At 58.4% G+C, this 67,976-nt stretch overlaps 3 protein-coding genes across 7 annotated transcripts in view; 1 reads left to right on the top strand and 2 right to left on the bottom strand.

The window, feature by feature from the left end:
* PCOLCE (procollagen C-endopeptidase enhancer) overlaps window positions 1–7,838 on the bottom strand; it is a 10,631-nt gene extending 2,793 nt beyond the window's left edge. The window contains exons 1-6 of one of the 2 annotated variants that reach the window (XM_030547000.1): window positions 7,632–7,838; window positions 5,410–5,518; window positions 5,034–5,292; window positions 3,777–3,857; window positions 1,626–1,750; window positions 1,323–1,459 (exon numbers count right to left, since the gene is read on the bottom strand). In XM_030547000.1, the coding sequence (XP_030402860.1) occupies window positions 1,323–1,459; window positions 1,626–1,750; window positions 3,777–3,857; window positions 5,034–5,292; window positions 5,410–5,518; window positions 7,632–7,732 (812 nt within the window). In that variant the 5' untranslated portion in view covers window positions 7,733–7,838. The remainder of the gene's footprint in view (window positions 1–1,322; window positions 1,460–1,625; window positions 1,751–3,776; window positions 3,858–5,033; window positions 5,293–5,409; window positions 5,519–7,631) is intronic. The other variant, XM_030547001.1, reaches the window with a different exon arrangement.
* A 2,126-nt stretch (window positions 7,839–9,964) lies between these two features.
* KIF1C (kinesin family member 1C) lies at window positions 9,965–40,794 on the bottom strand. 4 transcript variants are annotated; one of them, XM_030547011.1, is made up of 22 exons: window positions 40,534–40,794; window positions 25,508–25,665; window positions 22,249–22,325; window positions 21,028–21,207; window positions 20,862–20,927; window positions 20,054–20,232; window positions 19,632–19,743; window positions 19,350–19,427; window positions 18,908–18,973; window positions 18,405–18,483; window positions 18,109–18,187; window positions 17,847–17,995; window positions 17,386–17,549; window positions 16,624–16,703; window positions 16,206–16,281; window positions 15,761–15,840; window positions 15,580–15,674; window positions 14,828–14,911; window positions 13,947–14,127; window positions 13,629–13,701; window positions 12,279–12,881; window positions 9,965–11,969 (listed from the first exon to the last, which is right to left on the bottom strand). In XM_030547011.1, the coding sequence occupies exons 2-22, from the start codon at window positions 25,611–25,613 to the stop codon at window positions 11,304–11,306; spliced, it is 3,273 nt and encodes a 1,090-aa protein (XP_030402871.1). In that variant the 5' UTR covers window positions 25,614–25,665; window positions 40,534–40,794; the 3' UTR covers window positions 9,965–11,303. The 4 variants fall into 4 exon arrangements, with proteins under 4 accessions (XP_030402871.1, XP_030402872.1, XP_030402873.1 ...); XM_030547012.1 differs by lacking the exon at window positions 40,534–40,794 and adding an exon at window positions 31,999–32,187; XM_030547013.1 differs by lacking the exon at window positions 40,534–40,794 and adding an exon at window positions 30,755–31,992.
* Window positions 40,795–49,340: 8,546 nt separating this feature from the next.
* The window catches only part of INCA1 (inhibitor of CDK, cyclin A1 interacting protein 1), a 20,165-nt gene continuing 1,529 nt past the window's right edge, over window positions 49,341–67,976 (top strand). Inside the window, exons 1-6 of the mRNA XM_030546953.1 lie at window positions 49,341–49,471; window positions 53,888–54,007; window positions 55,174–55,216; window positions 63,571–63,779; window positions 65,326–65,509; window positions 67,513–67,976. The exon at window positions 67,513–67,976 is cut by the window's right edge and continues 408 nt beyond it. Coding sequence (XP_030402813.1) covers window positions 49,431–49,471; window positions 53,888–54,007; window positions 55,174–55,216; window positions 63,571–63,779; window positions 65,326–65,509; window positions 67,513–67,662 — 747 coding nt within the window. The 5' untranslated portion in view covers window positions 49,341–49,430 and the 3' untranslated portion in view covers window positions 67,663–67,976. The remainder of the gene's footprint in view (window positions 49,472–53,887; window positions 54,008–55,173; window positions 55,217–63,570; window positions 63,780–65,325; window positions 65,510–67,512) is intronic.

The following is a 67,976-nucleotide window of genomic DNA, read 5'->3' as shown; positions in this document are numbered from 1 at the left end:
GAATGGGGCAGGGGCCTGTCCCCTCTAGGGGGCGCCGGCTCCCACCCGGCCCCAGGGCAGGGACTGGCTGGCTCGGGGGGCAGGGAATGGGGCAGGGGCCTGTCCCCTCTAGGGGGCGCTGGCCCCCCCCCGGCCCCAGGGCAGGGACTGGCTGGCTCAGGGGGGCAGGGAATGGGGCAGGGGCCTGTCCCCTCTAGGGGGCACTGGCTCCCACCGGCCCCAGGGCGGGGACTGGCTGGCTCAGGGGGGCGGGAATGGGGCAGGGGCCTGTCCCCTCTAGGGGACGCCGGCTCCCCCCCGGCCCCAGGGCAGGGACTGGCTGGCTCAGGGGGGCGGGAATGGGGCAGGGGCCTGTCCCCTCTAGGGGCGTCGGCTCCCCCCCGGCCCCAGGGCAGGGACTGGCTGGCTCAGGGGGATGGGAATGGGGCAGGGGCCTGTCCCCTCTAGGGGGCGCTGGCTCCCACCCGGCCCCAGGGCGGGGACTGGCTGGCTCAGGGGGGCGGGAATGGGGCAGGGGCCTGTCCCCTCTAGGGGACGCCGGCTCCCCCCCGGCCCCAGGGCAGGGACTGGCTGGCTCAGGGGGATGGGAATGGGGCAGGGGCCTGTCCCCTCTAGGGGGCGCCGGCTCCCACCCGGCCCCAGGGCAGGGACTGGCTGGCTCAGGGGGGCAGGGAATGGGGCAGGGGCCTGTCCCCTCTAGGGGGCGCCAGCTCCCACCCGGCCCCAGGGCGGGGACTGGCTGGCTCAGGGGGGCAGGGAATGGGGCAGGGGCCTGTCCCCTCTAGGGGGCGCCGGCTCCCACCCGGCCCCAGGGCGGGGACTGGCTGGCTCAGGGGGGCAGGGAATGGGGCAGGGGTCTGTCTCCACTAGGGGGTGCTGGCTCCCACCCGGCCCCAGGGCAGGGACTGGCTGGCTCAGGGGGGCGGGGAATGGGGCAGGGGCCTGTCCCCTCTGGGGGGCGCCGGCTCCCACCCGGCCCCAGGGCAGGGACTGGCTGGCTCAGGGGGGGCGGGCAATGGGGCAGGGGCCTGTCCCCTCTGGGGGGCGCTGGCTCCCACCGGCCCTGGGCAGGGACTGGCTGGCTCAGGGGGCAGGGAATGGGGCAGGGGCCTGTCCCCTCTGGGGGGCGCTGGCTCCCACCGGCCCTGGGCAGGGACTGGCTGGCTCAGGGGGCAGGGAATGGGGCAGGGGCCTGTCCCCTCTGGGGGGCGCCGACTCCCACCCGGCCCCAGGGCAGGGACTGGCTGGCTCAGGGGGGCGGGGACTGGGGTACAGGCGGCCGGGGGAGGGGCGGGGAGGCTGGGGGAGGGGCGGGGGCTCACCCGGGGGCTCGGTCACCGCAGAACTTGCCGACGCGCCGGGAGTCGTCGGTGGCCCCCCCGTTGAAAACGGCCACGTAGTCGTAGCGACAGTAGGTGTCGTCCTCCACGTCGAACTTCCCGAAAGTCAGTTCCACCACCTGGGGGGGCGGGGCATAGGGTCAGCCCCGCCCCCTGGAGCCTCAGCCCCGCCCCCTGGCGCCCATCCTCCCACATTCCACCTCAGCCCTGTCCCACCACATGGACCCTCCCCATCCTCTGCCCCACCCACCACAGTGACCCCCACCTCCGAGCCCCCCCCCGTACCTGGCCCACGGGCGCTATGATGTGCCAGGAACAGCTGATCCCGGCAGGGTAGTTGGTCTCGGGCCAGTTTGGGGTCTTGAGGCTTCCCTGGGCCTTCTCCAGCTTCCCCCCACAGAACTGATGCTCTGCAAGACAAGCAGCGGTGGGGGTCAGCGAGGGGGAGCCCCAGAGCTTGGGGGGGCCCATTGAGCCTCCCCCCCGGTGGGCACCCCCTGGGGTAATGGGGAGCGCGCCGGCGCAGAACGGAGCACATGGGAGGGTGCAAAGAGAGAGGTGAGTGTGCACAGCAAGTGTGTGAGAGTGAGTGTGCTCACTGCTTGTGCAAGGCTATAGGGGTGCACAGGAATTGTGCGAAGAAGTGTACGCTTGGGAGAATGCAGGTGTGCCGTACAGGGAAGCATGCAAAGGAATGAGCCTGTGCATGGGCTGTGCACGGATATATGGGTGTGCATGGGGAAATGTGCATGTAAGTGTGCAAAAATAGGTGTGCACGCATATGAAGGTTGCATGAGTCTGATGTGCACGGATATAGGTGAGTGTGCACAAAGCAGTTTGCAAAGGAGTGTAAGAGTGAGTGTGCATGAGAGATGTGCAAGATACATGTGAGTGTCCAGACAGGGACCTGAGTGTGCAAAGACACAGCACACTGTGCAAGCAGGGAAGAGTTTAGTGTGCAAGAGCATGTGAGTGTGCCAATTCGTGAGTGCACATGGAATGCTGTGTACACCCACGGTGCCCAAGGAGAGGTCAGTGCAAATCCCACCAAGCGTGCAAGGAAACATGCCGCCAGCTTGTGCAACCCTCACTGTGTACGTGTGCAACTCCTGCCAGCACACACAATAGTGCAAACTCCTCCCTGCCTGCGCAATAGTGCACAGGTCACTGTGCGAACATGCAACCCCCAAGCAGCGCGTGCAGCCGGACCGCCGGCCACCTGGCAGCGCATCCACCTTGGCCTGCACGTGCAAGGGTGCAAACATGTCACACGCACGAGTGGAAACCTGCACCGGTGAACGTGCAAACTGCCGGCCCATGTGCAACCCCCTATCTGAGCGTGCAAACCGCCCACCCACTTTGGGGCAGCCAAACGGCCACCTGCCTGTGTGCAAATCCTCGCACTACTGCCACACTGACCCTTCTGGGTGTGACCCCCCCGTGCCCCTGCACATGCTCCAAGCGCCTTGTCGGTGCGGCCAGCTCTGGGGCGGCGCGGGGGGCAGGCAGGCGACGTCCCACAGGCCCTGACGCAGCTGGCGTCACCCTGCCTGGGCCCGTGTTTGCTCAGCGCACGGCTTTGGGGGCATTGGCCCGGGGGGGGGAAGGGGGGCAAGGGCAGCGGCGCCGGGAATGGGGGAGGGAAGAGCCGGACTTGTGCAAACCTGCAATTTCCACGGATTCCGCGGTTGGTAATTACAGGCCATGGAGGGAGCGGGAGCAGGGGCGGGGGGGAGACAGGCGGGGCACAAGCAGGGGGGTGGTGGGGGTCTCGCCCTGTCCAGCAGCCAAGCCCCCCCCGTCGGCCCCCACCGGACACAGCAATGGGACGGCGATTTGGGGGTCAGATCCCAGGCTGGGGGGAGAAGGTGGCTGGTTTGGGGGTGCACAGGATAGGGGGGAACTCCCCCCATCGTCACACCCCCATTGGTGCAGGTGCACTGTGGGTAACGCGCTCCCAGCATCCTCTCTGCCCCTGGCGTCAGTGCAGGGCATTGTGGGTAACGATTTCCCAGCATCCTCTCTGCCCCTGGCGTCAGTGCAGGGCATTGTGGGTAACGCGCTCCCAGCATCCTCTCTGCCCCTGGCGTCAGTGCAGGGCATTGTGGGTAACGATTTCCCAGCATCCTCTCTGCCCCTGGCGTCAGTGCAGGGCATTGTGGGTAACGATTTCCCAGCATCCTCTCTGCCCCTGGCGTCAGTGCAGGGCATTGTGGGTAACGATTTCCCAGCATCCTCTCTGCACCTCCAGCCCCTTTGCCCCAGGCCACGATCCGACCACAATGGCGCCCCCCGGGGGGCAGAGCCCGGGCGGGACGGGCTGCGGCTTTCCCCCAGGGCTGGGGGGGCCGGTCTCTGCGCCCCGCCCCAGCCCCCCCAGCCCTACGGGGGGGGCCATTGCCGGCGGGGGGAGAGGGCAGGCGGCCAGATACTCACCATCCCAATAGTGCCAGGGCTCCCAAGCCAACCGGGAGTCTATATGGTTAGCGCCCCACTTCTGCCTTCCGCGCGGCCGGCCTGCAAAAGTCCCGCAGGTTGGGATGGGTGGGGGGAGCCGCTGGGGGGCAGGCGGGGGCGGGGGGCCATGCAAGCCGGAGGCACGGGGCACAGGCACGGGGGTTCACAACGGCTGGAGAGGAGCCGGCGTGGGTAACAATTACCCAGCATCCTCTCTGCCCCTGGCGTCAGTGCAGGGCATCGTGGGTAACAATTACCCAGCATCCTCTCTGCCCTTGGCGTCAGTGCAGGGCATCGTGGGTAACAATTACCCAGCATCCTCTCTGCCCCTGGCGTAAGTGCAGGGCATCGTGGGTAACGATGACCCAGCATCCTCTCTGCCCCTGGCGTCAGTGCAGGGCATTGTGGGTAACAATTACCCAGCATCCTCTCTGCCCTTGGCGTCAGTGCAGGGCATCGTGGGTAACAATTACCCATCATCCTTTCTGCCCTGGTGTCAGTTCAGGAGATTGTGGGTAACGATGACCCAGCATCCTCTCTGCCCCTGGCGTAAGTGCAGGGCATTGTGGGTAACAATTACCCATCATCCTTTCTGCCTCTGGCATTGTGGGTAATGTGCTCCTGGTGTTAGTGCAGGGGATTATGGGTAACGTGCTCCCACACCTTCTCTGCCCAAGTGGCAGGGCAGGGGATTGTGGGTAATGGTCAGTGCAGGGCATTGTGGGTAACGTGGTCCCAGCATCCTCTCTGCCCCTGGCGTCAGTGCAGGGCATTGTGGGTAATGTGCTCCCAGCATCCTCTCTGCCCCTGGCGTCAGTGCAGGGCATTGTGGGTAATGTGCTCCCAGCATCCTCTCTGCCCCTGGCGTCAGTGCAGGGCATTGTGGGTAATGCGCTCCCAGCATCCTCTCTGCCCCTGGCGTCAGTGCAGGGCATTGTGGGTAATGTTCTCCCAGCATCCTCTCTGCCCCTGGCGTCAGTGCAGGGCATTGTGGGTAATGTGCTCCCAGCATCCTCTCTGCCCCTGGCGTCAGTGCAGGGCATTGTGGGTAATGTGCTCCCAGCATCCTCTCTGCCCCTGGTGTCACTGCAGGGCATTGTGGGTAATGCGCTCCCAGCACCCCTGGGAGATCAAGTGTCCACGCACCCCCTGGGGGGTCCCCCTGCAGCCAGCCCCCCGGGGGGGAGCATGCGGGAGCCCCCAGCCGGGGGGAGGAGGGGCCCAGGGGTCTCTCACCGTTGACGTGGGGGAGGCCGGAGCTGAACCAGACCAGGAAGCCGCGGCCCCCGGTGCCCTCGTCCGTCACCATGCGCAGCATCATGTGGTTGCTGGTGGAGAGCAGGGCCCCGGGCCGGAAGGTGCCGCAGAAGCGGCCCAGCCGCTGGGCGGTGGCCGAGTGTCCATTGAAAATCTCCAGCGAGTCGTAGCGGCAGCCGGGGTCCGGCTCCAGGTCGAAGACGCGGAAGGAGAGAATCACCACCTGGCCCTCGGGCACCTGGGCACGGAGACAGCGGGTCGGCTGGGGGGGGTGGGGGCAGACCCCCCACCTCCCCTCCTCTGCACCCCGATTTCCCCACATCCGCCCCCCATCGCCCTCCCCTCCCCTTCGTACCGTGATGGTCCAGGTGCAGGTCTTGCCGGGTGGGTAGTGGTTGGGGAACCCCTCGCTGGCGATGTACCCCGACTCGCCCACGTGTTCCCCGCCACACAGGAAGACGGGCCTGGGAGAGACGCCCAGAGTCACAGTCACTCGGTGCCCCCCATTCGCGACCCGCAGCCCCTGCCCCCCCAGCTCTGCTGGTGCCCCTCACTCCCCACCCGCAGCCCCCCAACAGCCCAGCCCTGCCCCCTCAGCCTGCTAGTGCCCCTCACTCCCGACCCGCAGCCCCCCAACAGCCCAGCCCTGCCCCCTCAGCCTGCTAGTGCCCCTCACTCCTGACCCGCAGCCCCTGCTGGCCCAGCCTGGGCTCCCCTCTGGCCCTGGTCCCCGCTGCGGTGAGCAGAGGAGCCAGCTGATGTCAGCATCCAGGACCCAGCATCTGTTTGTCCTGGCCCGGGTGCCGGGGGCTGGGAGAGTGGCCAGGCCGCAGGCGGGGTGCAGAGCCAGTCCTGCCTCGTGAGGCCTCCAGACAAGTGAGCGGCCCCCACGTCCCCGTGGGGGCTGAGACAGACACACCTGGTCTGTGTCCCCCCGTGGCCTGTGACAGCCCCCGGTCGGGACTAGCATCCCCAGCCTGCCCCCGCCATCACCCCGACACACGCCCTGGCCCGGGGCCCCAGCCTCGCCCGCGCGGGTGAAACTGGGGATGCACGGCCCAATGTGGTGCACGGGGATGAAGAGGGGGAGCTGAGTGTGAAAAACCTGGCACACTCGTTTTCCAGGGGGAAGCTGGGTGTACATAAGACAGCCCCAAATATCAGGGTGTTGGGTGCCCCCCCAGGGCGAGGGAGCCAGTTCTGTCCGGCCTCTGACCCCACTGTTTGGTGACCATAAAAATCCGGTTTTCACCTCCCCACATCTGTCCCTGGGGTCCCAGCCTGGCCCTCCCCCCCCATCGCCCCCACAGCTGCTCCCCCACAAGAGAATTCAGAGAATCCAGAGATCTTGGCTCATCCCCGGCATCTGGCAGCTTCAGCTCCACTCGCTAAATCCTTCCAGATGTGCTGGAGCCCGGCCTGTCCCGGCCCCCCCGGCCCTGCTGGTGCCCCTCACTCCCGACCCGCAGCCCCCTGCTCGGCCGTGCCCCTCACTCCCGACCTGCAGCTCCTGGCCAGTGCCCCTCACTCCCGACCTGCAGCCCCTGCCAGCCCAGCCTGCCCCCCCCCAGCTCTGCCGGTGCCCCTCACTCCCGACCCACAGCCCCTGCTAGTCCAGCCCTGCCCCCCCCCAGCCCTGCTGGTGCCCCTCACTCCCGACCCGCAGCCCCTGCCAGCCCAGTGTCTGTAGTAGGTCACTTCCCACCACAGGACCCTGCTTCTTTGGGGTGAGAGGGAGTCGTGGGGCAGGGAGCAGGGCTGGGGGGAGCTGGGAGCAGGGGGGCGTTATGGGGCAGGGATTGGGGTCACGGGGGAGTCGTGGGGCAGGGTGGCGTTATGGGGCAGGGATTGGGGGCAGGGGAGAGTCATGGGGCAGATGGGAGTTATGGGGCATGGATTGGGGGCATGGGGGACTCGTGGGGCAGGGGGGCATTATGGGGCAGGGATCGGGGGCAGGGGAGAGTCGTGGGGCAGATGGGAGTTATGGGGCAGGGATTGGGGGCACGGGGGACTCGTGGGGTTGGGGGCGTTATGGGGCAGGGATCGGGGGCAGGGGAGAGTCGTGGGGCAGATGGGAGTTATGGGGCAGGGATTGGGGGCATGGAGGAGTCGCGGGGCAGAGGGGCCTTATGGGGCAGGGATCGGGGGCAGGGGAGAGTCGTGGGGCAGATGGGAGTTATGGGGCAGGGACTGGGGGCACGGGGGACTCGTGGGGTTGGGGGCGTTATGGGGCAGGGATTGGGGGCAGGGGAGAGTCATGGGGCAGATGGGAGTTATGGGGCAGGGATTGGGGGCACGGGGGAGTCGTGGGGCAGGGTGGCGTTATGGGGCAGGGATCGGGGGCAGGGGAGAGTCGTGGGGTTGGGGGCGTTATGGGGCAGGGATCGGGGGCAGGGGAGAGTCGTGGGGCAGATGGGAGTTATGGGGCAGGGATCGGGGGCAGGGGAGAGTCGTGGGGCAGATGGGAGTTATGGGGCAGGGACTGGGGGCACGGGGGACTCGTGGGGCAGGGCGGCGTTATGGGGCAGGGCTGGGGGAAGGGAGGAGTCGGGGGGCAGGGCTGGGGGGCTGCGGTACCTCGTGGCGTTAGGGGCGGGGGCGGGGGGCGGGTCGCTCTGCCCCATAGCGCAGCCCCATAGCAGCAGCAGCGGCAGCAGCGGGCTCCGGGCCGGGCTCATACTGGGGCTGGGTCCGCTTGAGGGTCCGGTTCTGGTTCTGGTTCTGGTTCTGGTTCTGGTCCCTGCGCGGACGGGCCGGGAAGCGGCGGGTCGGGCTCAGCGCAGCCTTAATGGGAAGGAACCGGGGCGGGGCGGGGGGCGGGACGGAGGATTCCCCGGGGGAGGGGTGTGTGGGGAGGGGTCTGTGTGGGGAGGGGCTGGCTAGGGGATTCCCTGGGGGAGGGGGTCTGTGGGGAGGGGTCTGTGTGGGGAGGGGCTGGCTGGGGGATTCCCTGGGGGAGGGGGTCTGTGGGGAGGGGTGTTGTGGGGAGGGGCTGGCTGGGGGGTGTGGGGAGGGGCTGGCTGGCTGGGGGATTCCCTGGGGGAGTGGTCTGTGGGGAGGGGTCTGTGTGGGGAGGGGCTGGCTGGGGGATTCCCTGGGGGAGTGGTCTGTGGGGAGGGGTCTGTGTGGGGAGGGGCTGGCTGGGGGATTCCCTGGGGGAGGGGTGTGTGGGAGGGGTCTGTGTGGGGAGGGGCTGGCTGGGGGATTCCCTGGGGGAGGGGGTCTGTGGGGAGGGGCTGTGTGGGGAGGGACTGGCTGGAGGATTCCCTGGGGGAGGGGGTCTGTGGGGAGGGGTGTTGTGGGGAGGGGCTGGCTGGGGGATTCCCTGGGGGAGGGGGTCTGTGGGGAGGGGTGTTGTGGGGAGGGGCTGGCTGGAGGATTCCCTGGGCGAGGGGTGTGGGGAGGGGCTGGCTGGGGGATTCCCTGGGGGAGGGGTGTGTGGGGAGGGGTCTGTACGGGGAGGGGCTGGCTGGGGGATTCCCTGGGAGAGGGGTGTGTGGGGAGCGGGATGTGTGGGGAGGGGCTGGCTGGGGAATTCCCTAGGGGCGGGGCTGGCTGGGGGAGGGATGTGAGGGGAGGGGCTGGCTGGAGGATTTGCTAGGGGTGGGGCTGGCTGAGGGAGGGGTCTGTGGGGAGGGGCTGGCTGGGGGATTCCCTGGGGGTGGGATTTAGCCATAGGGTGGGGCTAGTTGGGTGGTGCCTAGGTAGGAGCTGTGAGGGGGGTGCCTGAGGGTCTATTGGGGGTACCTGGGGGTGGGGAGTGTTAGGGAGAGCTGAGAGGGGGATACCTGGGGGGTGAGGAGTGGCAGGGGGGAGCTGGGAGGGGGTTACCTGGGGGGTGAGGAGTGTGTGGGGGGGAGCTGAGAGGGGGGTACCTGGGGGGTGAGGAGTGTGTGTGGGGGAGCTGAGAGGGGGGTACCTGGGGGGTGAGGAGTGTCAGGGGGGAGCTGGGAGGGGGGTACCTGGGGGTCTATTGGGAGGCCCTGGAGGGTGCGGGGGAAGCTGGAGCTGGTGAAATCTCCGCTGGGGTGGGGGAAGGCTCCCCCAAATGGTACAGTTTGGGGTCCCCCGTCCCCCCTGCTCCAGCTGCCGGGGCCCCAGGACCCTCATGCTTGTCGACGGCCCTGTGCTACACAGCTGGGGGGCTGGGATGCAGTGGGGTGGTAATGGGCTGGGGGGCAGGAAGGGGGAATAGGGGGTTCACATGGTGGGGGCAGGGGCCTATGACACAGAGGGTGTTAGCTGTGAGGGGGCTGTGGTCCCAGCTCTGACCCCCCTTTCCCCTTCCCACCCCCAATGTGGCACTACGGGGTCACGGCCCCATGGGGAGTGGCAGAGGAGAGGGGGCGGCCGAGGGGTCCTGTACTGCAGGGAGTGGGGGGCACTCTGCCCGGGTACTGGGGTGGGGGGGATCCTTGTATAAATAGGTGCCACGCTGCACCCCAGAGCTGGCCGCAGCTTCCGGCCGGGCCCGGTGCCAGGATTCCTGTGGCAGAGAGTTCCCCAGGCAGCCGCTCGCGGGGCTGAGTCACTGGGAGCGAACGCCCCCTTCCCTGCCCCCCACCGCACCCCCAGCCCCATGGCGAGCGCGGCCGGGAAACAAACCGCCGTGGCAAAGGGCTTTCCTGGCAGAGCCGTGACCCCTCGCCCCCGCTAGCCTGTGCCCCACTGCTGACCCACAGCCCCTGCTGCCCCAGCCCTGCCCTGCCCCCCCAGTCCTGCCGGTGCCCCTCACTCCCGACCTGCAGCGCCTGCCAGCCCAGCCCTACCCCCCCACCCAGTCCTGCCGGTGCCCCTCACTCCCGACCCGCAGCCCCTGCCGGTGCCCCTCACTCCTGACCCACAGCCCCTGCTCCCCCCAGCTCAGCCAGTGGCCCCCCCCCAGAGGACATGGGTTTGAGACACACAGAGGCAGTTTATATGTTTAATACAGGGGGGGGGGGAACAATATAATTCCTCAGCCTGCCCCCTCCCCCAAAAGAATAAATCCAACCCCAGAAAATGGACAGGGGGGGGCAGGATGCACAGACACAACACACACACAGGCCACAACGTGTCGGGGGGGGCAGGGAGGCTGAAATGGGGGGTACCCCACGGGGGGGTCGAAGGCAGCGGCGGTGAATGTCTCGGTGTTCAGGCTTCATGCCCCTGGGCGGGGGGCAGGGCTTGTCCATCTCTGCCCAGGCCCCACTCTGCGGGGAGGGAGGATCTCAGAGCTGGGGGGCCAGGATGGGGGGCCAGCTGTGAAGCCCCCCACCCCAGTTGAGGGCTCAGGACAAGATGCCTGCAGGTTTCAGGCCAGGAACCGCCTCTTCAGGGTCACATCTAGGCACAGCGGCCCCCCCCCCCTTACCAACAGCAGCCAGGGAGAACCCAGGAGTCCTGGCTCCCCCCGCAGGTCCACATCTGGCCCCTCCTCCCCCTCAATCTTCTGGCTTGGGGGGGGAGTCCCATACCCCACGGCCCCCTCCAGTAGCAGCTGTATGGGGTAGGGGCCTTTTGATGTGACGGGGGGGGGCATTACAATTAACCTGATTGTCTGTGGGGGAGACCCCCAGGGCGGGGGGCTCCCAACACCCAGAGCCCCCTGGGGGGCACAGGCCCCACAGTCAGGAAGCTTGGGGCTCAGCCCGCAGGCGCCTGGGGGTTTCCAACCCAGCCACCCCCAGAATGGGAGCTACCCCATGTCTGACTTCCCACAATCCTCTGCCACTTGGCCCCAGGCTTCATTTCCCATCATGCTCTGCAGCACCACCCTTTCTCCCACCTCCACAGCCCCACTTTTCCCATGAGCCTCTGCAGTTCACCCTGATTTCCCATGATCCTCCACTCTGCAAGTTTCCCATGTGCCCACATGGCTCACTCCTTTCCCCATGATCCTCTGCAGCTCCACACTCGCCCCCTCCCTCATTTTCCCACAGTCCTCTGCAGCTCGCCCCATTTCCCATGATCCTCCACTCTGCACTTTTCCTATGATCTAACGGGGCATGTACCAATTTCCCATGATCCTCTGCAGCTCATGCCAATTTCCCATGATCCTCCACTCTGCACTTTTCCCATGGTCCAACGTGCCTTGTTCCAATTTCCCATGATCCTCCCCTCCCCGGTTTCACCATGAGCCAAGGGGGCTCGCCCTCATGTCCCAAGCTCCTCCGCCGCATGGCCCTCGCCCCCTGGCTTTCCCACAATGCTCTGCGGCTCGCCTCAGTTTCCCATGCTCCTGCGCGGCAGAGGGGGCCGGGGCGGCGGCTACACGGGGGTCTCCTGCTCCTGGAGCTCAGGGGCGGAGCGCTGGCGGCGCATGCGGGGCGGGGCGGCGTAGGGCGGGTGGGGGCGGTGCTGCGGGTAAGGCTGGTGCTGCTGCGGGTAATAGTTGTGCTTGCGGGACGGGTGGTGCTCCGGGCGGGAGGGCTGGGCCCGGCTCCCCCCGTCCAGGGAGTTGCGCCGGTGGGGGGCCCGGGGCGTCGGACGGCTGCAGTGTTTGTGCTGGGGGCCGCCGGGGGGGTGGGGCCGCCGGTGCCGGGGCGACCCCGGGGCCGGCTCCTGTCCCGGGCCGTCGCCCTCCGCCCGCGGCTCCTCGCCCCCGGCCACCATGAAGGCGGAGTTGGGGCCCCACGAGTAGCGGTGGTGGGGGCTGCTCTTAAAAGGGAAACGCAGCTTGCAGTCCTGGGGGGGCACGAACTTGCCGGGGGCGTGGGGCTGGCGCCGGAGGCCCTTGCCGAGCTGCTGCTGCTGCAGGCCCTGGAGCCGAGCCTGCTCCTGCTTCAGCCAGCGGAGACGGCCGCGCCGGAAGGCCGGGTCCTGCTCCATCAGCCGGCACACGCGCTCGTGGCTCCGCTCCGGCGCCGGCTCCGGCTCCGGCTCCTCCAGCGGGGAGCCCCAGTCGTACGCCAGGTCCTCGGCCGCCCCGTCCTCCTGCCGGCACACGGGGCAGGTGTTAGGGGGCAGGACGCCTGGGTTCCACCTTTGGATGGGGGGGGCGTTGGGAGCCAGGACTCCTGGGTTCTCTCCCCGGCTCTGGGAGAGGAGTGGGGGCTGGTGGGTCAGAGCAGGGGGGCTGGGAGCCAGGACTCCTGGGTTCTCTCCCTGGCTCTGGGAGGGGAGTAGGGGCTGGTGGTCAGAGCAGGGGGGGCTGGGAGCCAGGACTCCTGGGTTCTCTCCCCGGCTCTGGGAGGGGGTGCGGGCTGGTGGGTCAGAGCCCGGACGCCTGGGTTCCCCGCTCACCTGGGAGATGGGGATGACCCTCTCCATCTTGACCATGCGGTGGCGCAGGGCCCGGATCTCCTCGTCCTTCATGTTGTTCTGGATCTTGACCTCCTGCAGGATGTCGGTCAGCTTGTCGATATGGGCGCGCAGGTCGTCCACGGCCGGGTTGGGGCCCCCCGGCTCCCCCTCCCCCCGCTCCTCGCCCACCCCCACGGTGTCCCACACGTCCCGGGCCACGGCCCGCCAGCTCTCCTTCTCGTGGGGGTCGCGCTTGGCGTAGAGCCGGCACAGCTCCTTCATCTTCACGATGCTCATGGCCTCGATCTCCTGCCGCGCGTGCCGGAAGTCGTTGAGCGCCACCTCGTAGCAGATCTCCTTCACCGCCTGCATCTTCAGGTCGGCCAGGGTGACCCAGCGGGGGTCCTTGCCCAGGCGCCGGCGCTGCGGGATCTGGTAGACCCGGAGGGGCTCCCGGCGCTTCCCGCTGCTGGGGAGGCCGCAGCGCTTCACGATGCTCTGCACCTTGGTGGCCGGCAGCTTCTCCCGCAGCGAGGCGATCAGCCGCCAGCTCTCCTCGCACGAGCGCTTGTCCGAGTCGTCCCCGCTGTCCGAGTCCGCATACTGCCGGGGGAGAGACGGGGGTCAGCACCAGCCTCCCTGCCTCGCACCACCCTCCCAGCCCCTCCTCACACCAGTGTCCCTCGCACGAGCACTTGTCCGAGTCGTCCCCACTGTCCGAGTCCACGTACTGCCGGGGGGAGAGACGGGGGTCAGCACCGCCCACCGGCCAGCACCGCCCTCCCTGCCTCGCACCACCCTCCCAGCCCCTCCTCGCACCAGTGTCCCTCGCACGAGCGCTTGTCCGAGTCGTCCCCGCTGTCCGAGTCTGCGTACTGCCGGGGGGAGAGACGCAGGGTCAGCACCATCCACCGACTGGCACTGCCCTCCCTGCCTTGCACCACCCTCCCAGCCCCTCTTCGCACCAGTGCCCCTCGCACGAGCGCTTGTCCGAGTCGTCCCCACTATCCAAGTCCGCGTACTGCCGGGGGGAGAGACGTGGGGTCAGCACCGCCCACCGACCGGCACCGCCCTCCCTGCCTCGCACCACCCTCCCAGCCGCTCCTTGCACCAGTGCCCCTCACACGAGCCCTTGTCCGAGTCGTCACCGCTGTCCGAGTCCAGGTGGGACGGGGACGGGGAACAGGATTAGCACCACCGGCTCCGCACGCCGTGTTCTAGTCTCATGCCCCTGACCGGCCCACAAGTGCTTGTCTGTGCCCACATGCTGGGAGGGGGCAGTGAGAGACCCTCCCCCCCCCGCCTGTCCAGCCCAATCCCTGCCCCCCGCCCCCGCAAACACCCCCTTACCAGCCTCTGCTGCTCCAGGAGGAGATCAGCCTCCTCCTTCTCCCGCCGGTACTGGTTCTCCAGGTCCTGGAGCCTGTGGGGTGAGGAGACGCCGTGAGACTGGGGCAGCCCCCTCGACCCCCACCTGGGGACAAGCCCCCCAGCCCAGAACCCCTCCTATCCCACAATCTCCCAGGGCAGGGGGACGCCTCACTCCCCGGTCCCAGAGTCGCCCTGGGGCAGGGCGGGGGGATGCCCCACTCCCAGAATGCCCTGGGGTATCTCTGGCGTTCCCACCCTGCACTCTGGGAGCCGGGGGGGGGGGTGTCGGGCCCCCACCTCTTCTCCATCTCCAGCTTGATGTCGATGCCCTGCTCCTCCAGCAGCTCGCGCTGGGCGAAGTTCCAGTCGACGGGCTCGGGCGGGGGCTCGGCGGGGGCGCTGCGCTCCCGCTCCAGCCGCGTCTGCTCCGGGTGGTTGAAGCGGAAAACGTGATTCTTGCCCATCACGATGCGGTTACCTGAGCGGGAGGGGCAGACGCAGGGATAGGACCCAGGAGTCCTGGTGCCTCCTCCAGCCCCCACTCCCCTCCCAGAGCCGGGGAGAGAACCCAGGAGTCCTGGTGCCTCCTCCAGCCCCCACTGCCCTCCCAGAGCTGGGGAGAGAACCCAGGCGTCCTGGCTCCCAGCCCCCCCTGCTCTGACCCACCAGCCCCCACTCGCCTCCCAGAGCCGGGGAGAGAACCCAGGAGTCCTGGCTCCCAGACCCCCTGCTCTAACCACCAGCCCCCACTGCCCTCCCAGAGCCGGGGAGAGAACCCAGGAGTCCTGGCTCCCAGACCCCCTGCTCTAACCACCAGTCCCCACTCCCCTCCCAGAGCTGGGGAGAGAACCCAGGATTCCTGGCTGCCAGACCCCCTGCTCTAACCACCAGTCCCCACTCCCCTCCCAGAGCTGGGGAGAGAACCCAGGATTCCTGGCTGCCAGCCCCCCTGCTCTGACCCCCCAGCCCCTACTCCCCTCCCAGAGCTGGGGAGAGAACCCAGGAGTCCTGGCTCCCAGGCCCTCCCTGCTCTGACCCACCAGCCCCCACTCCCCTCCCAGAGCCGGGGAGAGAACCCAGGAGTCCTGGCTCCCAGCCCCCCCTGCTCTGACCCACCAGCCCCCACTCCCCTCCCAGAGCCGGGGAGAGAACCCAGGCGTCTGAGGAGCTGCCCCTACCTGACCTCAGGACCAGCGGCTCCGTCACCTGCTTTCCGTTGACATAGGTCTCAGCCCCCTCGCACGGCTCCAGTGTGACGATGGCTGTGGGGAGAGCAGAGCCCCTGTCAGTCGTGCCCGTGGGGAGTGTGTGGGGAGGGGGCAGGGGTCCCAGTCACACGGAGGGGGGTGGATCGGAGGCGAGTGCCGGGGGTGGGACGGATGGAGAGGTGAAGTCTTGGGGGCAGAGACTCAGCCCATGATTGCCCCGTGCCGTGGGGCTGGTTGTTGGGGGGGAGGGTGCAGGGGGGACGATCCATGGACACCGGCAGGGGGTGCAGGGGGCACCAGCGATCCGTACCTGGGTGGCTCAGCGTATCGACCGCCTCCCGCCAGCACAAGAGAGGGGGAAAGAAGAGTTAGGGTCAGCGCTGCCCCAGTCCTGGGCACGCCGGAGACTCTCCCCCACACTCCACAGGCCCCCCTCCCACGTGTGGGGCCGGGGAAGGGGGAGCCCAAGTCCGGGAGTGTCCTGCCCCAGAGGACCCGGGATTGTGCCGAAGCAGGAATGTTCTGAATGGTTTTGTCTCAATCCTGGGTCTGTGCCTCAGTTTCCCCCACGTCTCGGGATCGATGCAGGGCAGCTGTGACGGCTAATGGGGCTCAGAGACCCAGGGGCCCGGTTTGCCTGGGAGAGAGATGAAGCCTGGAGGGGCCTCAGGCTGGTATGGGACTGGGGGGACAGGAAGGGCGCCCCATTCCCAGCCCCCTACCTTCCCCGGTGGGGCCGGTGCGGCTCTGGAAAACGCAGTGCTGCTCTTTGATGAACTGTCCCGTCAGCTTGATGTCGACGTCCACCTGGCCCACCCTGCGGGGAGACGGGGGTGAGAGGGGGGCAGGGCAGGACACCCCCCAAACCTGCCCCCCCATCCAGCCCCCCAGCCCGCCCCGCACCTGGTCACGCCGTCCTTGATGTGGTAGAGCAGACACTCCGACATGAGCGGGTCCTCGTTCAGGTTCACCAGGTGCGGGGTCTGCAGAGGGGGAGCCGGTCAGCGGGGGGCGTAGCTTGCGGGGCCCAGCCCCCCATGGAGAAGGGCCCCGCCCCGGGGGATTCTGGGATGGAGGGGCCCCGCCCCAGGGGATCCTGGGATGGAGAGGCCCCGCCCCCCCACAGAGAAGGGCCCCACCCCAGGGGATTCTGGGACTGACGGGTGTTGGGCGCAGAGATGGGGGGGTAAGTACAGGGGGCAGAGTGGGGAGTGTGTGGTTCTGTGGGGTGCCCGGCCTGGCAGTGACCCCAATCCCTGCAGGGCTCTGTGCAGGGTGGGACAGATGCCGCCGGCCTGCGGGGTTGCCCCATCGCTGGCTAAGGACCCCCAAGTCCTGGGTCACTTGCCTTTTTTGGGGAGAAGACCCCCACCGTGCCACCGTCTTCCCGCACGGCCACACCCATCTCGGCCAGGAGCGCCTCCCTGCGGCGAGAGACCCACGTCACCGCTCCGACCCCTCAAGAGCGAACAGACAAACTTCCACCGAGATGCAGCCACCTCTGGGGTAGGGCAGCCGGTTACCCAGGGACCCCTCGCCCGGCGCTGAGATGCAGCCACCTCTGGGGTGGGCCAGCCAGTTACCCAGGGACCCCTCGCCCGGCGCTGAGATGCGCCCACCTCTGGGGCGGGGCAGCCGGTTACCCAGGGACCCCTCGCCCGGCGCTGAGATGCAGCCACCGCTGGGCGGGGCGGCTGGTTACCAGGGACCCCTCGCCCAGCGCTGAGATGCGCCCACCTCTGGGTGGGCCTAGTCCCAGCACCCACCTCTCCATCCGAAGTGCCTCGGTTTTCCGCAGCTTCTCCTCCCACGTCTCGTTCAGCTCCGCGATGATTTTCTCCGTCTCCTGCGCAGGGCGAAGGGGAAGTTGACTCAGGTCTCCCCCAGCACACGGGGCCCCATCTCTCCCCACCCCAATGAGCCAGGTCCCTCCACCCCTCCCCCTCCACATCCTGCCCAGAGCAGGGGACTGGGGTGCTAGTGGGGAGACTGCCTGAGACGTCGGGGGGGGGGGAGGGTGTGGGAGCCAGGACTCCTGGGTTCTCTCCCCGGCTCGGGGAGGGGAGTGGGGGCTGGTGGGTCAGAGCAGGGGGGGCTGGGAGCCAGGACTCCTGGGTTCTCTTCCCGGCTCTGAGAGGGGAGTGGGGGCTGGGAGCCAGGACTCCTGGGTTCTCTCCCCGGCTCTGGGAGGGGAGTGGGGGCTGGTGGGTCAGAGCAGGGGGGGCTGGGAGCCAGGACTCCTGGGTTCTCTCCCCGGCTCTGAGAGGGGAGTGGGGGCTGGTGGGTTAGAGCAGGGGGGGCTGGGAGCCAGGACTCCTGGGTTCTCTCCCCAGCTCTGGGAGGGGAGTGGGGGCTGGTGGGTCAGAGCAGGGGGGCTGGGAGCCCGGACTCTTGGGTTCTCTCCCCGGCTCTGGGTGGGGAGTGGGGGCTGGTAGGTTAGAGCAGGGGGGGCTGTCCCCCTGTGGCCAGGGTGGGGGATTGGGGGGGGGGGAATTGCTCAAGGTTGGGGGGGCAGTTACGTCCCCTACCTGCAGCCTCTCCATTGCCTCCTCCGTGCAGATGACCTGCTCCTCCAGGGTGGGGAAGGGCTCGGACCCCCCGTTAAGGGGGCCGGGAGACCGGAGCTCGGCTGTGGGGTTGAAGGGCCGTGGGGGTGCTGGGGAGCAGCTGTCAGGAGCTTCCCCCTTCAAGCCTGGAACAGAGCGTTGGGGTTGAGGGGGGGGCTGGGCATGCCCATCGCTCCCCCCGTGTGCCCCCCCCCACAACCGCTTCCCCTACAGCCCCCCCGGGAAATCCCCATGTAAGCCACGGCCTTGCCCCCTGCCAGAGCGCTGCGCAATGGGGTGCGCTTGGGGGGGGGCAGACCCCCCTTTAAAAACCCCACCCAGTCCCTCTTCGCAGTCAAGCCACCAGCGTTTAGCGTACATCCCCTCCCACCAAATCCCCTTAACTCTGCCCCCTGTGCGGGCGGGGGCCGGGGGATGCTCACCGCCGAGGAGGGGGGCGTCGGAGAGGCCCTGGGCGAAGAGCAGCTCCCTCAGCCGGGCCACCTCCTCCTTCAGTTCCCGGATGAGCCGCGCGTTCGGGTCCTCGTTGATCACCGCGTTGCACCGGATCTGCTTGGTCCGGTCCGCGTAGCTGGGGCAGGAGGGGGGGGTCGGAGCCGTCAGTGCCCCTGGACCGGGGAGCAGCCCTGCCCCAGCCCCCTCCACTGCCCCCCATCCCCACCCCTCTGCCCCCCCGGTGCTCACCGGAGCGTGCTGAGCGTCTCCTCGTAGCTGATGTCGGCCGGGCTGAGGGCGGCGATCATGGCCGTGCGGGAGTTACCGCCTGGGGGGGGGGGGCAGCGGGGAGGTTAATTAGCCAGCCACGCCCCCCAATGGTCTCACCCCCCCTCAAGGGACAACCTCCTTCTCCCCGCATTTCCCCCAGCAGCCGCTCGGCGTTTCACACCCCCGACCAGGATTGTCCTGTCCTCTCCCTGCGGCCCCCTCCCCACACAGTGCACCCCCCCGCTGCCGAGGGGTCGGGGGGGGGGGCGGCTTACCCAGGTTCTCCTTGAGCAGCCAGGTGAGCACCGAGTCACGGTAAGGGATGAAATCCGATTTCTTCTTTTTGTTGTTTTGCTGGTGAGAGAATGGGGGGCGGGGTTTGAGAACACGGGGGGGGGGCCTGCTGGGGAAGGGGTGACGCCCCCAACACGCCCCAGTGGGGATTACCTATCCTCTCTCTTTGCAAGGCCGACGCCTGCCTCAGTTTCCCCTCGGTATAACAGCTGGCTGGGAGGCGAGACCAGATGGGGGACCCCAGCAGCTTGGCTGGGTGGGGTGTCTCCGTGCTAACCTGGGGTCTGTGCGGGGGACCGAGAACCCCGAGACTGGGCCCCTGGGTCCCCTCCCCGGGGTCTGGTTCGGTGGGGACTCGCGGGGCGGGGTCTGGCGCAACGGGGCCCCGGTCCCAGCTTGACCCCCAGGGCCTGGCACTACAGGGACCCCAAAGTCCATCGAGGGGCGAACGGGGGGGCTGTGATCCCCCGCCCCCGGCACTCACCATCTCGGCCAGGGCGGAGATCACCTTCCCCAGCGTGGTGAGGGATTTGTTGATGTTTGCACCTTCCTGCAGAGCAGAGAGCGCGTTGGGGGGGGTTATAGAGACCCCCCCCAGCCCCCCCACCCCGGGGGTCCAGCCCCCCCCCCCCCGAGACGCCCACTTGGGCTGCGTTCAAACGGTTGTGTCCACAGGGCCACGGTCAGCCGGCCCCCTCAGGCGACCCCCCCCCCAATTGTGTAGGGTGAGGTCTTAGCTCCCCAGATCCTGTTGAACTGATGGGGGGCTTGGCCCTACCCGCGGGTTAAGCCAGCCCCGATCCTGGAGCCCCACGGCCGACGCTCTGTTCCTGCCCCCCCCAAGCCCCCAGGCCTGCCCCCTGCCCCCCAAGGGGCAGCAGCATCTGGGGGGGCGGGTGTCACGGATCTGGGGGTCCCCCCCTCACCTTTAACCTCATGCCCTTGGCGCCGGACGACTCGGCTCGCTCGCTGCCGGCCAGATCCACCAGGCTGATTTTGCTGACCTGGGGGAGAGGGGGGGATCATGAGGGCTGGGAGGGGCTTCGTACACCCCCCTGCTCCCCGCCCAACACCCCCACCCCGGCCTGCCCTCGCTGAGAACCAGAAAACTCCCTCCATGCCTGGCCCCATCCACTCCCAGCCAGGCTGGACCAGGTGTGGGTGACCGGGCCCTGCCAGCCCCACCGGTGCCCTGACACCCCCATTACCTTCTCGGTGTCGAGGTCGGTCAGCTCGTCGTGTCTCCTCTGCGTGAAAACGATGGTGAACACGGCGTGCGAGCGGCTGCTGGTTTCGTTCATGTTGGTGGCAGCCACCGTCCTGGGAGGGGTGAGAGATGGGGGTGGGGGTAAGAACCCAGGAGTCCTGGCTCCCAGCCCCCCCTCCCCTCCCAGAGCCAGGGAGAGAACCCAGGAGTCCTGGCTCCCAGCCCCCCCTCCCCTCCCAGAGCCAGGGAGAAAACCCATAAGTCCTGGCTCCCAGCCCCCCTGCTCTAACCCACCAGCCCCCCCTCTCCCCCCCAGAGCCACGGAGAGAACCCAGGAGTCCTGGCTCCCAGCCCCCCTGCTCTGACCCCCCAGCCCCTGCTCCTGAGCCAGGACTCCTGGGTTCTCCGCAGCCGGGGTCTCACCTGGCTTTGTTCCCGCAGTCCATGAGGTCGGCGATGTCGGCGAAGGAGGTGACGGCCAGCTTGGACAGGTCCTCCACGTAGGGGCCCATGATGGGGTGCTCCCGCACCCGCAGGTGCCCCCGGTTCTTGGGGTTCAGCAGGTCCCGCACCCGCTCGCAGTAGATCTCCATGTAGCTTACCTGGGGCGGGGTGGGGGGGGGAATGAGGGCAGAGCCGGGTGGGGGGGAGCACGGTGGGGCCGGGGGAGTAGTGAGGGGTCAGGGAGGGAGGGAGGGGCTGGAGGTCACGGTCAGAGTTGGAAGAGAGACTGGGGAGCACTGAGGAGAGGGCTGGGGGCAGAGTTGTGCTGGGGGGGATTGGGGATCATGGAGGGGCTGGGAAGAGTCAGAGGTGGGGGAGATCTGTGGGGTCCGGGGGTGTTAGGGTCACACTGGGAAGGTTGGGGGGCAAGGAGGATCAGGGGTATCAGAATTGGGGGAGCTCTGAGGGAGGATGTCAGGGAGCACTGGGGGGTCAGGGTCACGCTGGAGCCGGGGGTCACAGTTGGGGGGAGCATGGGGGGGTTCGAGGGGGGGGTCCGAGTCACTCTGGGGAGGTCAGGGGGGAGCTGGGGGAGCTCTGGGGGGGGATCGGGAAGCGCTGGGGGGGATCCAAGGGAGAGGCTGGGAGGACAGGAGGGCCCGAGGGGCAGAGATGGTGGAGCTCTGGGGAGTCGGGGTCAGGGTCACATCGGGAAGGTCGGGGGGGCAGGGAGGAGCTGGGGGGCAAAGTTGGGGGCGCGCCGGGGGGGTCAGCGCAGGCGACTCACCTCCACGGAATAGGACAGGTCGGGGGAGCGGCTCTCGGTGACCCGGGCGAACAGATCCTCACAGAGCTGGAGTGAGACGCAAGGACACCAGCATGGAAACATGGGCAGGGTGCCCCCCACCAAACTCTCCCAGCGAGCCCCCCCAGCCCGTCCCCCCGGCGCCCACCTGGGGGATGATCCCCTGCTGCCCCGGTTCCTGCCGGCCCATCATGGTGTAGGACTTGCCGGCCCCGGTCTGGCCGTAGGCGAAGATACAGACGTTGTAGCCCTCGAAGGCGTGAAGCAGCATCTCCTCCCCGATGTCCTTGTACACCTGCTGCTGGGAGGCGAAAGCGGGGTCCTGCTCCTGGGGGGGGGACACTGTCACGGGGGCCCCCCCAATACCCAGCTCTGCCGATGACCCCCAGCCCCCCTGCTCTAACCACCAGCCCCAAATCCCCTCCCAGAGCCGGGGAGAGAACCCAGGAGTCCTGGCTTCCACCCCCGCTGCTCTAACCCACCAGCCCCCACTCCTCTCCCAGAGCCGGGGAGAGAACCCAGGCGTCCTGGCTCCCAGCCCCCCTGCTCTAACCCACCAGCCCCCACTCCTCTCCCAGAGCCGGGGAGAGAACCCAGGAGTCCTGGCTCTCAGCCCCCCCTGCTCTAACCACCAGCCCCCACTCCCCTCCCAGAGCCAGGGAGAGAACCCAGGAGTCCTGGCTCCCAGCTCCCACTGCTCTGACCCACCAGCCCCAACTCCCCTCCCAGAGCCGGGGAGAGAACCCAGGAGTCCTGGCTCCCAGCCCCACCTGCTCTGACCCACCAGCCCCCACTCCCCTCCCAGAGCCGGGGAGAGAACCCAGGAGTCCTGGCTCCCAGCCCCCCTGCTCTAACCCACCAGCCCCAACTCCCCTCCCAGAGCCGGGGAGAGAACCCAGGAGTCCTGGCTCCCGGCCCCCCTGCTCTAACCCACCAGCCCCCACTCCCCTCCCAGAGCCGGGGAGAGAACCCAGGAGTCCTGGCTCCCAGCCCCCCTGCTCTAACCCACCAGCCCCAACTCCCCTCCCAGAGCCGGGGAGAGAACCCAGGAGTCCTGGCTCCCGGCCCCCATGCTCTAACCCACCAGCCCCCACTCCTCTCCCAGAGCCGGGGAGAGAACCCAGGAGTCCTGGCTCCCGGCCCCCCCCTGCTGTAACCCACCAGCCCCCACTCCCCTCCCAGAGCTGGGGAGAAAACCCAGGAGTCCTGGCTCCCAGCCCCCCCTGCTCTGACCCACCAGCCCCCACTCCCCTCCCAGGGCTGGGGAGAGAACCCAGGAGTCCTGGCTCCCAGCCCCCCTGCTCTAACCCACCAGCCCCAACTCCCCTCCCAGAGCCGGGGAGAGAACCCAGGCTCCCAGAGCACTCACCGAGGTGTGGGACCAGTAGGAATAATCGAAGGTGAAGTTTTTGGGTGCATCTTTTGTCAGCTTGGGATTGGTGATACCTGTGGGGAGACAGAGCACGGGGTGAGCGAGCAGGTCGGGGGCCCACGTCCAGCCAGCGCCTCCCCCGGGCCCTGCCAGCCCCCGCCGAGATTAGGAACCCGCCTTGCGCATCGCAGACTCGGGGCAAGACGCAGCCCCTGCACCAAACAGATGAGAGCGTCAATAAACGTTCCCAGTTGGAGAACTGGGAGTGGTGGCGCTATTGGGAGCCAGGACTCCTGGGTTCTCTCCCCGGCGCTGGGAGGGGAGTGGGGGCTGGTGGGTCAGAGCAGGGGGGCTGGGAGCCAGGACTCCTGGGTTCTCTCCCCGGCTCTGGGAGGGGAGTGGGGGCTGGTGGGTCAGAGCAGGGGGGCTGGGAGCCAGGACTCCTGGGTTCTCTCCCCGGCTCTGGGAGGGGAGTGGGGGCTGCTGGGTTAGAGCAGGGGGGGCTGGGAGCTAGGACTCCTGGGTTCTCTCCCCACCTCTGGGAGGGGAGTGGGGGCTGGTGGGTCAGAGCAGGGGGGCTGGGAGGCAGGACTTCTGGGTTCTCTCCCCGGCTCTGGGAGGGGAGTGGGGGCTGGTGGTTAGAGCAGGGGGGGCTGGGAGCCAGGACTCCTGGGTTCTCTCCCTGGCTCTGGGAGGGGAGTGGGGGCTGCTGGGTTAGAGCAGGGGGGGCTGGGAGCTAGGACTCCTGGTTTCTCTCCCCAGCCCTGGCAGGGCAGCGAGCTCTGGGCCAAACCCAGAGAGAGGCTGAGCAGCCTACGGGGAGCTGGGCACAGACCCTGGCATCCCCCTTTTAAGCCGGCCGGGGCCCGGCTCTGACGTGGGGCCGGCTCTTGCCAGCACAGGGCTGCCTTTAAAAGGCCTCCCAGCTCCCCGGGCCGGCTGAGTGACGGCTTGGCAGCTCCCGGGACCATAACAAGATGAGGACGTTCCGGCTATATTTAGCCGGCATGCAGTCCCATTGCAGCTGGTCCTGCCGGACACCAGCCTGGGGAAGGGTGCTCCGAGGTTGCTCTTCCGGCCTTGGTGCGACAGGGCTCCAGCTCCTGGAGTCCCGCCACACCCGGGCGGGGAGGTCCTGTCTTTTTTAATGAAGGGTTTTTAAGCCCTCCTGGTTGGGAGGAAAAGCGCCAAAATGGGACCTGACTCCTGCCTGGGTTTGCAGAGAGCCTGAGCCCACTGCTCTGCAAGGGAGGAGAGTGGGGGCTGGTGGGTCAGAGCAGGGGGCTGGGAGCCAGGACTCCTGGGTTCTCTCCCCAGCTCTGGGAGGGGAGTGGGGGCTGGTGGGTCAGAGCAGGGGGCTGGGAGCCAGGACTCCTGGGTTCTCTCCCCGGCTCTGGGAGGGGAGTGGGAGATGGTGGGTCAGAGCAGGGGGCTGGGATCCAGGACTCCTGGGTTCTCTCCCTAGCTCTGGGAGGGGAGTGGGGGCTGGTGGGTCAGAGCAGGGGGCTGGGAGCCAGGACTCCTGGGTTCTCTCCCCAGCTCTGGGAGGGGAGTGGGAGATGGTGGGTTAGAGCAGGGGAGCTGGGAGCCAGGACTCCTGGGTTCTCTCCCCGGCGCTGGGAGGGCAGTGGGTGCAGGTAGGTTAGAGCAGGGGGCGCTGGGAGCCAGGACTCCTGGATGTCTCCAAGCCAGCATGGCCTGTGGGGGTCTCTGACACACAGACACCCCACTGCCACATCACACAGCCGGGGACATGTCCCGCTCGGAGATCTCAGGTTTCCCCCCAAGCCCACTCCGAGCGCACACACCCTGCGCTCCACAGCCAGCCTGGGAGAAAAACACTCTCCCTTCTTCACCCTTTCCACCTTTCCTGTTACCAGGTCTTTTCATTCTCATCCTTGCACTGGGGGATTGGTAAAGCCCCAGCTGCCGGAGTCATGGGAATTACAGGGCAGTCTCTGGTTCTCTTTTAGCAAAGAGATCGTGACTCTCTAGTTCTCACAAGGGCACAGCAAGGCTCGTAAGTGTCAACCTCCTACAGGCTCAGGAGCTAATGGGAAATTAAAAAAAAACAAACCCATTGATTATTTTTTAGGGCCAGGGGAACTCTAATTCGCCCGGGACTTAATTTGGGGGAGCTCTGGGGGCAGGCTAGCTGATCCCGCGGCTCAAGAACGGAGTCTAGCTGCGGAGAGACTGGAGCAGGAAGCGAACGTTCACGCTGCTGGCGACAGATCCCGCCAAATAACTTACTGCAAAAAACCCCCCCCCCAAAAACAAAAAAACCCACTCCACAACCCCAGCATGTCTCCAAGCGCTCAACACTTGCTCGCACACGGAGAATTTATAAGACTATGCAGCAGCGCCACCTTGTGGCGGATTCATGTTCCTTGGGGGTGGCGTTGTCGGCTTCTCTCTCTCCTACCAGCGTACAGGCCAAGAGATGGAAGTGACACAGCAGCAAGTCCCCCTGCCCCCCCATCTACCCCAGGGTTACCCCATGATCCCCACCACCCCAAGATTAATCCTATGCTGCCCGGCAAGGGGTGGGGATCCAGAGCCCCACTGCACTCTGGGTTTTCATTTCCAGCTTCCCTGGGCAGGTGGGAGCAGCCCGGGGGCTGCTCTAACACACACACCCGAGGCTGGTGGGGGTGCGGAAGGCAGGTGCGGTCATGCCGCCAGCTCAGGAACGGAGCAGTGGGAGCCAGGGCTAGTATAACCGGAGAGACGGCAGCTTGCGACACCAGGGTCAGGGCGGTGCCGGGTCCCTTCCAAGGAATTCGGGGCAGGTCCGCGTTCCCGGGCTGCCACCCGGGGAGGAGAGAAGCAGAACACAGATACCCGCAGTGGGGCAGGAAAAAAAAACCGTCCCCAGGTCCCTGCCAATCTGAGCTGGGAACAAGTCTGTTCCCGCCCCGAACGTAGCGATCGGTTAGACCCGGAGTATGGGAGCCAGACCCTCCGTGCCTGGACCCCAAATCACTGGCCCACTCCTGCTACTTCAGAGGAAGGAGAAGAAAGCCCAGGGATGTCTGGGCGATCGGGGTGGAGAGAGAATATCCCTTCCTGACCTCGGCAGCCCAGGAAAATGATCCCCAAGCACCAAGTTGCGGCAGTGCTGATTGGGGAAACTGAGGCAGGGAGACTCTATTTAAGCCAAGCCCAGAATGCGGCGATGTGTCTGAAGAGCCAGCCCTGCCTGGCCTCCGGCCCGGTCCCGGCGAGTCCGACCCACCCTCCCAAGGGTACTTACATGTGGTTTTCCCTTGCATCTGAATGACGCATTTTGCGTCCCGGCTGATCTCCCGGGAGCTGAAAGGCCGAACTCTTACAGCTACTTTGACGGAGGCGCTGGCCATGGCGGCTCTCCCCTGACTCTCAGCGCTCGCCGCCGGAGATCACAGGGCCGTCCTGCGAGAGAGAGGAAGAGACGCAAACCGTTACCACGGTGCCACCAACCAAACGCACCCCGTGGTCCCCGCTGCGAAGCGGTGACCGGCAAAGCCACGAGGTCGTCGGCTCTCCCCACACCGGGGCTGGGAGGGCGCCCATGTGCAAGCCGGTTAGCTTGGTGACCTCGCACGAGCGACCTGCCCCGCCCCTGTGCCTCAGTTTCCCCACCTGTACCCCACAGTGCTTTGAGGCCCGCCGATAAAAGTGCCAGAGGGATTCTCATCGAGGGCTGGGAGACGGAACGAAGGGGATGCCGGATCCTAGCAGGAAGCTGGGCAGGGCTTGTTTGTAGAGTTCGAACCAGGCCTTAAGCTCATGCAGGACCCACCCTGCTGCTAACAGTCAACCTGCTAGGAAGGGGAAGCTCCCCGCCCCGTCCCCCCCCCAAAACGCAGAGCCAGGCCAGGCCTGCGGCTGGAGGTGGTGGGAGGAGGGTGTCACCCCAGCAGGGCCCAAGCATGAGACAATGGAGCTGGGTCCACGGCCACAGGAAACCCGGTACCGTAAGTGCCCAGGATAAAGAGAAGAGATTCGAAGGAGAGCGTCTTCCCGCTGACACAATGCCCCTCGCCATGTCCCACCGCACCCAGTTCCTGAGGTACCCCCCCTTTTCCAAACCAGGGTGGGGGAGGGAACCCAGGAGTCCTGGCTCCCAGCCCCCACTGCTCTAACCCACCAGCCCCCACTCCCCTCCCAGAGCCAAGGGAGAACCCAGGAGTCCTGGCTCCCAGCCCCCCCTGCTCTAACCCACCAGCCCCCACTCCCCTCCCAGAGCCAAGGGAGAACCCAGGAGTCCTGGCTCCCAGCCCCCCCTGCTCTAACCCACCAGCCCCCACTCCCCTCCCAGAGCCGGGGAGAGAACCCAGGAGTCCTGGCTCCCAGCCCCCCCTGCTCTAACCCACCAGCCCCCACTCCCCTCCCAGAGCCGGGGAGAGAACCCAGGAGTCCTGGCTCCCAGCCCCCCTGCTCTGACCCACCAGCTCCCACTCCCCTCCCAGAGCCGGGGAGAGAACCCAGGAGTCCTGGCTCCCAGCCCCCACTCCCCTCCCAGAGCCGGGGAGAGAACCCAGGAGTCCTGGCTCCCAGCCCCCCTGCTCTGACCCACCAGCTCCCACTCCCCTCCCAGAGCCGGGGAGAGAACCCAGGAGTCCTGGCTCCCAGCCCCCCTGCTCTAACCACCAGTCCCCCCCCCCCCCCCCGCCGAGTCCCAGCGGCGAAGGGTGACATTTGCTGGGTTCACTCAGCTGCTGCCTGGCTGGAAAAAAGCCCCCCAGGTGGAGGGGGGTGACTCACACGCTAGTGACAGGAGCTGGCCCCAGAGCCGGGGAGAGAACCCAGGAGTCCTGGCTCCCAGCCCCCCTGCTCTAACCACCAGCCCCCACTCCCCTCCCAGAGCCGGGGAGAGAACCCAGGAGTCCTGGCTCCCAGCCCCCCCTGCTCTAACGCACCAGCCTCCCCTCTCCCAGCTTTTAGACTCCTGAGGTTACCATCATCACCCCCAAAGGCTGAAGGTGGCCAGCGTGTCAGCAAGGGGTGCTGGAGCAAGGACAGAAATCACTTTGATGACCCCTTGGTCTGTGAAGGATCTCAGTGCCGAGTGGGTTCCCTTACAGAAATCCTACAGCCCACCCCAAGTGAAGCTACGAGAGGAAAAGGCAGGAGCGTGTCTTGCCGTCACTCGGGGACTGGAAACATCCTGGCTCCTAATCCCACCGCTCACACCAATTCCACCCACCTTCCTTCAAGTTCCCCAGGAGGTGACGCACAAGGCGTTTCACCAACGTTTGTGTGAGGCGAAGCAATGGGTCACTGCCCCGTGCGATGCGCGGCATGGGCGGGAAATCAGCCCCATTGGCGCCGAACACAAGCATCGTTTTTAAACACGGCGACAGAGTCCCCCACACCGACAGAAGAGTCGCGGGCCCGGAGTCACTCAATTCTGCCTCTGCCCATCTGTCGTACCATCCCCTTCGCAAACTCCATCCTCAAACCTTTCGCCTCAGTGGATCCTGTTCCTCCCTGGGGTTCCCCACAGAATTAATGAGGGTTCAGAGAACCATCAGGGGCTCGGGACAAACTCTGTGAGGAGAGATTGGGGTCACGCGCCTTAGAGGAAACAGGATAACAGGTTATAAAATACCGACTGGGACAGAAAATGCAGATGGGTTTCCCCATCTCTTAACATAAGAGGCAAGGGGCTCTCCACCTGAATTGAAAAGGTAACAACTTCAGGACTGCAAGCAAAGGAAATGCTTCCCCTCCACCCCGACAACACACCGTTAACCTGTGGGACTCACTGCCTCAGGATACCACCGAGGCAGAGAACGTAGCCAGAACCAGAGGAACAGAGGTTTATCTGGAATCGCCCGAGTTGTGACGGTTAATGCGGAGGGAAGTTACAGCCCGGGCTTCGGGTTTGGAGCTGTTCCCTAAACGTTTGAGATTAGGAAGAGACCTATGGGGGGAATGGGGCACAGTTACTGAGGGGTCCTTACACTTTGCTCGCTGAAGCACTGGGTATTGCAGACGGGAGGCTGGATGGATGGACCCAGGGTGCTGCCTAGAGGGATCTCCACGACTCCCAGAAGCCCCACAGCCGTCATGCTTTTCCTCTGATTTTTTTTTTAAATTTAAAAATCGGATTTTTGATAAAGTGCTTTTTGAGGGAAAAAGATAGTTTTAATTAAGATACATGATAGCTCAAAGACATCTCATCATGGAACAGGGATTATAAATTCTATAGCATGAACTCATGTAACGTTTAAGAAAAGTTTTGTAAATAAATTTGAATAGGTCATGGATTAGTGACCCAATTTTATGCAGTTCCACAGGCTCCTGTATAAATGACTGAGGTGAATCTTTCTTTCTACCCACTGGGACTCAATGCTCAGTCTAGAGGGTACCATCAGAGACGCTTAGTTTTGCAGTTCTCCAACTGTGGATTTGTGTCTCCAGAGGGAACATGCTTGTTAAACAGCAAAAAATGTTGAGAAATAACAGACCTCAACTCTATTGTCCCTGTGCAAATGTGTGTACATAGAGTCAATCCCTCTCTCTAACAGCGCAAAGTTTCAAAAACGTTCAACGAATGGAAGATTGTTGGGGGTGGAACAGATCTGGACAAGGAGGAGAAGTCACCTGCAGATAAATGTGAGAAACGAGGGACATGTGCTTTTTTTTGTTAAAATATTATCTGTTTGCTGTTGAAGACCAAAAAAAAATCCAGAATACTTAAATGTCATTGTTTTATTTAAATAAAACAAACAATTGAAATGTCTGTCTGGTCTCCTCCTAATATAGCCTGGCAAGAAAATCCTCCAAAATATTAATCATTAACCTATTCAAAAATCGAGAAAGTTCACCTCCCCATGACTTCATAAATATCTGCTTCAATTACTTTGGGTAAATGAAATGAGCAACCAACCCTTCATTTTCTGCGATAGCCGTAAATCTCATCCGAGAAGTTTTCAAAATAAATCACTGTTTAAAAACGTAGAGTGGGTACCTTCTGAAAACGAAACCTCTCTCCATCTCGGAGTTGTGAAGAATACGTACTAAGGTGATGCCTGAGCAGTGATTTAAATCACGATTTAAATTAATTTAACTTGTCTCATGCTAATCTGCCGGCCTCTCGCTCGGTCAACATCTGCCCCGTGTAGGAATGGTCCCAGGGCATTCAAAAAGCACCTTGTGGGATACTACAGACGATAAATCACAGGCAGCAAAGAATAGTGATATACGCAGAGCTGGTGGCCCGGCGTGTTACTAAGGTTACTCAACACTTCCCAGGATAAGATCCTGTTCTCAGTCGATTAACATTTGGCAAAAGCGATCGTCGTCTTCACGGACGTTTCCCCGTGCGCCAGGCGTCTGCTTGAGGCTGCATTCGGCTGGGAAATTTCAGCCAAACCCGATTCAGCCGTTTCTGAGACCGATTTTTCTGCCAAACAGCTCTCGCAGCCCTCCAGCTTTGGAGCACGGACCTCGAATTTAGCTGGGAGGGCGGCCTTGGTCTCGGGACATCCCTTTTTCCTCCCCTGTAAAAATCTGCTCCAAGTGCAGGACGCTACAGACTGGTTCACACTTAGCAGCTAAAGTCTCCAATGATTCAACCCGCACGGGGCACGCACCAGCGTGGAGAGAAAAAACGAGTGTGAGCATAGAACTAACGGCCGGCACATCGGGCACACGCACCAGGGCACCAAATTGCACTGGCACAAGCAGTGTGAATTCTGGACTTTCCTAACTTTGGAGTGCGGGGTTTTGTGCTCGATCTTTGCACCAGCAGGTGAACAGCGAATGGCCAGTGGGCGAACAATGCCGTGTTTTAAGTGGCTTTCGGGCTAATGGAAGGCTTATGAAAACTTGCATCCGTCAGTTCTTTCTGGGAGACTCAGGTAAGCAGGTTTCAGTCACCGAGGCAAGCTGAAGCCAACCTCAGCAAGGCTTCAAACCCGTTTGCATCGGAGGTTTGCACCGCAAAAGCTTGGCAGCGGGCGGTTTCGCATCTGTTCGGGAGCAGGGAATTCCCTCTGCAGTTAACAGCAGCTCAGCACTTCCCCTGCCTCCATCCCTCCCTCGCCCTGCCCCGGTTGCATTTTTCAAAGGCCCTGGTTAAAGGGCCGGCAGAATATGTGCCTCTTCAAAGAAAGAAGGAAGTTTTTATTCCCCTAAGCGCTGGCCAGCAGGGCGGGGATGCTGAATAGGGGGACAGCGGCTGGAGGGGCAAGGATGCCTTCTCCCTTGCCAAATTGTTAGACTCAACAAAATCCAGTGGCGGTTAGTTCCACAGGACAACGGGGGAAGAGTATTTCCTCTAATCTGTGCTGACTCTACCAGCTTTTCAATTTCATCCCCTACTCCCTTCTTCTTGTGCTAGGCAGGGGAAACAGAAGCTCTACCGTCCCTCACCTGTTTATCACCTTATAGCCAATAACCCCTTCCTGGAGCAAGCAAACCCCCAATCTTTTTCAATTGCTCGCCTCCAACCCCCTGTTCTAAGTCTGCCCCCGGCCTTTTGGAGACGGCATTCAAAATGAGTCCTCACCACCGATTTATAGAATGGCTGCAGATTTTCCTCGATTCATCTTCAACTCTTGCACTCCTTTGCCTCAGTTTCCCCACCTGTAAACTGCAGGGGCGGGATGACAAATCCTTGGAGTGTCCTTGCCCCAACACCCAGCGCAAGTGACAAACGTACGTCAATGCGGGGTACCCACTCATCTTCTTACAGCCTCCCATGTGCCCCGAGAACGGGCATGGAGCTATCACGTGATTCCCGCTTCCAAAACGCTCCTCCACTGGGCTGCCTCCCAGAAAGCTCAGTGGTCTTGGCACAATCACAGAAATTTCGTGCTGTAAGGGACCTGAAGATCGGGTCCTGCCCGTCTCTGTTAGCTTGAAGAGCCAGTTGTTAAATATCCAAAAGTGTCAAGCAGGAGCCCAATGTCAGAGAAGACGTTCCCACCAGCGAGACGGTGGACGTCGGCCTCGCCGTGCAGCTTCGGACGCAGGCCCAAGGCAGGGAGCCAGCTGGAACTGCATCTGGGGCGGGCCGAGAGGCAAACAGCGGCCGGGCGTGCCGAGGGCCGAGCGGACAAAGGCCGTGAGTCACCTCGCTCCCGGCAGGGCGGGGTGTTCAGCCTTCACGCAGGCTGGCTGTCCCCTCCCAGACACCCAAGCACCTGGCAGAGAGTCTCCACTCCGCCCCGGCTGGGCTGCCCGAACACGGCCGATGCACCGTCCCGGCGGGAACAGAGAACAAGGATGGTCGCGGGGCACCGAGGAGCCAGGCGGGGACTCGAGAGATCCGGATTCAGTTCCAGACTACGCAGCACAATTCACTTCCTCTCCGTGCCTCAGTGTCCCTCATCTGTCCTGCAAGAGCCCCAAGGTGCTAGGAGCTGTACACAGACCAGGGGCCCTGCCCCAGCCAGCTTGCAATCAAATGGGAGTAGCAGATTCCTAGATGTTCAGCCAGTCCCACTTCCACATACCACAGGCCAGAGAACTGCCCCCAGCATGCAGCCCATATCTGATGGCTGAGCTAGCCCAGAAAGCCAATCTGGATGGAACGAGTCCGGGTGACAGAGATGGGTGAGCTGTTTCTGTGGTTAGCTCCCCACCATGTTAAAAATCTACAGCCTGAAACGTATCCAGCTGCAGCCTCCTGCCCTCGCATCAACAGTAGTAAACTAGAGAAACGCCGAACTCATACTGAACTGAGAGTCCACCGAGGCCCGATGTCCTGATTTTATAGGGACAGGCCCAATATCTGGGGGTCTGTCTTACCTTGACCATGTCTCCTTTAGATCTTGTCTTCAGCAGAAGGGGTGTGGGGCCGAGCTGAGGAATCAGGAGTCAGGGATTAGATTGTAAAATCTCCCCGTCCCCTTTCACACAAATCTGCCTTGCCCGGCTGAAGGGGACTCCAAGGGCTTTTCGGCGGCCCCACGAGGGGAAGAGAAAAGCGTCAGATGCACAAGGCCATCCAGGCAGAACTAAAAATAAGTTTTCAGCTGTTCTGGGCGAAGCACGGGGTTGTGGGGGAGAGAGAAAACACACAACCGGCAGCCTCACGTGGATCGCACAGCTAAATACAGATTTAGAGCCATCTTCCAATCGCTTTCAAGCAAATTGCGGTTTTACCCTCCAGGCGGCAATGCACAAAAGTTACTCACAACACCCCACAAAGGTGTTTCACCTCTGACCCCCCCCCCCACCCATTGCAAGCATCCTGCGGACTGCTTTCGAGTGAGGGCGCAGACTTGAATTCCCCCCCTTCCAACCAAGCTCCAACAAACAATAAAAGTCCCTAGAAACCAAAAAAAACCCCACCATCACCGGCCTTTTTAATGGCTTGACAACGCGCCACGTTAACACAACTATTAAGCCCGGCAGCCGGCGTATCCTAAACTTCAACGCCCCCTTGTTTTCCAAGTCATATGCCCTAGCCTAGAATTTAGCTGCTGAGCGCTAAGCTGCCTCTCCCAAGCACGTGCAAACTGCAATTTTTCCAACCAAGGCTCTGCCTCCAAAGTGGATCTGCACCAGTATAACTATCCCCTCTTCAAGGTGTGGTTTTTGGACCAGTCGTTATATCAGATAAGCCCAGCATGGAAGCTGTTAGATTGCTGTAAAAGGTGACACTCAGGTTTGCACGAATCACAATTTGGTTGGTAAATATCACTTTCACAGTCGTCACAGAAAACCAAAAGAGGGGAAAAAAAATATTCCCCCTCCATCGGAACTGAAATTTCCAGCTAGGCAGACTCATAAAAAGAGGCTGCTTCCAAGCCTGGCCGTTTGATGCAAGGACGTTTGCCACGTGCCGTTGACAATGTGTGTTCTAACGGTTATAAAGCTGTAACTTCCTGAATATCAGTGTCTACTGTCACTGACAGTTGTCTGACCGCTCCCATCATGTCCCATGGCCGTGCACATTTAGAATCAATACAGACAATCAAAAAGGCTTTAAAAGCCCATCGTTTTTTCACCACCTGTCAAATTTTAAATGGATACAAACTGCGGGGAAAATGCTTAACGATAAAAATGGATATTATCCGTCGGAATTATAAAAAATGAAACCATTTCCCGCCCATGTTAACAACAGCCTGAGATACAATGCTTTCGAAGTCTTCCATCAGCTGACCCAAGGTCTGAGATTCACTACCATGGGCTTGGGGTTTTTTGGTCCAATGTAGACACATCTCACGGATCACTAACTGGTTGCAAGAGAGGCCTATGAACTCATTTCAAAGGCTGCAGAAAAAAGCAAAGCGAGAAATGCGATTTTGTTCTTTCATGCGACACAAGGTCACCTGGTGGAATTCACACACGGTAGGTTTAGCACAAGTGCTTTGTCACACTACAGACAAGTAACCCGTGGAACTCCTCGCCGGGGGATGCTGTGACGGCCAAGCGGGTTCAAAAGGGAAGTAGATACATTCACGAAGGACAGGTAGCCAAACCGGTCAGACAGGTAACCCCATGCTCAGGGCACCACAAGACCTCTGCCTCCCAGAAGCCAGAAGCGGAGGACAAGGTGGAATTAAGCACTTTCCTGCGGCTCTGGTACGGGCAACTGTCGGACACAGGGTCCCGGGCAAGACAGGAATTTAGTCTGATGCTCTTATGTGCCGATATTTTACCGGAGGTCGGATTACATGGTCCCTTCCAGCCTTAAAAAAAAATCTCAAGAATCCCAGACATCCACTACAGGACACCGCTCGCCGATTTACAAGGAAGACACTCCCACGGCGCTGAAAACGGGTGGAGGCAAACAACCCTGTGATAAACAGACTCCCACGTGAAAAGCACAGGCTGGGCCTACTTTGTAGGGGACACACGTGTCAATCGAAATAAAAAGCGGGCTCCCCTGAACGTTTTTTGGTTTAAGCTCCCACGAAAATGTTTATGGGGGGGGGGGGGAAATCTGCCAGAGGGCATCGCTTTTACTGTCGCCTGCCGGGAACAGGCTGCAAAGACAGACGTCCTGGCATTGTGGGTTCACTGCCCAGCGAGCAGGTAGGCAGAGCAAAGTCCTTTCTTCCCAGAGCAAACAGTTGCATCATAAAGTGACTGTCGGAGCACCCAGGAAGAGGATGGGGGCACATGGTTACAATGACTGCTTCTGGCCTTAATAAAACCCCCCTATGAATCTAGACAATCCCTCACTGCATCCAGACCTCCCTTTTCAGCCTCACAAGGCACATGAAAAAGCCTGGAGCACAGTGGGTTTTCCCTTGTGCGCAAGCCGGGATGAGACAAGACCGAAACCAGGCGTGGCCCCGCAGGAAAAGCCGGCTTCCCCGCAGGCTGACTTCCCCAGCTGAAAACAGGGGAGTTGGTTTCCTCTGGGCGGCCGAGGCCCCAGCAGCAGCAGGGAGCGGAATGAAAACAGACAAGTTTGTCGGGCCCACCACTGGTCCCTAACAGAGTCTGGGGCCACGTTGCGCCAGGAGCTGTACATATCCGAACACGCGCTCGCATCCTCTCTCCTGGACGCTCCCTGCCCGTAGAGCTTGCCGTTTTAAACAGACTGGCAGGAGAAAGCATGGCTAGCTACTGGGGGTGGAGGGAAGGGAAACCGAGGCACAAATCGAGGACACGCCGCACAATCACGCAGGAAGACTGCATTGGAGCAGGGACTCAAACCCCAGATTTCCTCCGTCCCAAATCCAACATTTCAAGAAGCAGCCTGAGGGTAGCGGCTAAGGCAGGACGCCTGGGTTCTAGCCCCAGATCAACCACTGATCTACCCTGCAACCCTGGGTTACCGCCTCCCACCCTTCCTCTGACTTGCCTATTTGTGAGCTCCTCAGGGTATGGACCTGCCTCTCACTCTGCGTCCGTACAGAGCCTGGCAGAGGGGAAGGGTTTGCTTTGCGAACGAGGCTTGGAGAGGTCAGATGTGGAGCGACGGCTTTGGGGCGAAGCATCCACCCACCGGTGCCGGCGTGTCTTTCACTTTTGCTGTCCAGATAACCGAGGGAAAGCCCTCCTGCTGGGAACCGCCCAGCGGATTTTGGACAGCGAAGGCGAAACACCGTAAAAGAGGCCCGATTTTTAGGACGGCGAGCATGGTTTGAAGAGGAAACATCCCACGGAGGTTGAAAGCCACTTCCCACAGGAATTTTTGCACTACCACGGAGCCCAAGTAGATACCTGGGTCCCGTTTCCATAGTGTCTGAGCAGAGCGGACAAGAAGGGGGACAATGGGTCCCCCAAAACGTCTATAATGGTCATGATATTGGGGTGTACCAGGGCCCCAAATGTCTCTCTACAGGATGTGAAAATATATCTGTTTTACACGGCAGAATTGAATCACAGTAAACAGAAAATGGCCCCTTCTTTTATGCAGGGAGACAAATTAACCAAGGGATGGGGAAGATTCTCCAACATGAATACGCTTACAGGGTCTTCCCAGGCAAGACTCGATGTCTTTCTAAAAGGCCCCCTGTAGCTCACCCAGACGTTACAGGCTCCAGGCAGGAATCCTTAGGTGAAATTCCTTTGCCCATGGTCTACGAGAGGTCAGAACTGGGGTCTTGTGAAAATTTTCCCCTAACTTACTTAGGAAAACTTAAGTCCCATTTTCAAAGATGACTTGGGCATTTTTGAAAATCTCACCTTTTGACAATCACAACGATCCTTTATGGCCTTAAAAATCTCTCTCTTGCAACACCTGAAATCAGCGGAAAACTGGCCCAGCTTTCCCCTCTCGTAGAAGAAATACAGAAGCCTGAATTCTGCTTGGAATCTGCTTTAAAAAGTCTTCCCGGGCAGAGCTTTTCAATTCACTGCGCACGGGAGCAGATTCCCACCCCTCGACCACCTCCACAGCTGCGAGGTCCGTGCGTTTCAAACCTTTGCTGGTTCAGCTTCGCTCCCGGCCTGTGTGCGTCTTACGCCAACTACATGCCATGTTTCGCAATTGCTCCTACAAATGATGGCAGAGAACTAACACACACACCCCGAAAAAAAGTCACAAAATAGTTTTGTGCCCCTCTAAATCCCATCCAGAAAGTAGGAGCCAATCTTCAAACCAAAGAGGCAGATGCTTTCCAACAGGAACAGGAACTGCCCCCCATCACGTAAGCCCATCTGGGTTAGAAGCAGCCTTCTTCTTGGAGAAAGCAGACACACCAAAAAGCACCTCGGTTATCCTGCAAGGATAAATCCCCCTAGTCCTGCCCTGAGTGCAGGGGACGGGTCTAGCTGACCTCTCGAAATCCCTTCCAGCCCTCTGATTCTGGGGAGCAACGCCGAGAGACCAACGTATCCGCAAATCTGCCTCCTCCAGACGCCAACAAGAAATCTGCTCGTGCGTGTGGACACCCTGGCCCATCACACTGCCCGGCTGTTTTCTCGGACGCCCCTTCGGTTGGAAGCTCCTTGGCGCAGGGCCTGTCTTTTTATGCTGCGTTTGTACTACGTGGGATGTGGGTCCGTGCCTGGGGCTACGGTAACATGCTAGAGACATGGAATGAGATTCAGAACATGGACTGTGGGCACGTCCAGCGCCTCACTATAATAACATGGCTTAAAGCAACTTTTATTCCAGTGGGGACAATGAACATTGAGCGCACACGGGGACCGCCACCCTTCCGAGGTTGAGGATGTTTTGCGATCTCCTCCTGCCTTTTATCCTCGCTCCGCAGCCAGGCGGGCCAAAACAAGAGCCTCCAAAACAACGCCAACGCTTAATTACGACGCGAATGCCGTTAATTATAAATGGCGGACAGGCTAGGCAGAAAGGGGCACTCGGAAAACGAAGCACCTAGCTCTCTTGGAGATATGTGGAGGAGGGGAACAACCCACTGGCTTTCCTGGCAAAGCAGGAGAATCAAAGTTTTGCAGACTTCAAGCAGAGAGGTGCAGGTGCTGGCATGGAGCAGACCACGTCACCGAAAGCAGACGGGCCGATAACCGTTATGAAACACCCTGTCTCGCCAGGCAAGGAAGACAACAGCTGATCAGATGGCTGCGCTCTCCAGGGAGAGTTTAGGGTTGGTACACAGGGCGGGCGTGTGCAGGGGTAGGGGGCACCCCCACATTTTGAAAGGCAGCCAGATAAAAAATACAAATTAGTCCTTTCCCTTCTCGGGGAGAGTCACAAGCTAGGATTTCACTTGTGCAAAGTTAAGCAGTTTACATCTGATTAGCTTCTCTTACCCCTAAACAAATCCCTCGGGGCCGCTTGCTTTCCACCAAAAGGCTCTCACGCTTACAAGCACAAGCCAGCGCGTGCCCGCTGAACCCTGCTCCCGCGAACCAGTTGCCAATCGCTGCCACAACGAGCGAGCATCCAGCTGGGCTCGTAACGGCAAATAGCCGTCGTGGGCGCAAAGGACTCAGATTCACAAGATCTGGGTTCAAATTCCCAGCTCCGCCCACCCCCCGACTCCCCATCTGATCTGGAGCAAATCAGGTCATCGCTGTGGTGCCTCGGTTTCTCTGTATGCAGCTCAGTGTTAACAAGCCTTCCTTTCTCTGGTAAGGCCTGGTCAGCACACAGGTTTTGTACCAGGGTAGCGAGGCCGGACTGATAGTCACGACCACAGGTGCGTGGCTCAGACCTTTCCCCGCTGTATGTCGTTACAGATTTGTGAAAATAAAGGTAAAGCAATCAAGAAGCTGCATCCTAAAGCACGTTCTGTACTAATCTGCTTTGATCAAATACAGACACTCTGGAAAGAAAGGTGGTCCTGTCACACGGCAAATCTGAAACCTTCTTCAAAACGACCACGACTGCTCGTCCCATCTTGAAGTTTTCTGCCAAAGCAGGAGTTATTTAAACAGCTGTTACAGCCTCAGAACCAGTCACGAGAGGAGGCTCAGACATGCTCAGAGTAAGCCAGACAAGAATGCCTGGCGAAAAGGAGAGGCTGATAAACGGCAGGGCAAATAACCACCCGCTCCCACCCTCTGGCTTAAAACAACAAATCAAAGTCAACAGGACACCACTTTGAAAAGAGAAAGAGAAAGAGCTGGTTTCAAAGTTACATTAACTCGCCAAGCACCCAACCGGAGAGCGTGTTCTTGTAAGCAAAGGTCAGGGTGGGAAGGAAGGGACAAACAGAATATCGCATCTCTAAGGGCGGATCGAAAAAGGACAAAGCCCACCCCGGAAAGCTTGCTGAGAAACTGGACCCAGAGAATTCCTAGACAGAAAGTGATTAAGTAATGCATTTTTTCCTCCTCCTTCTCCTCTCACCTCTGAACTAGCGGGCACAATTTCCAAAAGACGAGGCTCCATTTCTAGGGTTAAAAGTCAGTGCTTAAATTCCTGGCTGCCACGGATTCCCTGAGTGACACAGCCTCTACAAGCCTCAGTTTCTGCATCTGTAAAATGGGTGTAACTAGCAGGCCTCGCCCCCGTATTAAAAACGGCACCCCAAACTGTAAGAGTCCTGCGAAGGCCAAAAGCTTCCTTCCAGCGAGTGCATGTTTCAGACACCCATCCCCTCCACGCACGCCAAACGCTGGGCACGTGTATAAGAGATCGGTGTCTGGAAGAAGGGGGAGGCATGTTCTGAACAGGACCATGGCTGCGTGCGTTTGCAGTCGAAGGCTGGTGAAGTTAATCCAGCATGCAAGTATGCCAAGAGTGGCAGAAGGTAAGGAAATCGCTGCATCCGTTTTCAGAGAAACTTTCCAAGCCATCCAATTTTCAGAGGCCAGGCGCAAAGTATTTTCTGAAAAAATCAGGTCCCTCAGACGCTCAAAAAAACCCAACCCAAACCCAATAATCCTGTTGTTTTTTTAAAACTGCTAAATCATTTTTGTAAATTTAAGCTGCTGAGAATTTGTAAGGCGCTACCATTTTTTAACTAGCGGCCGGAGCAAAGTTTCACCAAGTTTTAAGGCCAGAAGGGGCTATTGGTCCTTCCCGCATCATCCTAGCCATTTTTTTGTAGAAAGTTACCGCCCCAGTCTTTTGACTCCAAGCAGCAGAGAATCCACTGGTTAATTACCCTCCCTGCTAAGAAAATACGTGCTCCTGTTTCGAACCTGAATTCGGCTAGCTTCTGTTTGGAGATGTTCTACCTTTCTCCACAAGCGGGGTTGGTGGACGCACGGGGGCGCACAGACGATGCAAAAGGTGCGTCTCCATTTGAAATTCCACGGGGGGGGGGCCGCAAATGGAAGGAAAAAGATTGACAGCAACTGCTTTGTACCATCAGAGAGTCGCGTGGACTCTAAAGACGTAGGTACAAGCAACCGGGCAGTGTCTTTAGATGACACATTTCCGCCTTTGTGAATCAGACGGCAAAGCGAGAAACTCACTTCACACTTCTAAAAATAATCCGTGACCACACAACGGTGTGTTCCCAAAACCCTCCTCTCCGCAAATCCACCGGGAGGCACCAGGGGCGACATCCCACCCCGAAAAGCGTCCAACGGGTTCCCAGAATCCGGGACGGCTCGACACTCAGAATCACAGGAGTGGCACCTTTGTCACCTGGATCCTTACTGGATCTACGACCTGTGCCCAGCCCAGCATCCACTCGCCCCTCGCAGATCCGGGGGGGGGCGGGGGGACTCCCCAAAGTTTCTGCCCTTAACAAGTTTAACTTTTTCCCACCCCTTCCCGGGGTCTTTTTCTTATATAGGCTCCTACTACCCCCCATCTCCGTCCTGATTTTTCACACTTGCTGTCTGGGCACCCTACTCCCAAGCAGCATGTGAATAACCCACGATCCAGCCCAATTGTCTCCCCTCAGCCTGTCCAAGGCACAGCTTGCTGGCATGCCTCAGTCTGCCCCTCATCTCCCAGTCCCCCTCAAATACCTCCCTGACCCCTGTCCCGTGCCTGCCTTCCCCAGACACCCCGAACAGGGCACCCTGATCCCCACAAAGTATTGCTCAGCGGGGGGGGTCCCCTCCCTGCTCTGCATTACATCCCCATCCCATGCACTGCTCAGCAAGGGGGTCCCCTCCCAGGGGGGTCCCCTCCCTGCTCTGCATTACCCCCCCATCCCATGCACTGCTCAGCAAGGGGGGTCCCCTCCCTGCTCTGCATTACCCCCCCCGCTCTGCATTACCCCCCCATCCAATGCACTGCTCAGCAAAGGGGGGTCCCCTCCCTGCTCTGCATTGCCCCCCCCATCCCATGCATTGCTCAGCAAGAGGGGTCCCCATCCCATGCATTGCTAAACAAAGGGGCCCCCTCCCCGCACGCATTGCACAGCAAGGGGTCTCCTCCCCCCCCAACCCCATCCCATGCATTGCTCAGCAAGAGGGGGGTCCCCACTCCCCCCGTGCATTACCCAGCACAAAGGGGGATCCCCTCTTTGCATTGCCCCTCCCCCAACCACTTACCTGTCCTTCCAGTGGCCTCTCCGCACCATCCCTAGGGCCTGGCTGAGATTGGGGTGTAAGGGGGGGCAGGAAATTGAGTTGCAAACCTGACACCCCCCTGTTTTTTGGGGGGTTGTTCTAGGGCTGTTGCATCCTGGCCGGGCCCCGTGCAATCCCCAGAGGGGGGTTGCAAAGATAGGAAGGGGGCGCCCCCAGATTTGCACCGGGGAGGGGGAAGGGGGGAGAAGCAGCGGCGGCCGGCAGCGCCCGCCGGGCTGGGCTGCCAAGGGAAGCGGGGGGGTGGGAATGTCGCGAGACGGGAAAGGCGCCTGGCCCCTCCCTGGGAGCTGGGGAGGGGCCTTAAAGGGGCAAGGCTGGGGGGGGGAGGTAGCTCCCGTGGGACAGGGTCTTGGGGTGCAAGGCCTGGGGGGGGAACCTGGCGGGGCTTTGCAATACTGGGGGGGAGCTGAACCTGGGGGCCTTTGCAGTGCCTGGGAGGGGGAACCTGGGGGGCTGTGCAGTGCCTGGGGGGGGGTGAAACTGGGGGCCTTTGCAGTGCCGGGGGGGCTGAACCTGGGGGCCTTTGCAGTGCATGGGAGGGGGAACCTGGGGGGCTGTGCAGTGCCTGGAGGGGGGTGAAACTGGGGGTTTTGCAATGCCGGGGGGGGGGGCTGAACCTGGGGGCCTTTGCAGTGCCGGGGGGGGCAGAACCTGGGGGCCTTTGCAGTGCCTGGGAGGGGGAACCTGGGGGGCTGTGCAGTGCCTGGAGGGGGGTGAAACTGGGGGTTTTGCAGTGCCGGGGGGGGGGCTGAACCTGGGGGCCTTTGCAGTGCCTGGGAGGGGGAACCTGGGGGGCTGTGCAGTGCCTGGGGGGGTGAAACTGGGGGCCTTTGCAGTGCCTGGGAGGGGGAACCTGGGGGGCTGTGCAGTGCCTGGGGAGGCAGAACCTGGGGGGCTGTGCAGTGCCTGGCAGAGGGGAACCTGGGGGGCTGTGCAGTGCCTGGGGGGGCGGAACCTGGGGGGCTTTGCAGTGCCTGGCAGAGGGGAACCTGGGGGACTTTGCAGTGTCCTGGGGGGCAGAACCTGGGGGGCAGTGCAGTGCCTGGCGGAGGGGAACCTGGGGGGCTTTGCAATGCCGAGAGGGGAGTCAGGGTTTTTTGCAGTGCCGGGGAGGGCCTGGGGGGGCTTTGCAGTGCTTTAGGGCTGGGGGGGAGGGCTCCTTGCTGAGCAATGTTTGGGGAGAAATCCCTACAGAACAATTGCTGAGCGATGTAGAGGGAGATCGGGGGGACACACCCCCTGGGGAGAGCTGGGCTCCTCAGCCATAGGCTGTGGGGCAGGAGCGCCCCGCTGGGCAATGCACGGGGAGGGGAGCCTGCTGTTCCCTTCCCCGTCCACCTCATTTCCAGTTCAAAGTGACCAGCAAACCGTCACACATGACATGCCAGCTATGGGGTACTTCCCCCCCGGGGTCGCCCAGCTCTGCCGCATGGGGGGGGGGAGAGTGGAAAAATCCCACCACACACACTGGGCACGACAGACACAGCCGTGCCGTGGAGTGCCCGGGTCCCTGGCTCGGACAAGGAGGGAAGCTGACCCCGACTGCCTGAGTCAGCTGAGAGCCTGAACCGGTTGCTTTGAAAGCAGGGAGAGGAACTGCCCCATTCCTTGCAATGGAAAGGAGAGAGGATCTGCCCCAGTATTAAGCATGGGGACACCTCCCCCAAAGAGCTAGCTGGGTTGCGGGTGGAGGACTTTAACAGTGATCTAAGATTATATATATATATGGGGGACAGACAAAAAGGTTTGATCTGCCCACGTTGCTAGTTCCCCTTTCATCCTGGACACTGGCAGCTGCTCTGGGCCAGCCGAAAATGTTCCTGGCGTGGAAAAACACAAGGAAACTCAGGAAAAGACGGTCACGGGCTTGCACTAGGTAAGGTGTGGGCTGTCGTGTTCGAGGCAGGCCGCCCTCTGGCGTTTTCCTAGTGCACCGCACGCCCGTTGGGAAAAGCGGGGCCTGGACCCCGGCACTGCGTAGTTTTGCTTGACTGCAGGTGGCTAGAAGAGAGGGTGACCAGATGTCCTGATTTTATAGGGACGGTCCTGATTTTGGGGGGCTTTTTCTTATATAGGCACCTATTACCCCCTGACCTGATTTTTTTACACTTGCTGTCTGGTCACCCTAGTAGAAGGAACAGGAGTCCGTGTGGCACCTTAGAAACTAACACATTTATTTGAGCATAAGCTTTCGTGGGCTACAGCCCACTTCATCAGATGCATGGAGTGGAAAATACAGTTGGAAGATATATATAACTGTGTGTGTGTATGTATGTATATATATGTGTGTGTGTGTGTGTGTGCGTGTGTATATATATATATATATGTATACACACAGGGAACATGAAACAATGGGTGTTACCATCCACACTCCAACGAGAGTGATCAGTTACGGTGACCTATTACCAGCAGGAGAGAAAAAAAACTTTTTTGTAGTGATAATCAAAATGGACCATTTGCAACAGTTGACAAGAAGTTGTGAGGAACAGTGTATGTGTGTGTGTGGGGGGATAAACATGGGGAAATAGTTTTTCCTTTGTGTAATGACCCATCCACTCCCAGTCCATGTTCAAGCCTAATTTAATGGTGTCCATTTTGCAAATTAATTCCCGTTCAGCAGTCTCTCGTGGGAGTCTGTTTTGGAAGGTTTTTTTGTTGTAATATTGTGACTTTTAGGTCTGTAATCGAGTGGCCAGGGAGGCTGAAGTGTTCCCTGACCGGTTTTTGAATGTTGACGTCCGATTTGTGTCCATTTATTCTTTTACCGAGAGACTGTCCGGTCTGGCCAATGTACGTGGCAGAACATAGCCCTCTGAAACCTACCGGCAGGGGACGTGATTAACGTGTTGTCTTATTCCTAGTCTCTGCGCTCACAAAGTTGTCTCTTGTCACGTAGCGGCTGAGATCCCAGGATGGCATGGCTGGCCCCCAAAAGCTGCCAATCTGTGTAGGAAACGAGAGAAGCAAACAACATGGTAGCACCAGTCAGCTGAATGATTTGGGGTCTCGGGACGGACCGGCCTCACCGTTACCAATTTTTCTGTCGATGGAAGAGTTTATATTACGGGGTCCAAAATCACCCCCTAACCGAGACAGCTATCCCAGTAAAACGTGGGGTCGGTCTATATTTGAGGTACCCCGGGGGTAGGCAGAGGTCCTCCAGCGGGTTCATCAACTCCTCTAGATACTTGCCTGCATACCAGCGACATAAAAAGTGCTAGCGACGTCCGTCCAAATAGCAACCTCGTGCAGGCCAAAGGAGGATGTCAGCAACCGTTCAGTCGCAGCTTGGCTGGGATGTGTCTGTATTTCTGTGTCTGATTTTTGTAAGCACATCGTTTTTACGAAGGGTGGAACTGAGAGGGCGAGGAAATTAAGTGACTCGACCAAGATTGGACGGGGACTCGGTAGCGGAAATGGCAATCGAGCCGGGATCGCCTGAGCCACTGGCCTCTCCTTCCTCAAAAGTCAGCGGTAGCTTCGGCCTGTGAGCCATGACAGCTACATCTGTGGCTGGCTCACGTTCTGAACTGGATACTTGCAAGCAAGGTGTGAGACTCAGGACTCCTGGGTTCTCTCCCCAGCTCTGGGAGGGGAGTGGGGGCTGGTGGTTAGAGCAGGGGGGGGCTGGGCACCAGGACTCCTGGGTTCTCTCCCCAGCGCTTAGGAGGGGAGTGGGATCTAGTGGGTGGAGTCAGGACTCCTGGGTTCACCCTCTCTGGGTCTGGCACTGCCCCCCTTTACACGAGTGGGCTGGACGCATCCGCCCACGGCCCAGTTCCCAATTAACTCCATTCACACGTGTCCTGTCTCCCGCCCGGTAGCTACTCCCTGTCTTCCCTCTCCGTCCGCAGCCGGACCCCTCCAACCCCAGCTCTTCTTCCTGGCCAATGTCATCCCCCGCCCTTGCGACTGGCCTGGGCCGAGCCCAGTGGTAACACCCAGGCCCTGAACTGCCCACGTCCCAGCCTCGTGTGGGCCCGGAGCAAATGGCGGAAAAGCCACCGATTTTTTTTGGGGGGTGGCTCCAGTTGTGGCATGTGGAAAGCAAACAGACGACTCGTCCTGCAGTGCCCCCCCCTTTCACAAGTGAAAACCCATTGGCATCACCTCCTCCCCACTGATGCTGGTGTCCGTGAGCGGACACGCCGGCCTGTTTGCATGGTTTCCACGTGCGAGCCGGGCACGGGCAGGGACACAGCAGCCCTCCCTGGGGCACCACCACTCCCGCCGAGGGGCAGACGTCTGGGCACCACGGCGGGCGGGCGGGACGGGTCTGAGCTCGTCCCCCGGGTGTCCTTAGGGGGGTGACATGTGGCCAGGGTCTGGGCTGGCGCGGAGACGCCGGGAGATGTTGGGGATCACGGCGCGCACCAGAGCCAGGAGCCGAGGGGTTTCTATGCCCCCTCCATGCCCTGGTCCCGTCCGAGCGCCCCGCAGTCTGGGGGATTGAGCCGCCAGGCTTGGAGGAACAGCCGCCCGCCATTTTCCAGCCCCCCCTTTGCTTTTCCCGCCTTTCTCCAGCCCCCCAACAGTTTCTCCAGCCCCCAATGGTTTTCCCAGCCTTTTTGCAGCCCCTCAACGGTTTCTCCAGCCCCCCAACGGTTTCTCCAGCCCCCTAATGTTTTTTCCTGCCTTTCTCCAGCCCCCCAACGGTTTCTCCAGACCCCCAATGGTTTCTCCAGCCCCCTAATGTTTTTTCCTGCCTTTCTCCAGCCCCCCAACGGTTTCTCCAGCCCCCTAATGGTTTTCCCAGCCTTTTTCCAGCCCCCCAACGGTTTTTCCCACCTTTCTCCAGCCCCCTAACGGTTTTCCCTGCCTTTCTCCAGCCCTCCAACGGTTTTCCCTGCCTTTCTCCAGCCCCCTAATGGTTTTCCAGCCCCCCAACGGTTTTTCCCACCTTTCTCCAGCCTCCCAACGGTTTCTCCAGCCCCCTAACGGTTTCTCCAGCCCCCTAACGGTTTTCTCTGCCTTTTTCCAGCCCCCCAATGGTTTCTCCAGCCCCCCAACGGTTTCTCCAACCCCCTAATGGTTTTCCCTGCCTTTCTCCAGCCCCCCAATGGTTTCTCCAGCCCCCCAATGGTTTCTTCAGCCCCCTAATGGTTTTCCCTGCCTTTCTCCAGCCCCCCAATGGTTTCTCCAGCCCCCCAATGGTTTCTTCAGCCCTCTAACGGTTTTCCCTGCCTTTCTCCAGCCCCCCAACGGTTTCTCCAGCCCCCTAATGGTTTTCCCTGCCTTTTTCCAGCCCCCCAATAGTTTCTCCAGCCCCCCAACGGTTTCTCCAGCCCCCTAATGGTTTTCCCTGCCTTTTTCCAGCCCCCCAACAGTTTCTCCAGCCCCCCAACGGTTTCTCCAGCCCCCCAGTGGTTTTTCCCGCCTTTTTTCAGTCCCCCAACGGTTTTTCCCGCCTTTTCCCAGCCCTCAGGCTTGCACTGTCTGAGGTGAGGGGAAGTCGCCCCCGTGCGAGCGTGTCCCCCCCCGTGCCCTGTCCCCATGGCCGTGCGAGGGGGTGGGGGAAAGAGGGCAGTGACCCCCCCATGCCCTCTCCCCATGGGGTGGGGGAAGGGGGCCATGCCCCCCCGTAACAACCCAGAGCCCTCCTGTCCACCCCCCTTCTGCTCCACACGCCGGGTCCCCCAATATGGGGGGGGGATGCACAGGACTGACCCCCCCACCGGTGCCCCAAGGTGTCACACAGAGGGGATCATCTGGGGGAGACCAGGGAGGGGGTATTAATGGGGTGAGGGTACCATGGAGGGGGTACTGATGGGGCAAGGGGTACCGCAGAAGATGTATTAATGGGCTGGGGGTTACCGTGGAAGGGGTATTAATGCGGTGAGGGAGACCTGGAGGGGGTATTAATGGGGTGAGGGTACCTGGAGGGGGTATTAATGCGGTGAGGGTACCTGGAGGGGGTATTAATGGGGTGAGGGGTACCATGGAGGGGGTATTAATGCGGCGAGGGTACCTGGAGGGGGTATTAATGGGGTGAGGGGTACCATGGAGGGGGTATTAATGCGGCGAGGGTACCTGGAGGGGGTATTAATGGGGTGAGGGGTACCATGGAGGGGGTATTGATGGGGCGAGGGGTACCGCAGAAGATGTATTAATGGGCTGGGGGTTACCGTGGAAGGGGTATTAAGGGGGCAAGGGATTACTATGGAAGGGGTATTAATGCGGCGAGGGTACCTGGAGGGGGTATTGATGGGGTGAGGGGTACCAGGGAGGGGGTATTGATGGGGTGAGGGATACCGCAGAAGATGTATTAATGAGGTGGGGGTTACCGTGGAAGGGGTATTAAGGGGGCAAGGGATTACTATGGAAGGGGTATTAATGCGGTGAGGGGTACCTGGAGGGGGTATTGATGGGGTGAGGGATACTGTGGAGGGGGTATTGATGGGGCGAGGGGTACCGTGGAAAGGGTGTTAAGGGGCAAGGGTACCATGGAAGGGGTATTAATGGGGTGAGGGGTACTGTGGAGGGGGTATTAAGGGGCGAGGGGTCACCACAGAAGGGGTATTAATGGGGTGGTGAGTTACCATGGAGGGGGTATTAATGGGGTGAGGGGTACTGTGGAGGGGGTATTGATGGGGCGAGGGGTACTGCAGAAGATATATTAATGGGGTGAGGGGTACCATGGAGGGGGTATTAATGGGGCAAGGGGTACTGCAGAAGATGTATTAATGGGGTGAGGGGTTACCATGGAAGGGGTATTAATGGGGTGAGGGGTACCATGGAGGGTATGTTGATGGGGCGAGGGGTACTGCAGAAGACGTATTAATAGGGTGATGTGTTACCATGGAAGGGCTGTTAAGGGGGCGAGGGTGCCATGGAGGGGGTATTAATGGGGCAAGGGGTACTGCAGAAGATATATTAATGGGGTGAGGGGTTACCATGGAGGGGGTATTAATGGGGTGAGGGGTTACCATGGAAGGGGTATTAATGGGGTGAGGGGTACTGTGGAGGGGGTATTGATGGGGCGAGGGGTACTGCAGAAGATATATTAATGGGGTGAGGGGTACTGTGGAGGGGGTATTGATGGGGCGAGGGGTACTGCAGAAGATATATTAATGGGGTGAGGGGTACTGTGGAGGGGGTATTGATGGGGCGAGGGGTACTGCAGAAGATGTATTAATGGGGTGGGGAGTTACCATGGAAGGGGTATTAATAGGGTGATGTGTTACCATGGAAGGGCTGTTAAGGGGGCGAGGGTGCCATGGAGGGGGTATTAATGGGGCAAGGGGTACTGCAGAAGATATATTAATGGGGTGAGGGGTTACCATGGAGGGGGTATTAATGGGGTGAGGGGTTACCATGGAAGGGGTATTAATGGGGTGAGGGGTACTGTGGAGGGGGTATTGATGGGGCGAGGGGTACTGCAGAAGATATATTAATGGGGTGAGGGGTACTGTGGAGGGGGTATTGATGGGGCGAGGGGTACTGCAGAAGATGTATTAATGGGGTGGGGAGTTACCATGGAAGGGGTATTAATAGGGTGATGTGTTACCATGGAAGGGCTGTTAAGGGGGCGAGGGTGCCATGGAGGGGGTATTAATGGGGCAAGGGGTACTGCAGAAGATATATTAATGGGGTGAGGGGTTACCATGGAGGGGGTATTAATGGGGTGAGGGGTACTGTGGAGGGGGTATTGATGGGGCGAGGGGTACTGCAGAAGATGTATTAATGGGGTGGGGAGTTACCATGGAAGGGGTATTAATAGGGTGATGTGTTACCATGGAAGGGCTGTTAAGGGGGCGAGGGTGCCATGGAGGGGGTATTAATGGGGTGAGGGGTACTGTGGAGGGGGTATTGATGGGGCGAGGGGTACTGCAGAAGACGTATTAATGGGGTGAGGTGTTACCATGGAAGGGCTGTTAAGGGGGCGAGGGTGCCATGGAGGGGGTATTAATGGGGTGAGGGGTTACCATGGAAGGGGTATTAATGGGGTGGGGAGTTACCATGGAAGGGGTATTAATAGGGTGAGGTGTTACCATGGAAGGGCTGTTAAGGGGGCGAGGGTGCCATGGAGAGGGTATTAATGGGGCAAGGGGTACTGCAGAAGATATATTAACGGGGTGAGGGGTTACCATGGAGGGGGTATTAATGGGGTGAGGGGTTACCATGGAAGGGGTATTAATGGGGTGGGGAGTTACCATGGAAGGGGTATTAATAGGGTGAAGTGTTACCATGGAAGGGCTGTTAAGGGGGCGAGGGTGCCATGGAGAGGGTATTAATGGGGCAAGGGGTACTGCAGAAGATATATTAATGGGGTGAGGGGTTACCATGGAGGGGGTATTAATGGGGTGAGGGGTTACCATGGAAGGGGTATTAATGGGGCAAGGGGTACTGCAGAAGATGTATTAATGGGGTGAGGGGTTACCATGGAGGGGGTATTAATGGGGTGAGGGGTTACCATGGAAGGGGTATTAATGGGGTGAGGGGTACTGTGGAGGGGGTATTGATGGGGCGAGGGGTACCGTGGAAGGGCTGTTAAGGGGGCGAGGGTACCATGGAGGAAGAGACATAAAAGGACCTGGGTGCAATGGATCCCCCTTCTCCGGGCCGCTGTGTGGGGAGAGGAGCCGGGGACGGTCTGTGGGGTGGCACAGGCTGGTCAGCGGGTATTATATCAGGGGTGTATGGATGGGTGAAACTCTGATACCCACAAAGGAAGGGTCATTACAGGGGCATGGCAGGGTGGTGCCAGGGAGCATGGCCGGCCCTGAGTTACATGTGACGCTGTGTTATTGGTTTGCACCTTGCAGGATTAAGGGGACCCCCCCAGCACGGTGGCAGGGGGCCCTCACTACTGGGGAGATCAAGGAAAACCCTGGGGACCATCGCAGCAGCGGCCAGGCATGGAGGAGGAGACCTGCACGCCTCTCGTCCCATTTGCTACGTACGTTAACTAATTGCCACAAAACAGGTTAAATTCAGAGGGAATCGTTTGTATCACAATCCTTTTAAATGGGGAAACCTGGCTTTTCAAGTGAGTTTTGTGTGTTTGCTCTCAAAGTCATGGGATAGATAGATAGATAGAGGGGGTGGATAGATGGGGTGGATAGATAGAGGGGGTGGATGGGGATAGATAGATGGATAGATAGGTGGGTGGATGGGGATGGATGGATAGATAGGGGGTGGATGGGGATGGATGGATAGATAGATAGAGGGGGTGGATAGATAGAGGGGGTGGATGGGGATAGATAGAGGGGGTGGATGGGGATAGATAGATAGATAGAGGGGGTGGATGGGGATAGATAGATAGATAGATAGATAGATAGATAGATAGATAGATAGATAGATAGAGGGGGTGGATGGGGATAGATAGAGGGGGTGGATGGGGATAGATGAATAGATAGATAGAGGGGGTGGATAGATAGAAGGGGTGGAGGGGGATAGATAAAGAGGGTGGATAGATAGAGGTGGTGGATGGGGATAGATAGACGGGGTGGATGGGGATAGATGGATGGATAGATAGAGGGGGTTGATGGGGATAGATAGATAGATAGATAGATAGATAGATAGATAGATAGATAGATAGATAGATAGATAGAGGAGTGGATTGGGATAGATAGAGAGAGTGGATAGATTGAGGGGGTGGATGGGGATAGATAGAGGAGGTGGATGGGGATAAATAGATAGATAGAGGAGGTGGATGGGGATAGATGAATGGATAGATAGATAGATAGATAGATAGATAGATAGATAGATAGATAGATAGATAGATAGAGGGGGTGGATGGGGATAGATAGAGAGGGTGGATAGATAGGGGGGTGGATGGGGATAGATAGATAGATAGTGGGGGGGTGGGGATAGATAGATGGATAGATAGAGGGGGTGGATGGGGATAGATAGATGGATAGATAGATAGATAGATAGATAGATAGATAGATAGATAGATAGATAGATAGATAGATAGATAGATAGAGGGGGTGGATGGGGATAGATAGAGAGGGTGGATAGATAGGGGGGTGGATGGGGATAGATAGATAGATAGAGGGGGTGGATGGGGATAGATAGATAGAGGGGGTGGATGGGGATAGATAGATGGATAGAGGGGGTGGATGGGGATAGATAGATGGATAGATAGATAGATAGAGGGGGTGGATGGGGATGGCTGATAGATGATGTGAGGGATGAATGGATAGATATGGAGATGGAGAGAGAGAGAAATGTATGGACAGAAGGAACGGCTAGAGGGATCAATCAGTAGATGTATCTGGGGATGGGAGGATAGATGGATCTGTCTGTCGGTCTCTAGACACACCCCTCTCTTTCTCTCTGTGTCCTGCAGCTCTGTCTATCTAGACAAATATGTGTCTGTCTAGTATCTGGGCAGATGAAGAGGAAGTATTTAAGAAAAAAAAGTTGTTCTGACCATCACTGGGAAATATTTCCACCAGGTGGCAGAGATGAGTTGAGTCGGGAAAGAAGTTTTGTTTTTTACTGTACAGCGTACTGAAATACAGGGAAGTCAGTGCTATGAAATCCCACCCCCTTTCAGCATCATCAGTTCCCAGGATATTATCATGAGTCTCACAATAGTTGATATTTCTCTTAAAGCCCCACTTCCTGGAGTCATGTTATAACATACAAAGCTCAGCTTTAATTTTTTACAATTTTTAAGGGAGCTCAATTTCTGGTCCTAATGGTTGCAGAAAACAGCTGAAAAATGTGAGACCTAAAGGGTCCAAAAAAACAAAAATCAGACATCAGATAAGTCCTAATGCTTATTAACAGACTTTTAAAATCTCATGATTTTTAAGCCAATATCATTATTTTTAGGCCTGACTCCTGAATTTCATTAACACTTTGGGTAGGTGCATCCAAGCACTTTTAAAAAGATCGCCTTCTAGCTTCCAGCGTAGATTCATTGAGTTTTTTGGCTAGACACACAACTTTACTAAGCACCTGTTTTTTGCTGGTCTAGTTGTTTTTTGAACCCTGTTATAGTCTTGGCTTTCACAACATCCTGCGGTGAGGAGTTCCACAAGTTAACAGTGCATTGGGTGCAGAAATACTTCCTGCTGTTTGTTTTAAACCTGATGCCTGTTCATTTCATTGGGTGACCCCTAGTTCTTGTGTTACAAGGAGGAGTAAACAACACTTCCTAATTTGCTTTCTCCACATCAGTCATGATTTTATAGACCTCCATCATATCCCCCCTTAGTCGTCTCGGTTTCAAGCTGAACAATCCCAGTCTGATTAATCTCTCCTCATACGGAAGCCGTTCCAAACCCCTCATCATTTTGGTTGCCCTTTCCTGAACCTTTTCCAATTCCAGTATAAAGTAGTGAGCCGCCACTTTTAAACGAGACTCCAGAGTTTGCATGTTAGGCCTTAGACCCAGCTTGTCTTTATGAACTCTTGGGGTCCCTCCCAAATGGGTCCCCCCCCGAAACCTGACCCTCTTCCTCCAGCTCCGTTCCTCATACTCCAGCAAGCGGGCCCGTCGTCCCCATCCCCCTCCAGCAGTGGAAGAATACTTGCGTGTGTAAGCCGTGCTAGGAGACGCTTGTGCAAAGGGCGTGGACTTAATTTGTCAGCTCATGGACTAGTGCGAGCCGCCTGCGTAACTCGCATTCAAGAACAATGAGTGACCGGGCAACGTGAGCCAGGGTTTGCCGTCGCCACCGTGTAAAAGCTCTCGTTTCATCATTTAACATTATTAAACTTAATGATCCCCACAATACCGGAAGCAAAGAAATAGCACGACAAAGGCACGTTTTCCAAGTATCGTTATCTTCTCGGCTTCACGCCACTGCCGTACCTTTGTACTTGGGGTGGGTGGGTGATATTGCACCTCTGTTTAGCTACAGGTCGGCTTTTAAAATTTCTTCCTCCGCCTGGCTTAATAACCTGCGTGTTTGCTTTTATCCAGCAGTAGACGGTTCATAGATTCAAAGGCCAGAAGGGAGGGACCCATTGGACCCTCCTGTTTCACACAGTGGGCAGAATTCAACCTCTGGATTGAGCCTAATAACTGAAGCATCTCAAGAGACAGAGAATCCACCCCCTGCCCTGGGGAGTTTTCTCCAATGGTTAATCACATTTCTGCCTTGTTCCTAATTTTAATTGGTCTGAATTTAACTCCCAGGCCAGGTCCACTCTAGAAAACTTTTGCTGTCACAGTACAGGGGAAGGTTTTTGCCACCCTAAGACGCACGTACCCTAAGCGAGTTTGCCAGTGTAGCTACATTGGCAAACCTTTCCTAGTGTAGACAAGAAATGGCCCCTAGCCGTTGCTTCTTGGGGTGTCTTTCTCCGTTTGATTGAAGAAGTTGCAGCTTCTCCTGGACAAGTTCATCAGCCTGTAAGAATCTCAAGGCACTGGACAAGCATGAACCAGTTAATCCTCACCACTGCACTCTGAGGGAGGTATTTTCCCCCCCTGGGGAAACTGAGGCACCGAGATTGCCTCCAAATTGTCAGACATGGACTTGATACTGCTTGTGTGTTATTCTGTGCCATCTCCTTTCCATTTGTGTTAATTAGGGATGTGTGCGTTAGCATTGCCGCTCGGGCAGGAAAGAACCTGGGTCGTTAATCACCATCATTATTATCCGCTTAATTATTTCCCCTCTGCGACAATGCCATGTTTGGCTGTTGGCAAAGGCAGACCGATTTCAGGGTCCGGTTGCTGCCTTTTTAAGAGTCTTCTGTCTGTAAACGGAGTTGGGCCTAGCTTGGCACGGGCGGAGGAAACAGGAGGGAGGAAATAGCATGAGGTTAATTTTCTCACAGCGCAGAAGGGGAAGAAACTCCTGTTGCATTAGCGAGAGAGCTGGAACAAAAGCAAGCTGCAATGCACCTCTCCTTTCCGTGCTTTATAGCTGTAAATAATCCTGACTCTCGAGTGCTGGAAACTCTGGGTCCCATCTCCCCAAGGTCCTTCAGCGTGTGCGTTATCCGCCTGTCTGCCTGCCTCATCTCCGCAGGCGGGCGGATAGGTACGAATAGACGCATATGGAGAAGGCTAGTCAGAGGGGTTCCCATGGGGTGGATGGGTAGGAATAGATACATATGGGGGTGGCACGGCAGAGGTGTATGGGGATTGATGGCTGGATCTTGATGAGTAGCACAGGTAAAGAGTTATTTGGGATTTCTTTAAATATATTGAGAGTTTCTCCTTTTCTCTTCCCCTGTTGGCTGCTATTTCACCGGTTCTCAAGTGAGCCTAGGGGTTTATGGGGCAGGGACTAGGTGGGGTTCTCAACCACAGGTCACGCTTTGCGGGCCGCGTATCCGGCCCCCGGTGATAAATGCATTGAGACCCGGTTCTGTTTGACATGCCTGCTGGCTGGCTGGCTTCTAGGCAGTCCAAGATGGTCAGCCGATATGAACCAAAAGCCGACACCACGGAGCTCCCCACCCATCAGCGAGGCCCATCTTACAACGCGGATGAATTCTGGAGCGGGCATAGCCAGCGGCCAAGGTAGGGAACGCGGCTCTTCCTACGCCTCAGCCAGCTTTTTCCATCCCTCCACTCAGCCTTATTATATCCCGGTGAGAGCTCGACTCCGTGCGGCTTTGACCCCGTTACATAACCCTTTTCATGCCCGCACCTCGCTATGATACGCAGCGCCGGGGCGGATTCTAACAATAGCTTCCCTGCTGGGTGGTTTTGAAACGACGCAGCTCTCTTCAGTTTAAACCTTTGGGGGCTAATTGGCCTTGCTCGTTGGATAAGCACCATCTCACCCCGGGGAATGGAAACTGTGCAGGCAGGTGGCTGATGCTCAGGCCTGTAAAAAGAAATTTGAGGCCTCTCTCCCATTTCACTTTGTTTACACAGATGTTACAGATGATTTTTGGGGGGGTGTCCCCTGAGCTGGGTGCCCCATTGTAGTTGTCCCTCCTTTCCCCACTCCCATCAGCCTGGCCTGGTTTCTGCCTCAGCTCTGCCACTGCAAGTTACTGCTACTCACTGTGCCTCAGTTTCCCCTCCCAACCCTTCTCCGTTGCCCAGATAGCCTGTAATCTTTCAAGGGTAGGGAGTGCCTCTGGCTCTGTGTATGTACAGCACCCAGCCCAGTGGGGCCCTGACTTCGGCTGGGGCATTTCATCGTCGTTGTATTAGAAACAATGACACACAGGAAAATGTGTTGTTTATTAGCTGTGTTGCAGGGGTGCTTGTGAGCCTTAGCCACGGACAGGTGTGCTGGGCGCTACACGACCACAGAACAAAAAGACCGTCTCTCTCCAGACAGCTTCCCATCACTCCATCCCTAGAATATTGTTCCCTGTAAGCCATGTATATTCATGCTTCTCCCATTTGTTCCCAGGTTTGGTGTTATTAGCATAATGGCCTAGAAGTTATGCAAATTCAATGCAAATTAAGCACCGGGCGGTGTGTTGTTGCTTTTGCGACATTTGGGCACCCCTGAGTTACACAGACGATGGAATTCATCGCAGTGGGTGCTGGAAAAGCGTATGCCAAGATCTGAGTGGCCGCTTTTATCCAAACCCTCCGGTTATGTTTTCCATCGGGTGGCGGCGGCTAATGCATCTGTTTTCTCTCCAAGTTGCTAACGAACATCTTCTAGGAACCGTGAAGAAACAGCTAATGCGCAGCTGAAACGACATTTATTTCTCTTTCAGCCCGCGCTGGATGGAAGAATACAGGGAAACCTCACCCCTGCTGGTACGTTGTCACATAGGCACGAGGGTGTTTTAATGATTCGCTCAACGCCGGTGGAACTAACATACCGTGTAAAAACAAGGACATGCAAATGGAATTGATCCTGATTGGGAAAGCTTTTGGCAAACCTAATTTGCTCCCAGCTCCATGGCCCGTTGAGTGCAGTCATGGATTACTTACCTGACTGGAGCGCTCCTCACACACCTGCTTCAATTGAAATGACAGCCCTGTCGTGCCACACAGACCCCAGCTGAGATCCGAGCCGGGCCAGCTTCTAATCGCGTTTACACGGGTGTCAATCCAGAGCAACTTCAGTGGAGTCACTCCAGATTTACCCCCATGGAACTGAGCTCAAATCTGGCTCATTTCCTCAAAGCGTTGTGGGAGAATCCCCATTGCGGGCATCCGCTCCCTGGTTCCCCCTTCCTGGTTCTTGCTACCAGGACGATGAAATATTCGCTGCTCAAAATTTTTATGGCCTCACCCAGCCCTGCCCCCCGATTCCCTTCTCTTTCAAAATATTACTCACGTTACCTTGCATGCCAATTACTGGCCTCCTGCAGGTCCCTGAGCGTGCATAAAATCTATTTCCGGCAGGCACCATTAAAAATAATACCTGACTGTGTAGCTGTCAGTCTGAGAAGTGATGCAGAAGCTAACACTGATCTGCGCAAACGGACCTTCACTCAGGCTCCCGATTCTTCTCCACTCTTTGCTGCTTTCTCTCTCCAGCCACCCCCCACCCCCAGAAAGGACGTCCATCTCCCCCACCGTCCCACTCATCAGTCAGTGCGGTAACCGCATTCGCACACGACGTGCCCCGCGATTAACGATGTGAAGTTATACATATGGTAATCGCTTTCCATCGTTTGGGTGGGCAAAGATTCCACCCCCCACGCCCTGTTCCTTCTGAAGAACGTCCGCTTGGTGATGCCGGGCACCGTGATGGTTTTGGGGATCTCTGGATTTGTGGGTGGCGGAGGGGGACAGGAAGGATTGGCAGAAAAGGTGCAATTGGAGAGAGTTTGCTGGAGCTTTTTGGGGTGCGTGTGTGTATGCTCCAGCCCAGAAGATCATTTTTATTTCTAGTACTGTACCAACTATGGACCCCTCAACTGAGATCGGGTTCCCCCATTGTGAGATCCCGGTCCCATTGTGTTGGGCAGTATGCAAACACCCGGCCTCAAAAAGTTTACAGTCTAAATGACAGTCGAAGTGACTGATAATCTTTCAACAGTGTCTTCAATAGTAGCCTGTGCATGTGATTTCCACCCGGTTTAACGACATGGGAAGACTCGGTGTTATTCTGTTGCTAAGGCCTTGTCCACACCGGCACGTGTCTGCTTGCTCGGTGACGCATGCACTGGTCTCAGCGCATCTTTCCAGGTGACCACGCCTGCTCCGTGCGCCAGGCGATCCCCCGCTTGGAGCAATGCTGAGCTGCCGGAACTCATTGGCATTTGGGGAGAGGAGGCTGTCCAGTCCCAGCTGCGCTCCCGCCGTAGGAATTATAACAACCACGGACAGGTTTCACGGTGGATACAGAACGGGGCCATGACCGGGACACACAGCAGCGCAGGGTCAAAGTGGAGGCGCCGCGGAACACCGACCACGAGGCACGGGAGGCCAACCGCCGCTCCGGTGCTGCGCCCACGAGCTGCCGGTTCTACAAAGAGCTGGACGTGCTACTCAGCGGCGACCCCACCTCCACTGTGAAAGACTTCGGTGGCTCCCGTGCCAGTCCAGAGTGGACCGAACTAGGAGGAGGAAATCTCGGACAAGGATACGGAGGGGGACCCAGAGGCAGAGGATGAGTCGGAGGTCAGAGATGCATGCAGCCAGGACCTCTTCTCTACCCCGGAGGCACCTAGCCAGTCACAGCTGTCGGAGCTTGGCAAAGCGCAAACAGGAGAGGAGGCCCCTGGTAAGTGACTTTCTTTTTTGGGAATCGCTGAAGTGAGTCGCTGGGGGCAGGAGGGTTGCAGAAAGCAGGCTTGTGTCTGTATGATGCATGTACCACCCTATGCCTAGTCTGAGCGGTGGAGTCTTGGAGAAGACCCTCTCTTGAGTCCCTGCTCACCCTCAGCAGTGCGATATCTGCCATAATGAACACAGCCTGTGGAAAATGCGGGGACAGGAATGATTATCGGCTCACACACACACACACACACAGAGTGCTGGTTCTCCCCGAGAGCCATGTGTCCAGTATACAGTACGGTCCTGAAACACTGATTTCCTCCGCCCCTGCGGTTACTCACCATTCTGGGGGGCTTGTGAGGGCCAGCTCCAGGCACCAGCTCAGCAAGCGGGTGCTTGGGGCGGCCAAGGGGAAGGAGTGGCATGTCGGGCTCTTCGGCGGTGGGTCCCTTGGTCCCTCTCAGAGGGAAGGACCTGCCGCCGAATTGCCGCCGAATAAGAAAGTGGCGCGGTGGAGCTGCCGCTGATCATGATCACAGCTTTTTTGTTTTTTTTTCCCGCCACTTGGGGTGGCAAAAACCCTGGAGCCGGCCCTGGGTCTTGTGGCTCGTGTGTGCTTGCTTGGGGTCAGGCAGTTAGTGACAGGTGTGTGACTAGTGGCTGTGTTTTAAATCAGTGGTCTCTGCGTTGCAAACAACACTGCTCCTGTCAAATGTCGCATTTTGTCTTCGCAGATCTGACCTTGGGAGCCCAGCCTCCCTCTTGTGTTATCGCCGGCTGAACGGCTGCGCAGAATTAGCAAGTGGCCATGGAGAACTAAGGAGGACTTTCTGCGTGAGGTTATCATGCACTCCGCCGCCGAGACACAGGAATCGAAGGAGGGGTGAGACAGTGAGAAGAGGGACCAAAAGGAGAACGCAGCATGCCAGAACGAAGCCACGGAGCAGATCTTAAACGTTATGGGGCGCCAAGCGGACATGCTCCACGCGATCCTAGCACTGCAAAACAAGCGCTCCGCGCCTGCCCGTCCCTGCAGCCGCTGTCGCAAAACTCTTTCCCATGCGCCCCCCAGACACCACCAACACACACTCGTCAACCTCCTGGCTGTACCCGCTGCATTCCAGTCCTGCCAACACTGCGGACTCCCAATACCCGGTGCACGGTGCCGGTTAGCCCTGCTGAAGTACAGTCCCCGCTGCACGGTGCTCCAGAGGATACCTGGAGATACACAAATCTTTAACCGTCCTGGGACACCACTTCCTCCTGAGACCTTCCCTTCCCCCATCCCACTCAGTGCTGATGGGTTTTTTTTGTTTGTCTCTCTCTGGTTGTTGTTTTTTAATAAAATAATTGTGTTGGTTTGAAAGCATCTTTATTCCATTAATTGAAAGCAAAAAGAGCCCTGCAAAGCAACGGGTAATTTTCTTAAACCTTCATAGTGCATCGTCTGCACCAGTCAGTCACCTCCCAGCATTACAAGCACTGCACTCCCAAGCATACACAAAAAAAAAGAGTGGCTTTCAGCTTGAAATTGCTGCCTCAAGGCATCCGTGATCCTTATGGCCCTGCGCTGTGCCCCTCTAATAGCCCTGTTAAAACTCAGCCTCCAGGCGCTGAGCTTCAGTGGTCCAGCCCTGAGTGAAGCTCTCACCCTTCCCTTCACAAATATTATGGGGCATACAGCACGCGGCTATAAGCATAGGAATATTGTCGTCGGCCAGGTCCAGCCTCCTATATAGGCAGCGCCAGCAGGCCTTTAAACGGCCAAAAGCACACTCAACAGTCATTCTGCACTTGCTCAGCCTGTTGTTGAACCCCTCCTTGCTGCTGTCAAGGTGCTCCATGTATGGCTTCATAAGCCATGGCGTTAAGGAGTAGGTGGGGTCTCCCAGGATCACAATGGACATTTCAACTTCCCCTACGGTGATCTTCTTGTCCGGCAAGAAAGTCCCTGCTTGTATCTTCCAAACAGGCCGGTGTTCTGAAAGATATGTGCGTCATGCACCTTTCCAGACCAGCCTGCATTAATAGTCTGTGAAACGCCAATGGTGATCCACAAGCGCCTGGAGAACCATTGAGAAATCCCCCTTGCGATGAATGTACTCGGTGGCAAGGTGGTCTGGTGCCAGAATTGGAACGTGCGTCCCATCTATCACGCCTCTGCAGTTAGGGAAGCCCATTTGTGAAAGCCAGCCACAATGTCACGCACGTTGCCCAGAGTCACGGTCTTTCGGAGCAGGATGCAATTAATGGCCCTGCACACGTCCGTCAACACGACTCCAACGGTCGACTTTCCCACTCCGAACTGGTTAGCGACCAATCGGTAGCAGTCTGGAGTAGCCAGCTTCCACAGTTCAATCTGCAGTGACAGGGCAGCTCTCATTCTCGTGTCCTTGCACCGCAGGGCTGGGGCGAGCTCATCACACAGTCCCATAAATGCGAAAGTTCTGCAGCCACTTCTCGTCATCCTAGACGTGTGTGATGATGTGATCCCACCACTCTGTGCTTGTTTCCCGAGCCCAAACGTGGCGTTCCATGGTGGTCAGCACCGGGGCCGGCTTCAGGCCTATTCCACCAATTCCCCCGAATTGGGTCCCGCGCCTAAGAGGGCCCCACACCCAGTGAGAATCCCTTCTCTGGCTAGAGGCGCCTTTTTACTCACCTGGCGGCGCTCTGGGTCTTTGGCAGCACTTCGGCGCGGGTCCTTCGCTCGCTCTGGGTCTTTGGCAGCACTTCGGCGCGGGTCCTTCGCTCGCTCTGGGTCTTCGGCAGCACTTTGGCAGCGGGTCCTTCGCTTGCTCTGGGCATTCAGTGGCACTTCAGCAGCGGGTCCTTCAGTGCCACCGAAGACCTGGAGCAAGTGAAGGACCCCCTGCGGAAGTGCTGCCGAAGACTCAGAGCACCGACCGGTGAGTACAAGCCCCACATGTTTTTTTACATGTGTTGTTTTTTTTTTAAAGTCATCCCTGCCGAGGTCCCGTCGAAACTGTTTGAATTGGGCCCTGCACTTCCTAAATTCGGCCCTGGTCAGCACCTTCGTGAATGCCACAAGCAATCTCGTGTCGTAGCTACTACGTGTGGCGAGATCAATGTCGCAGTCCTCTTGCCTTTGCAGTTTAAGGAATAACTCCTCTGCCACTTGTGACATGTTGGTCAGAGCGAGCAGCATATTGGTCAACAGGGCGCGATCCAGTCTTGCAGCCCGAAGAGGCAGCGCGCGCAGTACACGAACGGTTGAAAGATGGCGCCAAATGCAGACGGAAGCACAGGGATTGCTGGGATGCGAAGCAATGCATCACGGGGCATTGGGACAGGACCCAGGATGCCCCACGACCCCCTCCACCCTCCCACAACTCTTATTGGCAGAAGAGGAAGAGATGCGCTGTGGGATAGCTGCCCAGAGTGCACCGCCGCGAACACGAGCAAGAGCCACGAGTGTGAACACAGCATTGTGCAGGCAGCTGACAGCGTGAACGCACAACGACGGTTTCCCTGAGCGGTGCCGTAACTCTGCCCGTGTCCTACGAGATCATTAGGGACACACGAAAGGGAGTCTGAGACAAGCTGCTTACATTGCTGAAAGGACATTGTTTTAATTAATTGTTAACTCCTAAACTAATTAACAGAAAATCTTCAACCACTTCCCTGGAAGAATAAGGGCTGGAATTTTAGGCAGGGCATAAGCAGCAAAGAATCCTGTGGCACCTTATAGACTAACAGACATTTTGGAGCATGAGCTTTCGTGGGTGAATACCCACTTCCTCAGATGCATGGCATAGCTGCTTGTTGCAGACATAATAAAAAAGATCAGATCCCAGTTCAAAGTGCAAAACTCACCTTAACTGTAGCGATGTGGTGCCTCCATAACAGAGAAGACGGACAAAAGAGGTTGGGGGTGGACACTGGCACAAAGCGGGGGTTGACAGAACCCAGGGTGAGGGTTGAGCTGGGAAACCGCAGGTGGCTGCGTAGCTTTACTGAGTTTAAAGCCAGAAGGGATCGATAGATGAACTAGTCTGACCTCCAGGCCAGGGGATTTCAAGCCCCAAAACAATCAGGATGATTACGAGTCCTTGAGACATTTCCGATGATGGTTAAATCTCCCACCTACCTGCAAAGCGGCGAGGTGGTGTACAAGGAAATCTCCCTTAAAAAAAAACATTAAAAATGTCAGCTGTGTTTCTCCCTGCTCCATTGATTAATTGTCTTTGTAGGGCACTGACTGCATCTCCAAGCGTTATTGTTCCCTACTTAGCACTGACGGCTGTTAATTAGGAAAGCTCTTGGCTTTGGGGAGTTGATTTTTTGCTCATTAGGGGTGAGATTGAGGATGTAGCTGGTGGTAAGAGCCGATTTGCAACCGGCATGCTTATTAGGAGGGGGCAAGGATGGGGTATATTCCTGTATACCTACATTCGGGTACCATTTCGGGGCCCCAGCAGTGGCCCCACACCAGGAAACTCTTGGCCAGCAGCAGTCCTGACTTATGGTTTGGTAGACAGCTGAGAGCACATCTCCTGATCTCAGCTGGGGCAGGATGATTTCAGCTAACGGTGGTGGATTGAAAACTGTAAAAACGGACACCTAAGGGGTTGCCTGGTCCTGCTTGCAGGCCAGGGGCTTCTGTAGGGCAGCATGCAATCTGTGTCCTGAGTAGTCATCCTGCCGAGGTGGAGTGAGTTGTGTCTCTGACTTAGGGAGCAGCCTGCTTTGTCTCTCTCTGGTTTTGGTTCTGGTGTGGATACCCCTGAGCGACAGAATGATACTGATGTAGGCCTGCAGTGTACACCAGACCTTACAGCACTTCAGGAAACCCGGCCAGTGTCGTTCATGGAGCACTGGTTGACTACCCTGGAAGACAGATCCTCCATGTGTCACCATGCCCATAAAAGTCCCTCCTCAAAGGCCTGAAAACACTGCCTCCCACCACGACCTGCTTTTTCGTCTCATCCATCTGTGATGTCTTTTAGCTTGGGGCAGGGACTCCCGCCTGCCTGGCATTTAGGCACTCCGACAACTTAAATTGTTTATTAATAGCTTTGGTTTCTGGGTGATTCCTGGTTTTAAGGTGGATGAGCCAATGGCAGTGGTTGACTCAGACCAGGGTGTCTCTCTCTTTCTTTCTTTCCTTTTTTTGTGAAACATTTCAAAAAGTCTCGATTTTATCCTGATGCGGAATGGGAACATTTTTGGGGGGGAAATCTCAAAAAGTCTCACAAGACAAGAAAACCATTTCCTGCCTGGCTCCAGGCATGATATTGGTTAAGGCCTGGCAAAACTCTCCTATGGGGAGAGACTGAAAAGTTTGGCACTGTTCACAATAGAAAGAAAGAAATAAGAACGTCAGAGCAAAGGTCCATCTAGCCCCGTGTCCATTGCCAGCTGCCCCAGAGAGAATGAACAGAACGGGGAATCAAGTGATCCTTCCCCTGTCGCCCATTCCCAGCTTCTGGCAAACAGAGCGTCATGGAGTGTGGGGGAGTCAGGGCCCTGCACCCCGTGACGGAGCAGGGAGCAGGGCGGATTTGACCTGGGAATGTTGCAGGGAGGTTACATTGGGGACGAGAAGGAAGCTCCCTGAGCTGTAACCTGATCCGGGAGTGGGGTTTGGAGAAATGACACCTTCTGCCTAGGGAGACTGAACAAAGGGGAGGAGGAGCTGGGGGAGTGGGGGGAGAGCTGCTGGGGGAGGGTTTGTTTTCAGTCTTGGGCTGGGGGATGCAACGCAGGGAACCCCAAGCTGGGGTCTAAGCTCCCTGAACCCCCAGAAGGACTTGATTGAGGGGTCCTGGTTGTGCCTACAAGTTCTGCTGTAGACTGCGTTCCTATTGTCCAATAAACCTTGTGTCTTACTGGCTGGCTGAGAGTCACTGTGAGTCCCAGGAAGAGGGGTGCAGAGCCCTGACTCCCCCACACTTCGTGACACTCCCACTTCCTGCGATTTACCGTGACTCTCAGCCAGCCATTTGTTGCCAGGATACAGAGTGTCTGCCATTTATGCACACTGTAGACTTAAGAAATGCATAGGGGAAACTGAGGCACCCACACAGTATTCAGAGGAAACATTAAGAACAGTCCCACTTCATCACACAGAGCCTAGGGACACCCTCCTTGCAGATTCAAAATGGTTCAAAAGAAATCATTTTCCAGACAATACCTTGCTAGCCTGTGGAACACCCGCCACTGGATGTTACCGAGGCAGAGAAGGCAGCAAGATTCAAAGAGGGGCTGGCCATGTATATGGGGAAGACCACTCAGAGTTATGATAGCTAATGCTGAGGGATAGCAGACCTCGCGTTTCATTGTTCGAGCCAATCTCTGTTAGAGATCGGCATGAGACCTAATGTAAGGGGAAAGAAGGGTTCTTGTATCTTCCTCTGAAAAGAGGATACTGGGGTCTTATCCAGTCTGGCAATTCATATGTTCTCTTTACCTCGTAGAGGTCTAGCTCTGCCGTCCACAGGCCCAATGTTCAGACAGATGCAGACTCCTGGCACGTGCTGGCCATCCCGCAGGCGTTCCCCTCTCCTCGGGAGCTGTGTCGGAGGAGAAGCAGCCAGCCGAAACGAAAGAGACCGGCGAACGGCAGTGTGATGTCGGTCTGTTACCACCTGGAGGACTTGAAGAAAAGGCAAAGCAGCATTGATCAGTATGGAGCTGAATTTATCGGGCAGGTGGGCGGGTGTCTGTGGGAGGGGAATGAGTGGGATTTGTGTCGTTTCTCTATTTCTGCACAGCACAGCGTCGGTCAATGCAGCGAAACGCTAATGGCATTAAGGCGGGGGGCCGAGTAAAGTGATAAAGCTCAAAGGCCTTGTCTGGATCTGTCTAGCTTCACTTTGCAGCGCTGAATTTCTGTTCTCCGGGACAGACTGCGATCGAGTACCTTCCCTTTCTTAAAGTGAATCAGTTGAGCTCCTGGCGTCTCTTGCTATACGTTAAACCAGTGCAACCTCCTGACTAAGTGGGTGTCCGTCTTTCCAGATTACTGTACTCCGATTTGTCTTGCGTACCCCCAAGTTACACCTCACTTCAAACCGACGTGCTTACAAAATCAGACGTACGTCTATGGAGCTAGGGTGACCAGAACCAGGTCACTGAAGTTGAGAACCACTGAAGTGATGGGGCAGAAAAGATTTGGAGGCCTGCATCTCTTTCTGTCCGAAATCCCAAACCCTCCTTCATGCCGTTGACAAGCTGCATTTGTTGCTGTTGAGTTCGAGGCTGTCGTTTAATCTTTTGATTATTATAATTAAATTGATTTGATTAACTCTCGATCACCGTGGGTTTTAAATCTGGCAAGTTAAGCAGCTCTGGCCAGGTTGGGCGTTTGGAGGGGTCGGGCATCAGTTTTCCCTTATCATTCGGGTTGCCTGTTTTGGTTGGAGATTTCATCACATGACATCTTTAATTCAAGGTTAATGTTTAATTCCTGGAGACCCTAGGCCGATTCTGGAGGGGTGGCCACCCAATTTATAATGCGTCAGGAGGTTATGCTGGTGACCTCGCTGCGATATGCTGCTGTGCTACAGGGTGCGGGCCGGGGGGCTCAGCAGGGCGCACCCTCCCCGGCCAGGCAGGGCTAACTATGATCCCCCCCGTGTGGTGCTAGGGGGTGCTGTGCTGCGGGGAATTGTCTCCTCGGATGTTTGTAATAATGAAATAATCCCTGTGTTTTGAAGTCAGGTGTTAATCTTCTTGTCCGGGCCAACTTCCAACCTAATTAAAGTTTCGGGGTGACTTGATTGCAGTCTATAAGTACCTACAAGGGGGGAACCAATATTGAATAACGAGCTCTTCAATCCAGCAGGGAAAGGTTGAACACGATCCCATGGCTGGCAGCGGAAGCTAGACACATTCAGACTGGATATAAGGCATACATTTTTAACAGGGGGTGTAACTATCTGTTGGAACCGTTGACCCAGGGTCATGGCAGATTCTGCATTGCTGTCAATTTTAAAATCAGGATTGGATGTTTTCCTAAAAGTTCTACTCTCTGGAATATTTCGGGGCAGGTCTCTGGCCTGGGTTGTACAATGGTCCCCCCGGCGTTGGAAATCTATTAAACTGTCACTGGGGGAGTGGGAGGCGCAGTTTGTAAGGTCCTACTGTACAGGGCCTCCAATCTCAGTTCTGGCCTCTGGGGCATATTCACGGGTTTGCAAACACTGTGCTGTGTGCATGGCCCTGTACAGGCTGAAGAGGCTGAAATGGGGTGGATACGGATCCCCAGCCAACTCTGAGGGGCTCGAAGGCGCCGCTGTCTCTCTAGCCGAAGAATTGCAAAGCGGAAGAGATCTGCTGAGCCGTTTGACCAAGCCAAGACCTTCCTGGCTCTGTGAAGAGGACTCTTTTGTTAGCCGCAACGGCAGCGGGCAGGTGAGTGGGGTGTGTGGGTCACAAAGATGGGTGAATGAATGGGCTTGGGGTTTTTTTCCCCCTAAACCTCTCCTGTTCACTGTGTGAGGTACACGTTTCAGTTTTTGTTCAGATGAAAGAGGGTGATTTAAAAGCGTTGTCGTGCTCAGAACATGGGGAAATTCATGGTCCAGCCAGTCTTATAGCCTGTTTCCAATGGTGGAGCAAGAAACCCCATGGGAACCATATTCCTAAACTATTACTTAGGGATCAATTCATGCCTTAAAGCCGGAGGAGTCATATCCCTTCCAAACCTCTTGCTTAGCTGGAAACCCTGATGAGTCTCACCTGCATGTTCTTGTTACCCACCCGAATCCTGCTGATCATAGAAATGTTGGGCTGGACCATTTTGCTAGTTGTCTAACCTGTTCTTAATAACCTCCAGGGATGGGTAATCCACAACCGCCCTAGGGAACTCATTCCTGGGCTTAACTATCCTCAGAGTCAGAAAGTTCTCCCGAAAAATCTAACCTAAATCTCCTTTGCTGAAAACTAAGCCACATCCTTCTTGTCCTGTTCTCCGTGGACATGGAGAACAATTGATCACTATCCCTCTTTATAACATATTTGAACATTGTTATCTGGTCCCCACCCCTCAGCCTAAAGGGGCCCCGGTCTTTGAACTGTTCCTCATAGGTCGGGTTTTCTAAAGTTTTTATCTTTTTTTGTGGCTGGGGTCTCTCCAATTTCTCCACATTTTTCTTAAAGTGTCGTGCTCAAAACTGGACTCGGTATTCCACCCGAGGCCTTGCCAGTGCCGAATAAATCAGAACAATGACGTCCGTATCTTGCGCACAACCACAAGCCCTTGTCCTCAATGAGCTATTGTGGCAGTGAGTTACACAGGCTAATTGTGCCTTGTGTGGAGAAGTTTTTCCTCCGATTGGTTTTTAATTTGCTGCCTTCCAGTTGAATTGCACAGACCCCTCGTTCTTGTGTTATGGATAAATGAATGGAAGGGTTCAACCCTATTTCCTGTTTATCATTTTGTATATCTTTATTACCTCTAGTGCAGGGTGGGAAATGGTTTTCCCGTCCTGTGAGAATCTTTGAGATTTTGTCAATTTTCCCTGTCCCAAATCAGGACGAAAAGTCAAAATGTTTGCGAACAGAACAGCCGGGGGAAAAAAAAATCAGTTTGGATCGGTTCAATCAAAATCTGTCCTTTCCATTGTTCTGCAATTTTTCATTTTGATTTTAACTTTTTTTTGCAATGACAAATTAACGTCAATTTCAAACTAAAAAGTCACTTCAAACCTTCCTTTTTAAAATGTCAAAACAGCAGGTTTCCACAATTTCAAAGCTTTTTTCCCCCCATTTTTTTTTTCAAAAACAGGAAAATTTGTTGAAACTTTCCTAGCAAAAAGTTTCAATTTCAATTAATCGGCATTTTCCACCCCAAAAAAAGAATGTTTTTTTGAATCAACCAGATGTAATCATGCCCCATTGTATTCCTCTGGCGAGCTTTTCAAGTAGTTTGGTAAATATAGCCCTCTCTCGCCTCTGTGGATGACTTCACCTGCTCTCAAGCCTTCACACCCCTTAGAACTGCAGGCCAGCGCAGCTTGAAAAGAGCAAGCCGCATCCCTTTCTGCCTCGGACGTCACATACAGAATTGTCAGTCCCACTTGGCAAGTCAGTCCCACTTGGCAAATCTGCCCCCTGATGATGTCGGAGGCAGAACAAACCCAGCTGGGCTTTCACCTCCCAGGCAATGGTTGGCAATGAAAGCCACCGTTAACACCTTGACTCATAGAACAAGCAAATATTCTCTGGAAATCGGGTCCTTGTGCAGAAGTAAAGGGCGGGCGGCCTTCATACTGCCTCGGCATGGGGGCGGGGGGGGGAGAGGGATGGATTATCCGTTTACCCTCCGAGGATAAGGTACAGGACTCGGCGTAGGACGGCTGGGCTGGGAAGTATTACGCTGGTAACCCTTTCTCTTTTCATTCCTTGGCCCTCAGCGGAGCTGCAGCATGGGAGAGCAGCAAGGGATCCCCGAGGGAAGCCGGGTGGGCTCCTCCCTCGTGGCCATGGCAGACCGACCCCAGCCGCCAGTCAGGTGCCTGCCTCAGGAAGCCTTCTGGGGCTTTGGGCACCAGCCAGAAGAGTGATCGTGAAGTGCTCAGTGTGGGGGATGGAGGGGGCTATCACCCACACATGCTTGCAGCAGGCCTTATATTGAAAGTGGATTCACTCCCCTCTCATGACCCCCCCACCCCGAGCCTGCTTGGTTCCTGGTTATTGACTGTTTCATGCCTTGATTTTTGGTTGGGGTTTTTGTTTTTTGGGCAAGGAAAGCAACGGCTTCCTTCTTGACGCTCTCTGTGGGCTTTCGGGACCCGGCTCCGTAGCCAGAAAGACACCGGCAGGATTGTTTCCATAGTGATTCAGCGCAAGCAGAAAAGAGGAGGCGGCTGCCTGTATT

This window comes from Gopherus evgoodei, unplaced genomic scaffold (genome assembly GCF_007399415.2).
Source record: "Gopherus evgoodei ecotype Sinaloan lineage unplaced genomic scaffold, rGopEvg1_v1.p scaffold_51_arrow_ctg1, whole genome shotgun sequence".
Lineage (NCBI taxonomy): Eukaryota > Metazoa > Chordata > Testudines > Testudinidae > Gopherus > Gopherus evgoodei.
The sequence above is the reverse complement of the archived record's forward strand: the minus strand, read 5'-3'. Positions and strand labels throughout refer to the sequence as shown.

Excerpts from the sequence above, each read along its gene's own strand:
- KIF1C (XM_030547011.1), bottom strand. The coding sequence starts at position 25,613 with ATGGCCAGCGCCTCCGTCAAAGTAGCTGTAAGAGTTCGGCCTTTCAGC. Across the intron at positions 19,744-20,053 it reads GACTGCGGGAACAAAGCCAG|GACGGTGGCTGCCACCAACA; the intron begins GTGAGACCCCGG and ends CACCCCTCCCAG. Across the intron at positions 12,882-13,628 it reads TCCTGGAGCAGCAGAGGCTG|TATGCGGACTCGGACAGCGG; the intron begins GTAAGGGGGTGT and ends CTCCCCCGGCAG.